The following is a 72089-nucleotide window of genomic DNA, read 5'->3' as shown; positions in this document are numbered from 1 at the left end:
GCACACTAAATGTTGAAGAATCTATATATGTTGTTTTCGATGAAACTGCATTAACTGATAAGCCAACTGATCCAATTGAGCTAGTTGATCGATTTACAGATATCAGTTTGGAGGATGATCATGAAGAAGAAAATCATATCAATCGAAACATCTTTCAAAAACTTGAACCTGAAATTGTAGATCAATCAGTTGAACATGAAGCTGTTCCTCATAATCAGTTGGAAGAGCCTATTGAGAATATTCAATTACTAACTGATGCAGCAACTGAAGCTGAAAACATTCAGTTGCCTACTGAAGAAATTGCTGATACAGAAGCAACAAACGCTGAACTCAGATGGAAGAAATCACATCCTCCAGAATTGGTGATAGGTAATCCATCTGACCTGGTAAGCAAATGCTCAATTTATTCATTCATTCAGCTTTTGTATCGCAAATGGAACCAAAGAAAACTAATGAAGCTCTTGCTGATCCAAACTGGACAAATACAATGCAAGAAGAGCTATCAGTTTATCCATAACAACGTCTGGAACTTAGTCCCAAGACCAATCTCAAAAACTGTAATAGGTACAAAATGTGTGTATAGGAATAAACTGAACGAAGTTGGTTCAATTGTGCGCAACAAGGCAAGACTGGTAGCACATTATAGGCAAGAAGAAGGAATTGATTACGATGAAACATATGCACCAGTTGCAAGACTGGAAGCTATCAGAATATTCCTTGCCTTTGCATCATTCAAGAACTTCAAAGTCTACCAGATGGATATAAAGAGTGTATTTCTAAATGGCCAGTTGCAATAGGAAGTCTACATTGAACAACCTCCAGGTTTTGTCAACCATCATTTTCTTGATGATGTCTACCATTTGAACAAAGCCTTATATGGTCTTAAACAAGCTCCAAGAGCTTGGTATGAAACTCTTTCAAAATTTCTAACTGATCACGATTTTTCTGTTGGATCAGTTGATAATACATTGTTCAAATTTTCAAAGAATGATTACATTTTACTCGTTGAAATTTATGTTGAAGACAGCATATTTGGGTCAAATAACCCCAAATTATGCGAGAAATTTGCTAAGTTGATGCAGGAGAAATTTGAAATGAGCATGATAGGTGAACTGACATTCTTTCTTGGACTACAAGTGAAGCAACTGGAGTCGGGCACTTTTATTAGTCAAACTAAATACACGAAGGAACTACTGAAGAAGTTTGGAATGGAATCGTATTCAGCTGCAAATACTCCCATGAGCTCATCAGTAAAATTGGACACTGATCAAGGGGAAATATCAGTTGAGACGACACTTTACAGAGGTTTAATAGGTTCATTATTGTACCTAACTAACTGCTAGTCGTCCTGATATTGTATTTGCTGTCTGTATATGTACTAGATTTCAGGCAAACCCTAAGCAATCACATTTTTCAGCTGTCAAGCGTATTTTAAAATATCTTAAGGGCACACAAAATGTTGGGTTATGGTATTCTAAAGACTCGTCTTTCAATTTAATTGGATATTCAGATGCAGATTATGCATGATGTAAGCTTGATCGTAAAAGTACACGTGGATCATGTCAGTTTTTAAGAGACAGACTGATCTCTTGGTTCAGAAAGAAGCAAACATCCATAGCAACTTCCACAACTGAAGCAGAATACCTTGCTGCTGGAAGCTGCTGTGCTCAACTGCTCTGGGTTCAGCAACAATTGAGAGATTATGGGGTTGATGCTAAAGAATCGCCCATATTCTGTGATAATACAAGTAAGATTGTTATTACCTACAATCCAGTTCTTCACTCGAGGACCAAACACATCGATATCAGGCATCACTTCATCAGAGATCATGCCTTGAAGAAGGACATCAGACTGGAATACGTCTCAACTGAACAACAAGCAGCTAATATCTTCACCAAACCATTGCCCGAGACTAAGTTTTCTCACTTTCGCAATATACTTGGATTAATTGATTTATCCTAGTCAGTTTGCTGTTAATATCAGTTGTTAATTAATTTGTGTCATCTGTCAGTTCTATTGTCATTTACTGTTCATTCAAATAGTCTTTCATCCATGAGAATTTCAACTGATGTCAGTTAATCATTTGTCAGTTAATTTTTTATCAGTTATTTTGTTCAGTTCGTGATTTACTTTTCAACTGATGAGATTAAATAATGCAGGAAAATGAAAGACAAAAATAAACTGAAATATCTTTTTATTCTTTTGAAGAAATTGATGCGAATTACATCGTACAACTCTTCTTGAACAAAAGACCTCCACTTGGTCATCCAACGGTTTAATAACCAGTGGAAGTCTTCAGGAAGCTATTGGATTCAGCTATACGCTCCAGGATCCTCCTTTCCTTGTAGAGCATCAGCTGATAGACATTGTCATCGTCGAAGATGTCCCCCGTGTTAGCACAATGCAAGTGTTCCCGATATTTCTCCAGCTCTGCCTTCAATCTGGGAGTGGTAGCCATCCCACACTCTTGGTGAAACTGGAGTCCTTGCAGCTCCTCCCTGAAGTGAAGGATTTTATTGAAGACTTCATCTTCCATCTCAGCCTTTCGTTGTTCCACAGCTGAGCTCATGAAGTCTTCTGCCATGTCTGGAGTGTTTAAGACTAACTGAGCTACCCTTATTTATAGCACATGGACGAGGAAGATGAAAGGACAAAGTCATTACAGCATACGATTAACCTTCTAAGCAAAAAATTTTATTTAATTCGTCTTGCTTAAATTTCTCGTAATCTTTATATGCATTTATTAAGGGGGAATATTGGTTTAAAATGTTAACTGAGAAGACAGCAGTTGGTAAATTTTCAACTGAAAAGACAGTTTCACAACTGAACGTTCAGTTGATTATTTTACTAATCTTCTCACATAATTTAACAAATTAACCATCTTTATTCCAAATTTAGTGACGTGACTGATTATCAAGCATTAAATGATATCTTTCAACAAATGACAGGTTGAAACGTGGACCCTTTTTAATCCATGTATTTTAAACACGATTTCGACACACGTACACACGTCTTTTATTCAGAATTTCCTGGACTGACACGTGTCCAATAATTCGAACAGTCACGTACATTATTACTTTACCCGCTCCATTTCAGTTCTTCTTCCTCACGCTTACTAAAAATTCTCAGAGCAAAAGCAAATTCAAGCTTTCTTTTTCGCAGGAAATCATTCAGTTCAAATGGCCAATCAAATTCCCGCACACATGTTGAATGCTATGGCTATCCACTTTGGATCAGTTCTATCAGTTGGAGAAGCCGATGTCAAAAATGTATTTCTGAAGCTCGAATCAGCTGGGCTGAGGACATTTTTGGGGCAATCTTCACAAGAGATTTACCCGAAGGAACTTCAAGACTTCTACTCCAATGGAAAGATCAATTCTGATGGAAGCTTCATTTCTACTGTCAATGGTCAGTTGTTGACCTTCTCTGAAGATTCTTTTGGAGAAATGTTCTTGTTGCCTTTTGATGGACTGGCACATCGCTGAGGTCAAAGCATCTGACGTTGAAGTGATGCAAACCCTCCTCTCTTCTGATGGACGGAAAATCAAGGTTTCCGATCCTAAGAAGGAACTGAAGCATGAAGTTCAGTTGCTGGCCGATATAGTAGCCAAGGGGCTATTGGCGAAGGCAGGATCTTTTTCTGCACTTACTTTGGAGAAATTTCAAGCCATCACTGTTATCATGGCTGGACAAAAACTTAACTGGAAGCACCTTATCTTCAACATTCTGAAGAACATGTTTCAATCCTCCAAGCAGTCCAAAGGATTTGCTGTTCAGCTGAGTTATTTGCTGAAGGTCAAAGGGTTGGTGGCTAATGATTCAGAGAGATCATCAAAATTCAAAGTTTTCAATGCCAAAAATGTTCAGCCACCAAAGACCAAACTGGACATCTCTCCTGATCAGTTTGTGAAGATCAAGAAGGAGATTGGGACTCAGCAGGCTGCTCCCAAGTCCGTTAAGAAGGCCAAGACTCTGGCACAACTGAAGACTACCAATAGAAAACTGATCGTCAGTGGATCAGATTATGAGGAAACACCCTTTCAATTGATTATTAAGAAGCAAAGGACTCAGAAGACAAAGACAGTGGCTAAGTTGGCATCTATCCCAGCTGAGAGATTGAAGCCATTAGATGCTCAACAGTCTATTCAGGCTATTCCTTTGAAAGCTATTCCAGCTGATAAGAAGACGGAATCAGCAAAGGTTGCAGCTCCCTTAATCAATATCAAACGACCTTAAATTCTTGCTCCTGCTCGACCCAAGGGAATCATCATTCAGGAACGAGTGGACACTACTCACTCTGGACTGAACATTCCACATATTATTACTAATGAGAAAGGAAAAGGCAAGTTGATTGAAGAGCCAAGGCCATCCAATGCAATTCAGACTCATATTGACCTTATATGGGAACATGTCAATGCTTTTGTTGAATCAAAACTGAAAGTTTTTGAAGCTTGGACTAGATTCAGAACGCACACATTTGCCAAACAGCTGAAAAAGAAGTCAAAACTGAATACATTCATCAAGCTGGAGGCAACTATTCTAAGAATGGTCAAAGCTGCTACAATAGTTCAGGCATTGGGGAGAAAGAACTATTTTTTTGATCAAATCAGAGCCAAGAAGTTGTGCCAACTGATTGAAAAGCTCGAAGCCAACTACATTCCCACAAGTCGAACTGCCTATAATGATCGAGCTGTGCTCACTCAGCTGGACAATGATCTTATTGCTCTGCAATTACAGATAAAGTTCTGGGAAATGGATCAGGAGCTAATCAATCATGAAATCACTACAGAAGATGAAGAAGATGAATCGCCTTCTCAGCACAGAGAGCCATCCCTTGTACAAGCTGCTGCTACAACTGAAGAACCAGTCCAGAATGTGCATCAATCTACTGCTGCTGATCATAAAATATATTCAGAAGCTGACTTGACACTCGCAAATATTGATGAAATCATTCAGTCAGTGGTACAAGAATTTCAAGCAAATGTGCCTTCCACAGAATCAGTTGATCTCCCAACCGACCAAGCAGCTACAGATGCTCTTATCCCTGTCTCTGCTGAACAAGAGGCTCAAACTGATGTGCCTATTCAATCAAATGATGAGCCAACTGACGAAAATATTGTCACTGAGGAAGCTCAGTTGCATGCTGAAGAACCGCACCAAGATTCAGTTGACCAACATTCAGAACCATCAGTCACTGACCCTCCAACTGAAACTACCGCAGATCCGCAACTGACTCAGCAGGACAATCCATCTACTGCTCCTAATCAATCTTCTTCTTCTCCAGTTCAACAAGAAGTCAGTGTGGAAGACGTGCCAGAGATGACACATCAGGTAACAGAGGTTTCTGACCGAACTTTGGTGATATTTGATCAATATACCAAGGAACAGGAACCAGGGCCGTCTGGACCAGTATCTTCTCATCCATCATCAGACATGGATTTGGTCCTTGAAGAAATTCAGGATATTCAACTCAACATGTCCAAAATAATGCAAGAAATAAAGGAGATTCAAAGCACTCAGCTCTCTCATTCTTTGAAGTTGAACTCCTCCAGTGAATTTAATTAAGGCAAACTAAAATCTATTCAAACAGTTGTGAATTCCATCTCCTTAGAAATTGACGAGCTTAAAAAGTACAGAGGCCTAGCTGAAAGTATTTCTCTTACTCAAGACTCAATCAGCAAAAGAGTTGAATCCATGGAACTATCTGTTTCAAAGAAAATCGACTTGCTGCAGACAACTGTATTGACTGCTGTCAAAGACATTGTAGCTGATGTTAGGATTCTATCTCTCAAGGTCGATGTGCTTGACAAAAATGGGGAAGCAGGTAGGTTGATGAAAGAATAAGAGATGATACAGCTGAAGAGAAATTTTTGTCAGTTATTAGTTTAAGATTATTTGTTTTCTTTGTACGAATCTGTACACTAGAAATTATTTTATCTACAATGATTCTTACTTCTTGAAGATCTGTTTATTATATTCTGAGTTTTTTCAATCACCAAAAAAGTGGAAATTGTTGGAAACTAAATTTCAGTGATTTGACAAACTAATCTTCGAAACGTATTTGAATAACTGATCAAAGGCAACGAGCTTAACTGACTCAATAATTACAACTGTTAGTTGTCATTAGCTGAAGTTCGTACCAGCTAAATATTATCCACGTCATCAGTTGAAGCAGAAATCTAACTGACTGATCAGTTGGGAACTGGTCAGTTGAAACAAATCAGTTATGAGTTTTCCAGCAAAGTATCTTTCAGCTGATCCCTCAGCTGTACACATCATCAGTTGAGAACGAAAACCGACAAATAGTACAACAGACTGCAACTAGTAGAGGAACGTCGCATTTCAGAGATTGCAATGTAAAAATGTCAGAGAATATCGACGTGGCAATCAACGGATATAAAGTTTCAAATGATATTTAATATTACCGTTGAGAGGGAAGCCTATAAATAGGTGAAGAGAGCAGCTGAGAATACAATACGCGAACTACTATTCTATTCAAGCTTGTTGTTACTCTGTTAAAATCACCACTCGTATTTGAATATCAAGAGCTCACTCTTATCAGATTTATCAGTAGCAATCAAGGCTGCATTTACGAGCTTGCTAGCACCTTGAAATCTTTGTTAAATTTATTCAGTTGTGTTATATTCAGTCACACACTGTAAAAGCTTTTGTGAACTAAGAGTTTCAGTTTGGCAGTGTTAAGTCCAAACTGAAGTGGGTCAGTACAACGTTTGTATTCGATCAAAGTCTTTTAGTGAAAATCCTATCTTCGTGATAGAAGGATGACGTAGGAGTTATTCTATTCTCCGAACATCCAGAAACAAATCATGTGTTTTTCATTTCAGTTATTCTATCTTTCAGTCAGTTTACTTCCGCAAATGTTTTTCAGTTAAACTGATTGTTATCGACTGACGAGATACCCATTGTCAGTTTGTAACTAAACTGAACCCATTATTCGAAAAGAATACATAATCAGTGAGTGTTTACTCAACCCACCCTTCTAAACACTTATCACCTACTAACCGATTCAAAATCTAAAATCTTGGTATGGGATTCTAGAATTCTATGATTTATAAGTGACGCTGATTTATTAGAGTTAGTCTAAGACTACAATGGGATAACTCATTAAGTTTATATGCTAGAATTAATTAAGAATTAAGGATACATAAGAATGCGACATTTCCAATGTGTGATGTCCAGAGTCTTAGGCCTCAACTCTATTAGAATTGAGAAGGGAATAGTTTAAGCACGTAATTGAGACTTGAAGGGCTGTAATATATAGGTAGAAGATCGATATTGTATAATTGGGTTTTATGGATTAACGTTATTCCGAGATTTAAGATTTGCAACAAATTTAGGATGTACTTGTAAATAGCAAGTTACGTAAGTTTGGTGTCGTAAGATAAAGATTCGATTCAAGGATTGTAGGCTAATATTATTATGTGGTTGAGATAAGGTTTAACTTTTAAGCGTATTACCGAGGATAGAAGTCGATCATTAAATTTTTTGGTTCTAAGGTTTCTCAAGTTGAACTGCGTAAATGCTAATATAATATGTCAATGAACATCCTGGGTATAGTATAAGAAAGTAAGACGCAATAAAATTCGGACTGTCATTTCTAATATTGGGGAAGTTTGAGAATAGTTGAAATTCTAGGTTATAGAAAAATGGAACTAGGTCCTCATGGGTTGTTATAAGTTGAGTTTCGCAAATGAGGATTTAGAAGATAGAGTTTATCGGGATCGATGAGACATAAATACATCTTAAGGTTTATTTTTTTATCAGAGTAGCGCGGAAGCTTGGATTTTGGGGATAGTAGAACTAAGTCTAAATTTTTTTTTTTTAATTTAAGGGGCGGAGATTGTAACTTCTCGAAAATTTGAAGGTTCATGTAAATCACATGCATGCAAGTTATTAAATTTCTTTGGTATTTTGTTAAATTGATTTATTGCATTAAATGCATGTTTATTTCAATATTTAGTGTTTTAATTCATGATTTATTTAAAGTTCATGCATAATTATTATCGAATAGAATTTATTTCATGAAATTTTAAATGTTTATGCATTAAAGATTTTTAAGTTGCATTCGCGCTCGAACGAGGATTGGAGACGAAGAATTATCAGGAAAATTATTTTTATTACATGGTTAATTTTTATTAATTAATTTAAGATGTTTTAAAGGTATTTTTCAAGAATTTGGATTTGTTGGGTATTTTTACCCACCATGGTATAATTTTTAACGGTACGCAAATTTTATCGAATCATGAGCCTTTTTGAGGGTTAAGTTAATATTTTCAAAAAATTTCAAACACGAAATATTTTATGGGAGTGTGTTTGGATTTAATGAGTCTAATTTTGAGTTTATTGGGCTTAAAAATCTTTTAAACTTTTAATTAATAATTTAGGACCCATTAGGTAATTGTTTACTATTTAATTAAGTACCTAAACACCCATTTAACTTAAGTCTATTCTCCCATCTGCCGGCATCCCTTATCCTCACAGCACACTCTTGTTTTCAGCACCCCTAGCAGCTGAAGGGATTCGACCAGAACTTGTTCTTGTTAGATCAAATCCCCAGCGCTCTCCCGACATTCAGTCTTCGATCTCCTCGCGTATATACACCATCAAGGCACGCTTTGTGAAACGTATGCTTATTCGTTTTCTTAAAAAGTGCTAGAAATATTATTTTTTCTCTTACATATATATAAATACTTTGAAAATACCTTGTACCATTTTAAAAATAATCAATCAACTAACATTCAAAAATCAAAGGAAAATATTTAAATCGTAAAATCGTCAAATATATTACCAAACCTAAAAGCATTATTCGAAAAGTGTAGCCCATACTAAACCTCTAAAAATCTCTCAGAAAGCATAAATGAAAGTCTTAAAATCTTTTAACATTAACTCATAAACTTTAATGCGGAAAGTAGAAACGTTGATCCTCGGGTTATATGCACATTCAGTCCAGTCAGGTCAACCATCAAGACCTCCAACAAACTCTCCTGCATAAAACACATCTTGTGAGTCTAAAGACTCAACACGTCAGATCTTTGATAACAAATAATACGTATACAGATCACATAAAATAGTAAAAAATACTTGTACTTAAAATAACATTTTCATAATAATGCATAAACTTGAACATAAACATTTTCGTAAACATTTTCATATCAACATATTCATATTAACATATTCATATTTATTTAACATATTCATATCCATATGCATATTCATATTAATAATCATATTCATGTTTGTTGAATTCCGATCGTGATTGTGACTCGTATTCTTAATCGTATTGGGCGATGGATCCATCTACATAAAACCACAGTACTGGGCGGCGGGGACATCAGCAACACTCTAACCGGTCAGCTGAGCCTTGGCCAACGTATCAACATATATATTAACGTATTCGTATTCGTATCAACGGAAACACGATCTCTGGGCTCCCACTGGGACCATAACCCTAACGATATTTCCAACATATCATTGTATTTAGTCACAATCCCTTCACGTCCTTCAACATTTCGTATTTCCATCATTTTATAAAAACATGCATAATAATAGCGTTTTTCTTTTAAACCAAGCATCCAACATGTCTTTTAAATGTCAACATTAAATCAAAAAAATCCATAGAAAATAGAAAAAACCATAATTTAACATATAAAAATTCATAAAAACCACAATGATTGAAAATAATCATATTAGCATATAAAACAGCATTTAAGACACTGCCATGAAGTTTACTAATTTTTAGGTGTAAAATGACCGTTTTACCCCTAGACGTAAAATTTCACATTTTTGACTTTTTCTTAATTTCATTGACTCTAGTATGTCCCCAAATAATTATTTAAGCTTACATTTTGGCTTAAAATGAGGAATTTATTTTAATCTTTAAGTAAGACGTATTACTGCGTTTTAATCCGAATTAAACCAAAATTTCATATAAAATTCCCAAATTACCAACTTAGACTTTTAATAATTATTTGAGCTTACATATAATTTTTCATGATTTTATTAAGCTTAAATCTAGGTGTTTCAATTAATTCTTTAATTAATGTTTCGTGATGCGATTAAATCCCGAATAAATCCAAAACTCATTATTTTGATCCCAAATTTTACATAGCATTTTTATTATTTATTCTACCCTTCCAAATTATGAGCCACACCCTTGGACCCATGGATTCAATTTTAGCTTTATTATTTTCGTTTTTGACACCTAGACGAACACACCGAGCCATCTCTCAAAATACTCGAGCCACGCCTGAGCCACCTTGAGCCAAACCCAAGCCAACCCATATAGGGACACTACTGACCAATCCCAAGCCCCTAAACCTAGCCCTGTCTCTCTCAACCTATGCTGGAGCCGAACCCAAAAATCTGCATGTGGTGTGCGTGTGTATCTTAGCAATAGTAGGACTCCTAACCCACCTAGGACACTTCCAGCCCTTAACCACTTGACCCCTCATGATCCTAACCACCCTAGACCATGCCTAGGCCAAGCCCAGACCAACCCCAAGCTCCAAAACCGAAGCCACATCTCAGCAACTTGTCATGGCCGAGAAAACCCATATGAACATTGACTCTTGTTTCTGTTTCTAGGACCTAGCCATCCCAACCAGGCCCTGAACCAACCCCTCTAGCACCATTCTAGGACCCTAAGGACCTAACCTAGCCCAGCCCAAGCCCCCTGGCATAGCCCCTCCTCCTTGCACAAGCTTCTGAAACCTGCGCATCCCCTTGCTTTCTCTCGGGTGGAGTCCTTGTTGGCTATGACTTCTCCCAGCCCCTGTTTTTCGAGTCTAGCATGGCTAGGACTCTTCCCTTGACCCATAAAAGACCCTAGCCATGCCCTGGTCCCAACCAAACCCAAACCCAGCCACCATGCCCATAAAACCGAAACCTATGGTCACCACGACAACAACTTGTTTCCAGTTTGTTTCCTTTGTTCTACCAGCATGAATGGTGTGTGTCTAGGGTCTTATAACATGTGTAAAACCATGCTTAATCATAACTCAAATCATGGCAGACCTTAAACCATACAAAAACATGATTTTTGAAGGAAAATTCAAGCCAAAAGTTTGACATATGCCATAAATCCGAAAATAATTCAATGTGACACTTGTTTTCCATAATTTTCATGCATGAAAACATATTATGGTGTGATGATGTTTTGAAGAAAGAAATATGCGTGCCTTTGCATATTTAACGCACGATTATTCGTTGACGATTGCGAAGAACGGGGACAAGAACCTAGGCTTGAAGCTCCTTGAAGCCTTCGAACTTTTCTTCCAATTGTGGTGTGTGTGTGCCGTGAACTTTGAGGGAAAATTTTGGTGAAATTCTGAAAGGTGGTCGTGAGTTGATGAATTAATGGGGAAGGTTTTGAGTATTTTATAGCCTAATCAATCACTAATTAGGCTTAGACCCATTAATAAACTTAATTAAGCCCACTTGGCCCACTAGTGTTTAACTAAAATATTAAAAATAATTTTGTTTAATAAAGTTTGTGAATTTATTAGCCGAGTTGCCAAAATATTTGTATTTTTGTTGAAAATCCAGCACCGATATAAATATGCCCCGGCGTATAAAATCACCTCAGAACCCCTTATTTTCAAAAATAAGAAAAAGCATCATCCTTATTTTAAATAATTAAAATGAAATAACCAATAAAACATTTTCTATTTTTCAGCTCTCCGTCTCCGTTCCTCGATCACAACTTGAATAACCTTTAAAAATACATTTTAATGCAACCATGTAGAAAAATATATTTTAAACATGTAAATATGCACAACATAATTAATTCATGCAATTAAAATACAAAGGAATTTAATAATTGCATGCATGTGGTTCCGTGGACCTTCGAATTTTCGGGGCATTACACTTTGTATAATTTCTTTTGCATCACACTCGTTTTATATGCTGGTGGTTGTGTTCATGCATGAAAGCTTTCGATCTAACCTTGTCCATGAAGGATTTTCGGGTTACATGTGTTTTCCTTGTATTATTGTTTGTGCTCACGACGTTTTCTGAATTTTTGTGTAAGGGGGCTGCTGTATAGAGTCATTAGGGAGTTTTTGTTGATGAGAGGATGAGGATTAGTAGCTGAAGTCGAAGCTTGATCAATCTAGGTGTGATTCCTTGAGGGCGGATCGGGGTTGGTGCGTGTTATGGGGAAGAAATGGTTCTGTCGGTGTTAGGAAGGTTTCTGTAATAGCCGACCCCGGTGTACGGTACGGTTTAATTTTTCGTATGTTATAGATTTATTGATTTAGTCTAAGTTTAGTTGTGTGATTAGAGTTGTGATTATGGGCCATAGTATTGTTGGTTATTATTGTCTTGAGGTGTTTTTGTTGTTGGTTGTTCGTTTCAGTGTTTTGGTTCGATTTTAGTTGCCTTAGATTGTGTCTTGGCCGTGGCAGCACCGCACCCGCACTCAGTGTAAGGACCGCACCCGCGGTCGTAATTGTTGGAATTTGTGGGTTTTACCGTGGATTCACCGCACCCGCGGTGATGTTAGTACCGCACCCGCGGTAATTGCAGGACCGCACCCGCGGTCATCGAGTTTGGATTTTTGGTGGATTGCCGAGAGCTTAGCGCACCCGCGGTGCTTGTTGGCAGCGCACCCGCGGTGATGAACAGTAGAGTTATGGGCGAGATATTTAGTACCTTTTTGGATGGTTGACTTCACTTTCCCCATTCTTTTCTCCTCCATTCTCGTTTCTCTCTTAGAAAACAAGGGTTTTCCTCCATTTTCTTCACTTCTCATCTTTGATTCAAGCTTTTAGTTGGAGTTTCGAGTTGAGATCGAAGTTCTTGGTTGCTCTAGTAAGCTTAGGTAAGCTTTTGGTAGATTTATTTCTTGGTTTTTGGAGAAGAGATATTGTAAGTTTGTTGTGTTTATGGATTTATGGATTATTTGACTTGGATTCTTGGATATTGAGTTGATGTTGGTGTTATTTATGGATTATTGTTGTAGGTGGTGTACCAAGAGTTAGATTCAAGGTGATATTGTGGTTTGTAAGTGGAATTTCATCCCTTGTGCTCACATGATAGTATATGTATTGTGTTTCAAAGGTTTTATTGTGATATTCCCTTCCATTTGATCCATAGTATGTATTGATTCAATTGTTATATATATTGGAGGCATTTGATGTCTCAATTGTTCAAAGGGAATACAAAGAGTATAGTTTCTAAAGTGTTGTTTAAATGCCAAAGAGAAAGAGTTTAAATGTTTTATGGATTGATAGATATATAGTCAGAGATTGCATGCAATTAGTTGATCAACGACCATAGACTTATATCTCTCAGAGTTATCGGTTTATATCGATTGGGATACGAGCACCACAGACAGAGTTACTATTGATATCAATCCAACCAGAGTAAAGAGAAATACCATCTTATTGCTATGCTATTGCTATGATATTTATTTCAGAGTTGATGGTATTTATGTTTTAAAGCCATGTTTTACAGAGGATGATATGTTCATTGCTATGTAAGAGTTCCACTTGCTGAGTTTTATACTCATTTCAGTTATTTTCATGTGATGCAGATAAGAGTGACGGGCCAAGACGTTGACTGTGGATGGGAGTCATATGCATACGAAGATTGGAAGGAAGTAGTTTGTTTTGCAAGCAATATTTTTGGACATGATCATTAAAATGATGTTTTGTATTTTGACGTATCATTTAGTTGATCATGTTAATACTTTTGATGATATTTGGAAATGTATTTTGAAACTCCTTCCAGTTGTATGAAAATTTTAAATTCCGCTGTATTTTTAATTGTAACGGGTCAGGGTGTCACATTTAGTGGTATCAGAGCACCGTTCTTCGGACCAATGCATATGACTTCGTCTACTTTCGACTGTTCGGGTATGTTTTCTTTGCATCTATCCATTGTTATCTATTGATTGGTGTTTTGTGAGCACATTGTAGAGTATGCCTCCTAAGCGGAAAGCAGTAGAGGGTGAGGATAGTTCTTCCTCTAGAGTTGTCGACGAGTTCGGCAAGTTGCTTAAGGAGCAGGCCAAAGTTCATAGTGAGCAGATTCAGCAGCTGCTTCGATTGCAAGGAACATGACAGGGTAGAGGCCAAGTGAGAGGCCAAGTAGCTCAGGCAGTTGGCACTGATGCCGTCTTTTCTGCTTTCAAGAGAATGGATCCACCGGAATTCGCAAGTAGCACTGATCCTTTAGTTTCAGTGGAGTGGATCAAGGCTCTAGAGGCGATCTTCGATCATCTCCAGTACGAAGATAAAGACAGGATCAGCTGTGCAGTATTCATGTTGGTAAAGGCTGCACGTATCTTGTAGTGACCAGTTCCAGAATCACCTACTAATCAAGAACTAAGTATGCAACTAACTTAATTAATAATAATCAGAGATAATAGCGGAAAAGGTCAACAAATGATAGTTATACAACCCCATCGAAAATTCATAACAACTCAGAATGAAAAGAAAGTATACAGTACAACCATATCGAATCAAAAAGTACTGAATAAATAACTCCACCGGCTACTCAACGTCCTCCTCCTCCTCCTCCTGAGCCATCCAACCTGAGGCCTGCCCCGTGGGAATGGGGTGTCCAAGATAAACAAAACCGAGGACGTGAGCGATAAGAACGCCCTAGTACAAAAGCATGAGTATACAAGCCTATATGAAATGCACATGCTATGATATGATACCAGGGTAGTCAAGAAACAGGAGTAACAAAGGATCTCAAAATGCTCAGTCTAGAGGCGCCAAGTGGATAGTGCCGCGCGGTACTCCTCTGGGTCACTGCATCCACTTACAAGAACAGACGTGGACCTAAAATGTCCCGGATCACCGAAGCCCTCCGGACCCGTCGGCCACTGTGTACTCTCGGTGTCCATGCGTCCACAAGACAAGACAGGGCTGAGCGGCCCCACAAGATATAGCTTATCTCGAAAGAGATACAGCTCAACAGTAAAGGCTATCTCGAAGGAGATACGGCTCAACATGAAATGCAACATGCATCATAAAACGTGACATAATAGCATGCATCATATGACATATATCAATGCACCACATAATCATGCAACACATATAAGAATGTATACTCGACCAGGATATCTCGGATAGTACTTTCGTACCTCAAACCAGCAGATCCTAACAATCAGTCCTAGACTCACGCCTGCGTCCGCAGTCAGCCCACTGGTGCCGCTAGCTCCAAACTAGAGCACAGCTCCGCTACAACACTAGTAGCTCCCCGCTAGTGCCCGAACCTCGGAAAAAGACTAGAACCTGTCAGAAACGACTGAAAAGCTCTGGAACACTCTGAAATGGCGAGTCACAAATGAAGCCTCGCGCCTCTATTTATAGCCAACGTTCGGACGATCCGATCCAATTCGGACGCTCCGATCTGGCACACTTCGGACGGTCCGAACCCTGATCGGACGATCCGAATCTTGCATGACTTCCACGAGTACAGCCACCTGTCTCGGACGATCCGAACCCCAATCGGACGATCCGAACTTTACCACGTGTCCAGAACCCTTCCACGTCTTCCAGACACCTGTCTCGGACGGTCCGAACCCACTTCGGATGATCCGAACCCTCTTCGGACGATCCGAACCTGGTTCGGTCCTTCCGATCCCACCGAAAAATATAATTAATCCAATAATTAACTCAAATTAGGTATCGGGATACTACATTCTCCCCCCCTTAAAAAGATTTCGTCCTCGAAATCAGGTTTATAGGATGAACAAAACGGAATAACAACATCGTTATTACATCTCACTTGTTGTTGAACACAACTGATATTTCGATTACAACTGAAAACACAAACATATACAAAGCATAACTCAAAAGAGCTCTGGATGCTCCGAACGCATACGACTCTCTAGCTCCCAAGTGGCTTCTTCAGTGCCTCTGCGCTGCCACTGAACTAAGACAAGAGGAATGATCTTATTCCGCAACACCTTGTCTTTGCGATCTAGAATCCGAACTGGTCGTTCCACATAAGACAAATCCGAATTTAGTTGAACTTCAGAGGGATGCAAAATGTGAGACTCATCTGCTACGTATCGTCTCAACAAAGATACGTGGAACACATCATGAATACTTGATAGGTACGGCGGCAACGCAAGTCTGTAAGCCAAATCTCCCACGCTTTCCAATATTTCAAATGGACCAATAAATCTCGGAGACAGCTTACCTTTGAGACCAAATCTCAAAATCCTGCGAAAAGGCGAAACTCGGAGAAACACTTTCTCACCTGGCTGAAATTGAAGAGGTCGACGCTTGGTGTTCGCATAACTAGCCTGTCGATCCTGAGCGATCTTAATCCGTTTCTTGATTACTGCAACCTTATCAATAGCCTGCTGGACTAACTCCGGTCTCTCAACATGTCGTTCCCCAACTTCGTCCCAGAATAATGGAGTACGACAACGTCGCCCATACAACGCCTCAAATGGTGCCATACCAATACTACGATGATAGCTGTTGTTGTACGCGAACTCAATCAAAGGCAAATGATCCTGCCAAGCGGGTCCGAAATCCATAACACAAGCTCGCATCATATCCTCAAGTGTACGGATAGTCCTCTCCGTCTGACCGTCGGTCTCTGGATGATAAGCCGTACTCAAACTTAGTGAAGTACCCAATGCCGACTGGAAACTACCCCAAAATCGTGAGGTAAAACGAGGATCTCTGTCACTAACAATACTGACTGGCACTCCATGCAAACGTAAAATCTCTTGAATATACAAGCGAGCCATACGATCGAAAGTGAAATCACGGTTATATGGCAGAAAATGAGCAGACTTGGTGAGTCGATCCACCACTACCCAAATAGCATCACTATTCCTCGAAGACAATGGTAAGTGAGTAATGAAGTCCATCGCGATATGCTCCCACTTCCATTCAGGAATAGGTAAGTTCAGCAATAATCCTCCCGGTCGACGGTGCTCTGCCTTAACCTGCTGACAAACAAGACACTTGGAAACAAACTGATAAACGCTGCGCTTCATCCCTTTCCACCAAAATCGTGTCCTCAAATCTTTATACATCTTGTTGCTTCCTGGATGGACACTCAACTTGCTTCGATGAGCCTGAGCCAAAATCTCTTCCCTCAAAGTATCATCCTCTGGTACCACAACCCGATTAGACAAACACAGAAGACCATTAGACTGATAATGGAAATTGCTATCTCCACCAACCAATCGGGCTAATCTCTGAGTCTTGAGATCAGACATCTGTGCATCTCGAATCCGAGCGAACAAAGCTGGCTCAGATAAAATGGTAGCAACACGAATGCTCTCCATACCTTTCCGATGTTTGAAATTAAATCCCAATGAACAACAATCCTGGATAGTACTAATCATAGCACTGGTCTGAAGTGCAGAGATTCTCACCTTGCGACTAAGAGCATCGGCTGTGAGATTCGCAGAACCTGGATGGTATTTGATCTCGCAGTCATAATCTTTAAGTAGATCCATCCAACGACGTTGTCTCATGTTCAACTCAGCCTGAGTGAACAGATACTTCAGACTCTTATGATCAGTAAAAATTTCAAACTTAACCCCGTACAAGTAATGACGCCAGATCTTCAGCGCGAACACAATAGCAGCTAATTCTAGATCATGAATAGGGTACTTTTCTTCGTGAGGTTTCAACTGCCTGGATGCGTAAGCGATCACATGATCATTCTGCGTCAACACACACCCTAAGCCTTGAAAAGAGGCATCGGTGTAAACACTGAAACCATCAGATCCTGACGGTAACGCCAAAACAGGTGCCGAAGTCAGAAGTCGACGAAGCTCTCTGAAACTATCTTCGCACTCAGATGACCACTCAAATGGAACATCCTTCCGAGTAAGTTGCGTCAATGGTCTAGCTACCTGAGAGAAATTCACGATGAAGCGACGATAATACCCTGCCAAACCTAGAAAACTACGGATCTCAGCCACCGTCGTAGGACGTGACCAATTCAGCACTGCCTCAATCTTGCTAGGATCCACAGAAATTCCTTCCTTGGAAATCACATGACCAAGGAATACTACACGATCAATCCAGAACTCGCACTTACTCAGCTTAGCATACAATTGCTTCTCGCGAAGAATCTGCAACACAATCCTCAAGTGCTGGATATGCTCTTCCACACTGTGAGAATAAATCAAGATATCGTCGATGAAAACCACAACAAACTGATCTAGAAAATCCCGAAAGACTCGATTCATCAGATCCATGAACACCGCTGGCGCATTTGTCAATCCGAATGGCATAACTAGAAACTCGTAATGCCCATATCGAGTACGAAATGCAGTCTTGGAAATATCATCATCTCTGACTCTCATCTGATGATAACCCGATCGCAAGTCAATCTTGGAGTAAACAGAGGTACCCTGAAGCTGATCGAACAAATCATCGATACGAGGTAATGGATACTTGTTTTTGATCGTCACTCGATTCAGCTGGCGATAATCAATGCACAATCGCATAGATCCATCTTTCTTCTTGACAAACAAGACTGGAGCTCCCCAAGGTGAAACACTCGGGCGAATATAACCTTTATCAAGAAGATCCTGCAATTGCTGCTTCAATTCTCTCATCTCTGACGGAGCAAGACGATAGGGGGCACGAGAAATCGGTGCAGTCCCTGGCATTAACTCAATGCCAAATTCCACCTCTCTAACCGGAGGAAAACCAGGAATCTCATCTGGAAAAACATCAGGAAATTCACAAACCACTGGAATATCATCTATACCAACACTACCTGTGGAAGAATCAATCGCATAGATGAGGTAGCCTTCCCCGCCCGCCTCTAAAGCACGACAGGCTTTCAGAGCAGATACCACTGGCATCGGAGGTCGCGCTCCCTCACCATAGAAAAACCAACTAGAGCTCTCCGTCGTACGAAACTGAACAAGCTTCTGGTAACAATCCACGGTAGCTCGGTAGGTAGTCAATAGGTCTATACCTAGAATACAATCAAAATCTTCCATCTCCAAGATCATAAGATTCGCAATCAATTTGTTACCCTCAAAATCTAAGGGACAACCCATCACTAGACGCTTTGCTAACACCGAATGACCCATCGGGGTAGAAACGGAAAGAATGACGTCTAGAGAAACATATGGTAACTTATGACGCTTAACAAATCGTGCAGAAATGAATGAATGTGATGCTCCGGTATCAATAAGAACAACAGCAGGAATACCGCATAAACGAAAAGTACCTGCTATGACTCTCTCTGTCTCATCTGCAGCCTGATCCTGGTTCAGCGCAAAAACCTGACCTTGGGCACGAGGTCGAAGATTTGAACTACCCACTGCCTGACCCTGCCTCCTCTGCTGAACAGTCGTCTGAGATCCGGAACCAGATCCTGCTCCACCTCGCAACTGAGGACAATTCTTCTTGAGATGACCCATCTCTCCGCACTGAAAACAAGCTCCCGCGGCTGATCGGCATTGCTCCGATGGATGGTTCTTCCCACAATGCACACAAGAAACCTTTTTCTTACCAAAGCGGAAAACACCGCTAGACCGTGATCCAGATCCAGAAGAAGAAGAACCAGATTTCTTGAAAGACTGAGATCGAGGGCTCAAAGTACTCGGAGGTCTAGAAGAAAGAATAGCCCTACCACGCTGGAGACTGATCTCTGCCTGGCGACACCGGTTCACTAACCCATCATAAGAAGTAGGATTATCACAGACAGTGACTCGATCAAAAATCTCCTGGTTAAGACCCTGGAGGAAATGGTCATACTTGGCCTCAGAACTGCCACTGATATGAGGGGCAAAGGGTAACAACTCGAAGAACTTCTGCTGATATTCATCAATAGACATACTCCCCTGCTTAAGATTCAGGAGCTCAATCGTCTTTGCCTGGCGAAGGGCTGGAGGAAAATACAGCTGCATGAAAGCTGCACGGAAATCGGCCCAAGTCACCCTACCCTGGGACTGAACTATCGGCGCAGAAGTCGATCGCCACCACTTGCGCGCACGGCCCTCGAGAAGAAAACTAAGGGTCTCCATCCTCTGCTCCTCGGTGCACTGGAATGCACGGAAACAACTCTCCATGCGCTCTAACCAATCCTCAGCATCATCGGGAGTCTCACCGCCGACTAAAGGCTTAGGCCCCATCTGAATGAAACGGTGCAAATCAAAACGCCTAGGACCATCCCGACGATGACGATGTTCACGATGACGCCTACGATCGTCCTGGTCACCCCAACGACCTACACTTCCCTGACTACTCTCATCACCAAAGTGGTCAGCCATCGCTACAAGATAGAATAGGGAAAATGGTAAAATGGTCCACGAAAATCCCAAAACAGAATCTATATCCCAAAATCGTAAGCATGCTCTGATACCATAAATGTAGTGACCCGTTCCAGAATCACCTACTAATCAAGAACTAAGCATGCAACTAACTTAATTAATAATAATCAGAGATAATAGCGGAAAAGGTCAACAAATGATAGTTATACAACCCCATCGAAAATTCATAACAACTCAGAATGAAAAGAAAGTATACAGTACAACCATATCGAATCAAAAAGTACTGAATAAATAACTCCACCGGCTACTCAACGTCCTCCTCCTCCTCCTCCTGAGCCATCCAACCTGAGGCCTGCCCCGTGGGAATGGGTGTCCAAGATAAACAAAACCGAGGACGTGAGCGATAAGAACGCCCAGTACAAAAGCATGAGTATACAAGCCTATATGAAATGCACATGCTATGATATGATACCAGGGTAGTCAAGAAACATGAGTAACAAAGGATCTCAAAATGCTCAGTCTAGAGGCGCCAAGTGGATAGTGCCGCGCGGTACTCCTCTGGGTAAATGTAGTGACCCGTTCCAGAATCACCTACTAATCAAGAACTAAGCATGCAACTAACTTAATTAATAATAATCAGAGATAATAGCGGAAAAGGTCAACAAATGATAGTTATACAACCCCATCGAAAATTCATAACAACTCAGAATGAAAAGAAAGTATACAGTACAACCATATCGAATCAAAAAGTACTGAATAAATAACTCCACCGGCTACTCAACGTCCTCCTCCTCCTCCTCCTGAGCCATCCAACCTGAGGCCTGCCCCGTGGGAATGGGGTGTCCAAGATAAACAAAACCGAGGACGTGAGCGATAAGAACGCCCAGTACAAAAGCATGAGTATACAAGCCTATATGAAATGCACATGCTATGATATGATACCAGGGTAGTCAAGAAACATGAGTAACAAAGGATCTCAAAATGCTCAGTCTAGAGGCGCCAAGTGGATAGTGCCGCGCGGTACTCCTCTGGGTAAATGTAGTGACCCGTTCCAGAATCACCTACTAATCAAGAACTAAGCATGCAACTAACTTAATTAATAATAATCAGAGATAATAGCGGAAAAGGTCAACAAATGATAGTTATACAACCCCATCGAAAATTCATAACAACTCAGAATGAAAAGAAAGTATACAGTACAACCATATCGAATCAAAAAGTACTGAATAAATAACTCCACCGGCTACTCAACGTCCTCCTCCTCCTCCTCCTGAGCCATCCAACCTGAGGCCTGCCCCGTGGGAATGGGGTGTCCAAGATAAACAAAACCGAGGACGTGAGCGATAAGAACGCCCAGTACAAAAGCATGAGTATACAAGCCTATATGAAATGCACATGCTATGATATGATACCAGGGTAGTCAAGAAACATGAGTAACAAAGGATCTCAAAATGCTCAGTCTAGAGGCGCCAAGTGGATAGTGCCGCGCGGTACTCCTCTGGGTAAATGTAGTGACCCGTTCCAGAATCACCTACTAATCAAGAACTAAGCATGCAACTAACTTAATTAATAATAATCAGAGATAATAGCGGAAAAGGTCAACAAATGATAGTTATACAACCCCATCGAAAATTCATAACAACTCAGAATGAAAAGAAAGTATACAGTACAACCATATCGAATCAAAAAGTACTGAATAAATAACTCCACCGGCTACTCAACGTCCTCCTCCTCCTCCTCCTGAGCCATCCAACCTGAGGCCTGCCCCGTGGGAATGGAGTGTCCAAGATAAACAAAACCGAGGACGTGAGCGATAAGAACGCCCAGTACAAAAGCATGAGTATACAAGCCTATATGAAATGCACATGCTATGATATGATACCAGGGTAGTCAAGAAACAGGAGTAACAAAGGATCTCAAAATGCTCAGTCTAGAGGCGCCAAGTGGATAGTGCCGCGCGGTACTCCTCTGGGTCACTGCATCCACTTACAAGAACAGACGTGGACCTAAAATGTCCCGGATCACCGAAGCCCTCCGGACCCGTCGGCCACTGTGTACTCTCGGTGTCCATGCGTCCACAAGACAAGACAGGGCTGAGCGGCCCCACAAGATATAGCTTATCTCGAAAGAGATACAGCTCAACAGTAAAGGCTATCTCGAAGGAGATACGGCTCAACATGAAATGCAACATGCATCATAAAACGTGACATAATAGCATGCATCATATGACATATATCAATGCACCACATAATCATGCAACACATATAAGAATGTATACTCGACCAGGATATCTCGGATAGTACTTTCGTACCTCAAACCAGCAGATCCTAACAATCAGTCCTAGACTCACGCCTGCGTCCGCAGTCAGCCCACTGGTGCCGCTAGCTCCAAACTAGAGCACAGCTCCGCTACAACACTAGTAGCTCCCCGCTAGTGCCCGAACCTCGGAAAAAGACTAGAACCTGTCAGAAACGACTGAAAAGCTCTGGAACACTCTGAAATGGCGAGTCACAAATGAAGCCTCGCGCCTCTATTTATAGCCAACGTTCGGACGATCCGATCCACTTCGGACGCTCCGATCTGGCACACTTCGGACGGTCCGAACCCTGATCGGACGATCCGAATCTTGCATGACTTCCACGAGTATAGCCACCTGTCTCGGACGATCCGAACCCCAATCGGACGATCCGAACTTTACCACGTGTCCAGAACCCTTCCACGTCTTCCAGACACCTGTCTCGGACGGTCCGAACCCACTTCGGATGATCCGAACCCTCTTCGGACGATCCGAACCTGGTTCGGTCCTTCCGATCCCACCGAAAAATATAATTAATCCAATAATTAACTCAAATTAGGTATCGGGATACTACATATCTGGTGGAATGCCACGAAGGTTGGTGTTGATGTTTCAGCGTTGAAGTGGTCAGAGTTCACTGATTTGTTCTATGACAAGTATTTCCCCGACGCACTTCGAGCGAGGAAGGTTACGGAGTTCTTGGAGTTTCGACAGGGGAGCATGAACGTTGACGAGTACATTCTCAAGTTCGAGGAGGGTTGTTTATTTGCTCCGTATATTGCTTCAAACGACAAGGACAAAGGCGCTCACTTCATTCGAGGCCTTAGAGCAGAGATTCGGAGGGATATTAACATGTCCAAAGCTGTGACTTTCAAGGAGATCGTGTCTAAGGCGTTGTTGGCCGAACAAGACGAGAAGGATATTACCAGAGAGAGGCAGGAGAGGCATCAAGCTATTGCTCAGAGAGGCCAGGGCTCGAATCAGAGAGGCAAGGATCGTTTCAAAGGGAAGGGCAAGATAGAGCCGAGTCCTAGACCACCGTCAGTTCCAGTTGATCCCGAGAAGCCGCTGTGTCCTAAGTGCAGTAGACATCATAGAGGAGAGTGCAGATTTGGCACTCATTCTTGTTATCGTTGTGGCACGGCAGGCCACATTTCCAGAGATTGTCCGAGGGGAGCGAGCAAGGATAAGGTGCAGGGTCGTATCTTTTCGATGACCAGGGAAGGTATTAATCATGATTCTTCTGTGATCTCTAGCACTATTTTAATTTCAGGCAGAGTAGCTACGACTTTGATTGATACTGGTGCTACTCATTCTTTTATGTCTGAATTGTTTTTGAGATCTTTGGGTATAGTTCCTTCTGTTCTTCCCCTCCAGTTCAATGTTGTTTTGCCTTCGGGGGACGTGTTGTGCCCGACGTCTATTGTTTATGCATGCCCTGTTCGTATTGAGGAGCGAGTTGTTTTTGCTGATTTGATTGTTATCCCGATGGTTGCCTTTGATGTTATTCTTGGCATGGATTGGCTTTCGACCTATCGTGCTGTTATTGATTGCGTTGCTAAGACGGTGACCTTTGCAGATGATAGCATTAAGGGAGGAGTTCTCGCCAGTGCAGGTACTTCGCTGGTCCTTCCTTTTATTTCTTGTCTTGAGGCTGAGAAGTTGATGTGTAGAGGTTGTGATGTGTTTCTGGCTTCGATTGTGGATGTGGATAGATTGATTAAGTTGAATATTGATGATATTGATGTTGTGAGGGAGTTTGCTGATGTGTTTGAGGATGATGTGCCGGGTTTGCCGCCGGACAGAGACGTTGCGTTTGTGATTGATTTAGCTCCAGGTACGGTTCCTATTTCTAAGGCTCCGTATAGGATGGCCCCTACTGAGATGAAGGAGTTGAAGACGCAGTTGCAGGATCTTTTGGACAAGGGTTTTATTCGTCCGAGTTCTTCGCCTTGGGGAGCTCCGGTTCTGTTTGTCAAGAAGAAAGATGGGTCTTTGCGGCTGTGTATCGACTATAGGGAGCTCAACAAAGTGACTATCAAGAACAAGTATCCGTTGCCACGGATTGACGATCTATTTGACCAACTTCAGGGTGCCACTGTATTTTCGAAGATTGATCTTCGGTCTGGCTACTATCAGTTGAAGGTTAGGGAGTCCGATATCCCTAAGACAGCGTTCCGGTCCAGGTATGGTCACTATGAGTTTCTTGTGATGTCTTTTGGTCTGACCAATGCCCCTTCAGTTTTCATGGACCTGATGAACCGTGTATTCAAGCCGTTCTTGGATAGCTTCGTCATTGTCTTCATCGACGACATCTTGATCTATTCCAAGACCGGAGAGCTTCATGCAGAGCATCTTAGAGTGGTTCTTCAGTTGTTGAGAGAGAGGAGACTGTTTGCCAAGTTGAAGAAGTGTGAATTTTGGTTGGATCGGATTTCTTTTCTAGGCCATGTGGTTTCAAGGATGGTATTGCTGTTGATCCGTTGAAGATAGAGGCAGTTCAGAAGTGGCCTATTCCTACCACTGTTTCTGAGGTACGCAGTTTCCTTGGTTTGGCGTGTTTTCATCGTCGCTTTATTTCAGATTTCTCCAAAATTGCCTTGCCATTGACCAATTTGACGAGGAAGACTGTGAAGTTCGAGTGGTCCATTGATTGTCAGAGTGCATTTCAAGAGTTGAAGGATAGATTGACGACAGCTCCTGTTCTTTCATTGCCCAGTGGTTCAGAAGATTTTGTTGTCTATACCGATGCGTCGAAGAAAGGCCTTGGTGCAGTGTTGATGCAGCGAGGTAAGGTTATAGCCTATGCTTCTCGCCAGTTGAAAGACTATGATAAGAATTATCCGACGCATGATTTGGAGCTGGCAGCTGTGGTTTTCGCCTTGAAGATTTGGAGACATTATTTGTATGGCGAAAAGTGTGAGATCTTCACAGACCACAAGAGTTTGAAGTATTTGTTCTCTCAGAAAGAGCTCAATATGCGGCAGAGGAGGTGGTTAGAGCTTGTCAAAGACTATGATGTGACTATTAGTTACCACCCGGGGAAGGCGAACGTTGTGGCTGATGCTTTGAGCCGTAAGTCGAGTTCTTCCTTGAGTTCTTTGATTCAGAGACCATTGTTGATGGATTTGCAGAGAGAGGAGATTTCTTTGGTAGTTCCGGGGACCATTGCTCGCTTTTCAGCGTTGGTCATTCGGGCTACATTGACGGACAGGATCCGTAGAGAGCAGACTGTTGATGTTCAGTTGACAGAGTTGAGAGCTAGAGCAGAGGAGAGGGGTAACTCAGAGTTTGCGTTGAATGGTGATGGTTTGGTGACTTTCAGAGGCCGTATTTGTGTTCCCGTTGGTGATGATATTCGGCGAGACGTCTTGACAGAGGCTCATACCGCGCCATATTCGATACATCCAGGCAGCACCAAGATGTATCAAGATCTTCGTCGACTTTACTGGTGGCCAGGTATGAAGAAAGATATTGTTATGTTCATTTCTCAGTGCCTAACTTGTCAGCAGGTGAAGATTGAGCACCAGAGACCTGCTGGGACATTGTTGTCATTGCCGATTCCTCAGTGGAAGTGGGAGCATATTACGATGGATTTCGTGACTGGTCTTCCTAGGACGCAGAAGGGTTTCAATTCTATTTGGGTTATTGTCGATCGATTGACCAAGTCAGCGCACTTTCTTCCAGTCAAGACGACGTATTCCATGAATCAGTATGCCAAGGATTACATAGCAGAGATTGTTAGACTTCACGGTGTCCCTGTGTCGATTGTGTCTGATCGTGACCCTAGATTTACTTCAGAGTTTTGGAAGAGTTTGCACAGAGCTATGGGTTCACGGTTAGCGTTTAGTACAGCTTATCACCCTCAGAGCGACGGTCAGTCAGAGAGAGTTATTCAGATTCTTGAGGATATGCTCAGAGCTTGTACTATCGATTATTCTGGTAGCTGGGATTCTAAGTTGCCTCTTGTTGAGTTCACGTATAATAACAGTTACCAAGCGACGATTGGGATGGCACCGTATGAGGCACTTTATGGCAGGAAGTGTAGATCTCCCTTGTATTGGGATGAGGTTGGTGAGAGGAAGATGTTGGGACCAGAGTTGGTCCAACAGACGGCCGATATTGTTGCTGTTATCCGTGAGAGGATGAAGACTGCGCAGTCGAGACAGAAGAGCTATGCAGATGTTCGTCGTAGACCTTTGCAGTTTGAGGTTGGCGATCACGTGTTTCTGAAGATAGCACCTCTCAAGGGTGTGATGCGGTTTGGCAAGAAGGGTAAGTTGAGTCCGAGGTTTATTGGTCCATTCGAGATATTGGACAGAGTTGGTGATCGAGCCTACAGGTTAGCCCTACCGCCAGATCTTGATAGAGTTCACAATGTTTTTCACGTATCGATGCTCAGGAAGTATATTGCGAATCCTTCCCATGTTCTTCGCCACGAGCCCTTGGACTTGACGCCGAATTTGACATACCAAGAGATTCCGGTCCAGATTTTGGATCGCAGAGTCAGAGTATTGAGAAACAAAGAGATCGGCATCGTTAAAGTCCTTTGGAGGAACCATTTGATCGAAGAGGCTACGTGGGAACCAGAGGATGAGATGAGAGAGAAGTATCCTGAGTTGTTCGTGCAGTGACGTCAATTTCGAGGACGAAATTCTCTTAAGGAGGGGAGGTTGTAATAGCCGAGCCCGGTGTACGTTACGGTTTAAGTTTTCGTATGTTATAGATTTATTGATTTAGTCTAAGTTTAGTTGTGTGATTAGAGTTGTGATTATGGGCCATAGTATTGTTGGTTATTATTGTCTTGAGGTGTTAGTTGTTGTTGGTTGTTCGTTTCATTGTTTTGGTTCGATTTTAGTTGCCTTAGATTGTGTCTTGGCCGTGGCAGCACCGCACCCGCACTCAGTGTAAGGACCGCACCCGCGTTCGTAATTGTTGGAATTTGTGGGTTTTACCGTGGATTCACCGCACCCGCGGTGTAGACCGCACCCGCGGTAATTGCAGGACCGCACCCGCGGTCATCGAGTTTGGATTTTTGGTGGATTGCCGAGAGCTTAGCGCACCCGCGGTGCTTGTTGGCAGCGCACCCGCGGTGATGAACAGTAGAGTTATGGGCGAGATATTTAGTACTTTTTTGGATGGTTGACTTCACTTTCCCCTTTCTTTTCTCCTCCATTCTCGTTTCTCTCTTAGAAAACAAGGGTTTTCCTCCATTTTCTTCACTTCTCATCTTTGATTCAAGCTTTTAGTTGGAGTTTCGAGTTGAGATCGAAGTTCTTGGTTGCTCTAGGAAGCTTAGGTAAGCTTTTGGTAGATTTATTTCTTGGTTTTTGGAGAAGAGATATTGTAGGTTTGTTGTGTTTATGGATTTATGGATTATTTGACTTGGATTCTTGGATATTGAGTTGATGTTGGTGTTATTTATGGATTATTGTTGTAGGTGGTGTATCAAGAGTTAGATTCAAGGTGTTATTGTGGTTTGTAAGTGGAATTTCATCCCTTGTGCTCACATGATAGTATATGTATTGTGTTTCAAAGGTTTTATTGTGATATTCCCTTCCATTTGATCCATAGTATGTATTGATTCAATTGTTATATATATTGGAGGCATTTGATGTCTCAATTGTTCAAAGGGAATACAAAGAGTATAGTTTCTAAAGTGTTGTTTAAATGCCAAAGAGAAAGAGTTTAAATGTTTTATGGATTGATAGATATATAGTCAGAGATTGCATGCAATTAGTTGATCAACGACTATAGGCTCATATCCCTCAGAGTTATCGGTTTATATCAATTGGGATACGAGCACCACAGACAGAGTTACTATTGATATCAATCCAACCAGAGTAAAGAGAAATACCATCTTATTGCTATGCTATTGCTATGATATTTATTTCAGAGTTGATGGTATTTATGTTTTAAAGCCATGTTTTACAGAGGATGATATGTTCATTGCTATGTAAGAGTTCCACTTGCTGAGTTTTATACTCATTTCAGTTATTTTCATGTGATGCAGATAAGAGTGACGGGCTAGGACGTTGACTGTGGATGGGAGTCATATGCATACGAAGATTGGAAGGAAGTAGTTTGTTTTGCAAGCAATATTTTTGGACATGATCATTAAAATGATGTTTTGTATTTTGACGTATCATTTAGTTGATCATGTTAATACTTTTGATGATATTTGGAAATGTATTTTGAAACTCCTTCCAGTTGTATGAAAATTTTAAATTCCGCTGTATTTTTAATTGTAACGGGTCAGGGTGTCACAGTTTCGGTTGTGCATGGGCTTGAACCAAGCTATGTCTCGACTCTTGTAAAGTCTGGTAAGAGGTTAGAAGTGAGCCATGGGTTCTTGGTTGAGGGAGAAGTTCAGTCTTGGGAGTTAGAGCTTGAACGAGAGAAAGGTGCTAGGTTCGATCGTTTCTGCGTATGGCTTGTGCAGCAGCTTTACGTTTCGGTTGGGCTTAGTTTAGAAGGTTCATTAGGGTCCTAATGGTGAGCCATAAAGGTCGGTTAAGTGATGGAGAAGCTGGGACCCAAATATTTAAGAGTTGGGGCCATGTGTTGGAAGATGATTATACCGGGGGTGGGTGGGTTTGAATTTTGTTCTCTTCTTGGAATATCAGCCGATGGTTTTTGGGTCTGATGTTATAATATTAGGAGCATTACAGTATTTTTAAGGTATGGTACAAAGTTGGGAAAGTTTTGGTTCGATTCGGGTTAAAACCGGGACCTTGGTCCAAGTTTTAAAATGAATCGATTAAATTATGAAATGAGCTCAAGTTTACGTCTAGGAGTGCTTAGAAATATGTTTTGGGACATTTCAAGGAGTTTGGTAAGCTTCGGGTCAATTTTAGAGGTCCATGGTTAAAACGATAATTTTTGGGTTTCTAGGGGCAAAATAGTCATTTTGCACCCGGGGTGAGATTTTGGTCTAGGAAGTGCCCTGAGCAAAAATTTACGATATTTTAAAATGCTTATGCATCATGTTTACGAGGTTTACGCAATTATGATAAATACGTTGCATGCTTGGTTTAAAGGAAACGTTACGTATATGCATGTTTTATTTAGTGGTGATTATGATGCTATTTTTGGAGGATGAGAATTGATTGTGACTGACGATGTATATGTATACGATGACATGAGATATGATGAGCTGAGGCCCGGGCTCAGTGGACGGGTAATGCTGTGGCTAATGTCCCCCGCCGCCCGGTACTATGGTTATACGTAGATGGATCCATCGATAGAGCTGATACGAAAGTCACAACTAATTAACTGAATTCAATTAAAAGAAAATGTACACGTTTATGATAACATGAGATGACATGATTTGACACGTTTATGTTTTTAAGTTCATAAAAGTTATGTTGATCAGTATGATAATTTTCACTGTTGTGTGTCATGTATATGTACTTGTTATCCTTGGTACATGTGTGTTGAGTCTTTAGACTCACTAAGCGTGTGTGATACAGGTGAGCTAAACGATGAGGAGACTGGAGGTGCCGAACTCTGAGTAGGCAGACCTGATGCGATGACACGACCCGAGGACCGCATGTTTCCGCACTTTGATTATGAGATTTGCGAGGAGATGCATATTTTCATACGTTGATGATTTTTACGATTTTTACTCGTTTATGTTTACGTATGATTTTTGGATAAGCTCGATTAATTTAAAGCGTGATATTTTTATTGCGAAATAATTACGATTATTTTAAATGTTATTTCGAAAATGTGAGCTTTAAAAAAAATATTTTCGCACTTTTAAACAGTAAACGTTTATTTCAATATATTCTTCGAAATTATAAAGTTTTAATTAGTTTGTAGGATCAAACATTTTCCGTTTTATCTACTATAATAAGATGTAATTATGCAAGTGGACAGTAGTCTAACCGTCACATTTTAATGTCTTTGGAGGAAAAATATTGCTTCTTATACATCTCCTCTAAATAGTTTTATTGTCTTGTAACTCATGAGAACCAAACATATGTTATTATCAATTGTCGTATTAAGCTTTTGTCGTTTTACCTCAAACCACAAGTGATATATACATCTATTTAGGACTAAAAATTTTCGACCACAAAAATACAATGTACAATTATTTAGGAAGAAAAGAAAAGAAAAAAATGAAGCCAAAATTTATTCAAAAAGATAAAACTAGATCGAGCAACTAAACAATTCACTCAGACCATATTTCTTACATGTACGCAAAAGTTGATAAGGTACCCTTAAACTTAAGTACAAACTTCGTTCTTACATTGAGCATTTCATAAAAAAAACAACTTACATATTCATAAAATATATATGATATATAAAACCCACAAATAAAGTTAAAAGAAAAATATATTATCACCCAAATAAACGTAATATATCGTTGAGTCACTCAAATTTCATAAATCATTCCAACTTTAAGAAGCCGTGTCTGAGGAATGGCCAGCATTTTACCTCCATGCCTAAAGTTCTTCCTCAGGAAAGTGTAAGCAAAGTTTATTACTATCTTCTTGAGCAAAGATGAGTCCTTTTTTGCCACCACTTCTGCTTCTCCTATTAGATAAAACACGCCTTGATCCATTGTTCTATCAACAAATTGCATCTGTGCAGCTTGGATCAAGGCATGAGGGATGTTTTTCACCTCGTCCTCATTCTCATGCATCTGTTCGTTTTCGACGACTCCGTCATCTATGAAATGTTCATGCCTTATAAACTCCTTCAATTTCTGCACTAGCTGTCTTTCGAACTCATGTGGTTCCTCGATTGTATCCTTATATCCATACCTCACAACACAACGGTAAACATGGAATTCTCTCGGCTCAACTTGTCTAAACAAAAACCGCTCCTCAACCGCGACGTAGCTGATAGGAATGGCCTTTACTGACACCATCACCACTATGGAATGAATGGAAGGGACGTTCGAAACAAAGTGAGAAAATATTGGTGGGATTCCTTGAACAAGCTCAGAATAAAGAAACCCAATGCCTGGTAGTCTATTTATGTCTTTGTTTTCAGCTAGGTCCCTTACACACACACTTGAGACCTTATTTTTCATCTCAAACATGTAACGTTGCTGCTGCGCGTAATGCCATATGCCCATCATTGTCATCAACACAAGAGACAGCGCCAACGGGAGGTACCCACCTTGGCTAAACTTGTAAAGAACGGATGACATGTATATGAGCTCCACAGACATAAACCCAAAGAAGAACAGACAGATCCACCAAATCTTCGTTTTCCATATAAACAGCATTATCAACGTAACGAGAGATGTTGTTATCACCATCACAGAAACAACAGCTATACCTGCAGTATATGAACATTAAATTATGTTTTGTTACCAAGATTTGGAATAAAATATTTAGAGTAGGTCTCTTGTGAGACCGTATCACGTGAAACAAATCAACCCTACCGATATTTAAAAAGTAATACTGTTAGCATAAAAAAGTAATATTTTTTCATGGATGACCCAAATAAGATATCCGTCTCACAAAATACGCCCTGTGAGATCGTTTCACACAAGTTTTTGTTTGTCAAATATTTATAGATCAATCAAAAGATTTTTTTTATAGAAAAGACATAAAGCTCCTCATATCACATGATAAAACATATCATATTGCACTTGTTTGACCATCTTTAGTTTTGTTGTATAAAATAAATAACGGAGGGTAAACTTTGATTTTGTTCACATTTTAATCAATAAGTTATGTTAATTTTTATTAACAAAATTAATCAGTCACAACCAATGAGCCAATCAATCATGTATAAAGACGTATAACAAATGTCTTCAAGTAATGATACCGCAATTCAATTGATGTAACATAATATCTCTTTATTCAAAGAAATAATCAGTCACATAAAACAAAAAAAGAATCAGAAAGGCTTTAATTAATGAGTGGGTCTCATGGAAGACCGTCTCACGGATCATAATCTGTAAGACGGGTCAACCCTACCCATATTCACAATAAAAAGTAATATTTTTTCATGAGTGACCCAAATAAGATATCTGTCTCACAAATACGACCCGTAGACCGTCTCACACAAGTTTTTGCCTTAATTAATTTCATTAATGTTACCAAATTTTCATAGACTGAATCTATATCATAATAATATTTATAAGAAAACAAAATTAACATACCAAAATACTTAATTTTCAAATATAAAAAAGAACTAATAAAAACCTGCCAACTGAAAATAAAAGGGAAACTACCGGAAACCTTCAAATCACCAACACCAAAATCTCTTTTCCTTACTATATTGTGCATTCAGTAAAAAAAAAAATCAATATTAAACTTTTGTTATATGATGTAAAAATTCTAGATTAAAAAAAAATGGCTCTGGGCTTAAAATTCATATATATAGATTCTCTATTCTACTTTAAATTAGTTGAGTCCGACCCTACACATGAGTTACATTGTTCCATGAAGTATTTATTACATGCACGGAAATTTATGGACTAAAATTCTCTTTAATATTTATTAATTTAGAAAACAATTATCAACCCTTTATAGAAATAAAAATACCTTGGAATAAATGTAATATAAAATATTTCCTTCATAAATCAAAAAAAAAAAAAAAACATATCATATAGACTCGCAATAATCTTATTAATATTAATCTAATAATAATTCCAGAATATATTTTTCGACTTCTAGCAAAAAATGAAGTTAGCTTGATGATTTTACCATAGGCATTGCCAATCTTGTCTGTTGTTTTGAATCCAAATGTTACGAGGACACAAGCGATCATGAGAAAGTAGTTGATCTCTGGAATGTAGACTTGTCCCTCATACTTAGCAGAAGTATGAACAACTTTTACTCTTGGAAAACAACTTAGGCTGAGGGACTGGGAAATGATAGAAAAAGCTCCAGATATCATAGCTTGACTGGCGATAATTGCTGCAGCATTAGCCACAACAAAAGTTGGCCAATATATTGGGCCTGCATAATATATAGATATAGATCATATTCAAATTTTGACAGGAAATTTAGATTAAGAATTGTGTTTTTAATATAGGAATTGAACTTGTAGGAGAGAAATAATTAACCTGGTATGGAGTCATAAAATGTGTTCTTCACATGATCAGGGAATTTGGAAAGGTATGCAGCTTGTCCACTATATGCAATTAGGAGAGCAGGAAAAACCATTCCCGTGAAACTAATCTGAAGTGACAAAAAGGAAAAATATACATGTTTGGTTTTGGGACGAAAATAAAGGAGTAGATATAACTTCAAATAGCAGAATGCATATTTTGTATCTACGTAACTTGTCATTCCTCAAATTCAAGGATCCATGAAAACATTATGCATTACAACAATAATCAAGCCAAGTTACTAAACACATCCACTCGCGATATTATATATTAAACGAACAATATAATTCAATTTGGATAATTCTAATGTAGTGCACAATATGTATGGCATAGTGGTAATGGCAATACTTACTTGCACGGCTCTTACGTTGAAATGACCTAAGTCAGCAAACATGGCCTCAGTCCCTGTTGAAGTTAATGAATGAAAAGTCATGGGTTTGCTAATGAAAACTAAACAAATTGAACAAAGTGGTTTCACTAGTAAACATTACCAGTGATGCATAGAACAACTCCACCAAGAGATATCCAAGCATTGCGACCATTTCTTTGGAAGTAATTCACGATGTACTGCGGGTTGAAAGCTCGTAACACATGGATATCATGCTTGAATAAGTTGTAGGCACCAATCCCACTTATGAATAAAAACCATAAGCAGACTGCAGGAGCAAAGCTGAAGCCCACTTTATCGGTCCCGAATCGTTGTACGCAGAAGAGAACAATCAATATGGCTATTGAAATATACACAACAGCATCTGCAAAATTTACATACATGAATACATCAGCATAAATCAAGAATACTTGATGATTTTGTATTATAAAGATATCAAATATGAAAGTAAAGCAGAAGAAAATTGCAGTTACCTTCGTTCAAACCCTTGATTCCACTTACTGCAGAAAGGACTGAAAATTCATTAAACAAACGAGTTATGACAACCACCCCACTTAATTAATCTAAAAACCCATTTCACCTCCACTCATAATCCATTTTTTTTAATAACAATTCAATCATGCTAAATGACATTAACGCATGGTCAAGGATATACCTGAGATGCAGGGTGTAAGAACACCATCACCGATAACCATGGAAGTCCCAAGAATCGCAGCGAGGAATAGCAAGACTTTTGCAATATTGCTCCTCTCCATCTTATCTTTGATCTTTTGTGCCCTACGTAGATTGGCGGATGGGGTATCGAGTCGGTAGTTCGAGAGTTGGGCATCTTCAGGTTGATTTTTTGGTATCAGACTCACGTTAGCATAACGGCATATCAAGGAATACAACGCAAATGTACCTCCTGCAGCAAGCACGAACAGTGCACTGAACACAAGTGTACATGCATTCAAAAACAACGTAGTACCAGTAGTACTTTTTATCGGTTAATAAATTGTTATTAATAAAAAATATATGCAATTATACTGGATATATCCGAACAACTATTTTTTATATATATTAAAATCGACTCGTAAGTTGGTTTGTTAAACACTTCAATTTTTTTCTGACGGATTGTTTATTTGTTTTATTTTACAAAATTTTGTCCTCCGTCGTGTCATTGCAGCACTTTTTGGCATTATTTATGTCAGCAACACCCGGCTTCACATTAACAATCCAGTAAAAAAGACAATTTAGCAAAGAAGTCCAAAAGGCAAACAAACTTTAAACAATTACAGTATGATCAACATAAAAACTAAAACTTATAAGAAAAAAACTTGTGTGAGACGGTCTCACGGATCGTATTTTGTGAGACAGATATCTTATTTGAGTCATCCATGAAAAAATATTAATTTTTATTGTGAATATCATTAGGATTGACCCGTTTCACAAATAAAGATTCGTGAGACCGTCTCACAAGAGACCTACTCAACTTAAAATAGGTCAACTGAACCTAAAGCATAGATAAAAGACAAATAAATATACGAAATTTCTATTCAGAAATGGATCCATAAAAATTCTATAGCATCATGGTACCTTTTTCAAACTAAAGTCGTTAATATTATGAGTGGGTCTCATGTGACACTGTCTCACGGATCCTAATCTGTGAGACAGGTCAACCCTACCCATATTCACAATAAAATGTAATACTCTTAGCATAAAAAATAATACTTTTTGATGACCCAAATAAGAGATCCGTATCACAAATACGACCCGTGAGACCGTCTCACACAAGTTTTTGCCTAATATTATTAGCACAGTGGTAATGTTCACTTCTGAAAGTAGACTTATAAATTGTGGTGACCACTTCAGGAAAAGCAAATAATAAAATAATTATAATTGAGTAAAAAAACTAAAAATAAAGATCTAACGGCTATAAATATCTCCAAAATAAAACCAGTGAAGCATGATATATATGTCGATTTTGCAAGTTTTTTTCTCTTTTTTTTGAAATTCAAAATAATATAATGGTCTAAAATAATATATATATAAAACATACCGTCACCATGATCGTTAGCCCTCAAGACAAGAAAGACATATTTGATCATAGGAATAAATATGATAGTGTAAATGATGAGCGAAAGAACTCCAACTATGTCTTCCCTGTGTTGAATTTCGTTGGGGAAAGTAGACGAATACACATACAACGGCGACGTCCCGATGTCTCCATATATCACTCCCACGCTTTGAAAGGCCAAACTCAAAGTCCTTCTCCAGCTTGCCTGCACCACTACATATATTATTTATCGAGCCTGACTTCATCGATATATATATATATATATATATATACATATATATATATATATATATATATATATATATATATATATTTTTTTGTTTTTTTTTAAAAAAAATTAAAGAAACTGGGGAAGAACCTTGCTGCCGGGAGTTGCGGGTTTGGAAGAAACTTTCCCGGCCTCCAGATTGAAGGAGTCAGCTCGGCGGGGTTTTAGTTCGGGTGCTTCACTGTTCCGATGATCATGAGAATCCACCAGGTGATCTGCCATGTAAGCTTCTTCGGAGCTCGAAGGAGATGGAGGTGGTGGAGGGAGAGCACCAATGTGCTCGATATATATAGCTACTTTAATTTGGACGTGTTTGAATATTTTAGTGCATTATTGGAATGCAATCATCTTTTAATTTAATGGAAACCATGACGTGTGATAACCTCGTAATTGTAGCCACTTTTTATTGGGAGACAACTCGACTTTTGATCCATTAAAGTTTGATAATGGTTGATTTTAATCTTTAATATAATGATTGCAACTTTTTTTTTTTTTTTTTTACCTTTAATTGTCCTTTTTTTATTTTAGTATTGATAACCTTAAATCCTTTATTATTTTAATGTTGATGTAACATCATTTTAGCAATATCCTTGCATGTTTTTTTTTTGTTTTGTCCCTAAATATATATTATATTTAAGCTCCTGATTTGTCGAAACATAACGTTGAATTATTTTTTTTATCATCGAATAGTTTTATCCATGACGCTAAATTATAAATTACTTGAACAATAAATTTTCAGTCAAATACATTAATTAGCCACGTTGAAAACCCAAAAAACACATACCCTTTAAATTAAATTAATGATATTTTAAAACTCAGTGTGTTTATAAAAATGAGCCGTAAAAGGGAAATGAGTCGTAAAACCTTCTATAAATGGGGGAAATGTGTCTGACTTTTAAAAACACGAGTGAGTCTCATGTGAGATCGTCTCACGAGTCTTAATATGTGAGACGAGTCAACCCTACCCATATTCAGAATAAAAAGCAATACTCTTAGCATAAAAAGTAATACTTTTTAATAGATGACCCAAATAAGATATTCGTCTCACAAATACGACCCGTAAGACCGTCTCACACATGTTTTTGCCTAAAAACACAGGGTTTGAAAAGACATTTAATTTTTGTTTAGAAGGTTTCATGTTTTTTTCTTTTATTTCACGAAGAGTAGTAATTAACCGCAATTTGCCCTAAATTATTCTACAAATATTGTTCTTATCATTTGGAAAAAAATGGGTGAGTGATTTAGGCTTTGGTCAAATGAATCAACCGGCCATGAAACGCCCGTGAATTTGTAACCGAAAATTCCATTTGAGCTGTCGAAATAATTTTATCTTTTTTTCAACCATCAACCCATGAAACGCCCGTGACCTTAGAACCTACAAAACACGTATTTGTTACACAAACACAAACCAAATTGACTTTCTTAATTTTTTTTAAAAAAAAAATAATTCTTCTAGCGATGGTTTTGAATTCCGTCGCTAAAACAATCGTTGTTCACCGTCGCTCATTTTGCAATGGTTTTTTTTTAAAAAATCTTGGTTAATTTTGCCACGGTTTTGAGAAAAACATTGTCGTCTAAATGGTTTATATTTATTTAACGCCTTGATGATTTCTTCAAATATCCATGCATTTGCGACGATTATTTGAAAATGTTTTCTCTATTGGCGACCTTTTTAAAAAATACCACCGCACTTTGCGACAGTTTTGGAAAACAACATTCGCAATTGGCGACAGTTTGTTTGAAAAATGTAGCAAATGACGACGGTTCTTTTCAAAATCCGTCCCGAAACTAATTATGATTTTTACATAAAATAGTTTAAAAATAGCGACGGTTTAATATTTCGTCTCTATTTTTTCTAAAAAAATAATATTTATAATTTCTATAAATAACAAATAATATATTTTTTTATTTTTTATAATTAACAATTATTTATATAAAAATATGTTTTCCATTAATGAGTTTGAATATCGATCACATTAATAAAATAATTGAAATTTTTTTCCAAAAAATGATATTATTATATTACCAAATAGTTACATATTTTTCTGAATTAAACTTCAATGTCTATAGTAATAAGTCGAAATTATTTAAATGAAAAAATATTTCAAATCCAACTGATATTAATATTGAAATGACAAAAGATAATAAAAATGTGTAATAAATATCCGCGACAAAATATAATAAATCTCGGTCTCGTCGTCATCGTAATCGCTATGCACGTCATCTTCACCATCCTTGTCCCTCTTCATTGCCATCGCCATCATCGTACCCCAAGTCCGGTAATGACTCGATATACTGTCATGAGTACTCGCGTTTATTTAAGATTCTGCTATCGTTTCATCTTGCTATGAAGCGGCCGCTATGAGAGAGAGAGAGAGAGAGAGAGAGAGAGAGAGTATAGTTGAAGTTAGGGGTGTCAAAATGCGACACGACCCGTCAACCCGACACGACCTAACACGAAAAAAATCAGGTTCGGGTTAGGGTTTTTCGGATTCGGGTCGAGTTAGTGCCAGGTTAGACGGGTTTCGGGTTGGGTCTTGACCCGAAAACTTTTTTTTTGAAAATATTACTTATATTTTTACATATTGTATGTTTGAACAAAATTTATGTATATTTATAAGATAAATTTTCATCATTTAATATTTATTTTGTATATTTTTTATTTTTTTAACAATTTTTTATTTGATTTAGTAAATATACTTTTAATTTTCTACAATTAAACTTTCAAATTTAAATCGGAAATTTTGTTATTATTTTTTTCCGAATTTTTTTGATTAATTATTTTTAAAAAAAATAAATAAAATTCGGGTTAGGCGGGTTAGACGGGTTGAGTCGGGTTAGCTGAGTTCGTGTTCGGGTTTAAAAAAATTTGCGAGTTGACCCGAAACCCGACCCACCCGATCCGATTGACACCCCTAGTTGAAGTGTGGACTTATAAAGTTGAACATGAACATGACATGTAGAGCCCAAAATCAGTACACGTAAAACACATGCATTTATTTAAATTGTTAAATTAATTATTAAAATTTAAAATGATTTTAGAGATGCGTGATTTATGAAATTGTATTATTTTAATTAATGTTTTCTCGAGTTTATGTTACAGACGAATATTCGATGCGACATCGAGAGAAAGAGACTGGCGACGATTTTTTTGATTTTAAAATGTGGTATTTTATTTTAAGTTAGGATTGAGACATTTTAAATGATTTATTAAATTTTTAGTATCTATTTTTTTAGAAGTCTAATTTAATTTATTAAGTGATTTTAAGATATTTTTTTTAAAAAAAACTTTTGAGGTTTAAAACATGGGTAAACTCCTCAAAAATCCCCAAAAGCAAACAAAAATGTTTTTTTAGTCCCCATGTCAGAAAAAATCGTTTGAAACTCCCTGACGCATTTTAATATATGTTTCAGGTCCCTAAATGGCATGAAGTTACATTTTTGCCCTTGATATTTTTTGAAAACCCTTAAACAGGCTTTGTATTTATTTTTTTCCCCTTCTCTGTTGTATCTTCCCGACATCTCCACTGTGAATCGAAGGAAAACATTGGCAAAGAAAGCGAGCAACTGAGAGACAAAATGGGTAAAACACTTGAGTACAAGAATCCGAAGAAGAGTATAGAAGCAAAGGAGAGAAGGACGAGTAAATCACCACGAAAGAAGATAGTGAAGAAAGTTGTGAAAGAGAGAAAGCATAGAACGCGGAAATCAGGTCTGTATATTTAATTTATTTTGTTTCGTAATTTTGGTTCTTTTTAGGACAGTGAGCGATCGAATTGTTTTCCCATTGATTAAGCACATTTATCCTCAATTTCTAGGGTTCTCTTTTTGATATTGTTCTGAACTTGGTTATTTAATTATATTGCATAATTTCTGAAGATTGCAGATGAAGTTTATAAATCATGTTAAAAACTGATGGCTTTATGAACCAATTATCCCCAATGACGACGTTATTTTTCTGGTAACAGTGATATAATTGATAGTTCATCGACTCTCTGTATTTGTGCATATATTTACCCTAGATTCTTTGTAAAAAAAAATTTCAGGTTCTCATATATAAATATAGATATATATCAGAGATAGATTCCTTATCTTGTTCTCATTTTTTAATGTAGAGTTTGTTGTTGAGAAGAACCTTGTTGAATCTGGTGATGCGCAGAAGGATGAAAATGAATTATGTTCAAAGCTACTTTCACGTTGTTCCCCCCATTTCTTAAAATTTGTGATGAAAAAACTGAAGCCTGTCTTAGGTGAGCAACAAATTGGGCGGATAAAAGATACGCCTTTTGCGAAGTGGATCGATATTCCTGCCCTTGCGATAAGTAGTTCAAGAATTGATTATGTTCTCAATAGATTTCGGTTTGATTCGTGCTCGTTAGTTGTTGGTGAAGATATCTCAATACCTTTCACTTCAGCGGATTTCTCTCTTATTCTCGGGCTGCGTTATGTTGGACAACCTGTTGATTTGGACCTGAAAGTGGATTCCAAATTTTTGTCTCGTCATTTTGAAGGAAAAGTGACGAATGCCAGACGTGCAGATATTTTTAAAAAACTTAGTTCACTTGCTGCCAGTGATGATAGCAGTGAATTCGATGATTTTGTTCGTTTTTTTATCTTGTTTGTTTTCAACTGCATAATATTCCAAACTTGTAATTATATAACCCCTGCTTTTATTTTCCCTTATCTCGATGACCTTTCGACTTTTTCCGAGTATGCTTGGGGAGATGCTGCCTTCCAATTTTTGTGCCGAGGTTTACGTGACGTCGGAAGTAAAACCTATTTAGACGGAAGCACTGTTGGTTTAATGGTTAGTATTGTGTTTTATTTTTATGAAACACAATTTTGTTCTTAATAATTTTGCGATTTTCTTATTTGTTTTAGGCGTGGGTATATGAGAGGGTTCCAGTCTTAGGAGTGTGCACCGGTTTACATGTTTTCCCTCGGTTGTTTCGATGGGTGGAAAGCAAGATTCCATTGAAGTTTGTTGGAGCTGAATCAATATTGAATTCCATAGATTCAACCCAAGTTGGTCTTATTTCATCCGAGTATATTTCAAGTAATCTCGCTTTGTAAATATAATGGATGGATGAACTGACAGGAATTTTTTATTTTTTTTTTGTACTGTTGAACAGGTTCTACCAATTGTACCATTTTCTGAGGAGAGGGAGTTGTTGGACATAAAACATGCAACTGAGCTGGAAAATGTTAGATCTCAAGTGAGAAAATTTGTAAAAATTTTAAAAAAACAAAAGGATGAACTGAAAATGTTGAAAATGAAATGTGTTGAACTAGAGCGAGAAAGTATTTTACATGTAGCCACAAGATCATTGTTTTCTAAGAAGAACGATGAGATTATTGATTTAAAGTTGGAGGATGTTGAGTAGAGTGATAAAGCATTGGATGAGATTATTGAGGAACAGTGGGAGGAGGCTAGGCAGCTTCATAAAGAACAGGCTGCTGATTCTGCAAAATATGTAGCTCGTAATTGTGATGATGTTGTTGACGTAATGGTGAAGTATGTTGTTGCTGATTTGCATAAAGAAAACCATGAACCGAGGGCAGCTGATTCTATTAATTATTCAGGTAATAAAGAGCATAACGAAGTGAAAAGAACTGATTCTGGAAATCCTTCAGCTGATAATATTGCAATTGGACCTAATGCAAATTTGATGATGCATAATGTTGATGTTGATTTGGAGATAGAAAACAACAAAGTATTAGGCCCTGAATTTGCAACTGCTTCATTTGATGAAAATAATTATGTGTTTGGTCGAAATAGCGGGAGTGGAACAGATGACGATGATGAGAATGATGCTGGCAGTGGTATTGGTACTTCAGAAGTGCCGAAGATCACCCTTTTTCAATCTTCAATTGTAGATACCGTGAGGACTAGGGATGATCGTGTGAAAAAGAGAACCCACGAGTTTTGTGACTCCACCCAGCTCTACACCAAAACGGAAGAGGCGTTCCAAAAAACAGGTTTGCCGATCAATGTTGCACAATTTAATCCCCGAATAGTTACTTTTATCTCAATAATATGTCAATTTTCTTATTTATACCACGGCTAATATTTTTTGCATCTTATATTAAAAATATATTGCAACATAGGAAAATTATGTCCAAGATGTTGACGAGGGAAATAGTCCTCTTAAGACTTGCATGTTAAAATTCAAAGGTAAAAGTGAATTTTGTGGGAGTAAAGAAATTTCTGTAGAACAGAGGAATTTGTTGACAGAATTCCTGAATAGTGAAGAATTGGAGTATGTATATCTTTGATATTTTATTTTTGTTCATAATAATTTTTTGTCAATGTTTGTAATGAATTTTGTATTATATTCCTGTAGTGTTACAATTTGGATGGATGAGCATATTTGTTTGACTGGACCAGTGTCTTGTGACTTCTTGTTTGGTGAGCTCGTCAGTGGCATTATGATAAATGTGTACATGAGAATAATGCAAAAGAAAAGTATGGATTATGGATTTGAGACTTACTGTATGGACACGTTGGTACAGGTGCGATTGAAATTGAATTTTTGTTCAACTTATTGAATTATAGAGAATGAGTATATATATTTTTTTAATTTGTAGAAGGAAGTGCTGGAAGCTTTGGTACGATACGGTAAAAGGAGACATATAAGCAAGACAGAGTATGGAAATTTCATTGGTAGGCTGACATCCGCGACGCGAGAGAAGTTGAATGACCTAAACGAAGATCTTTTTAGAAGATGCAAGTATATCATTTTTCCAATTAATGACAGATTTCATTGGTATTTGCTAGTTTTCAAAGCATCTGAAGGGAAATTCCTACTTTTCAATTCACTTCACGATCCATTTTCAGTTGGGACTGCTAAAGTAATGGTAAGTCTGACAATATTATATTCCAACAATAGTAATGATTCCAGTGTCGATCAATTTTATTTATTGCAGGCACGTTTTTTGAGTGGTTGTGTGTCACATATATCCGGATTCACCATAGGCAGTGATGAGATTTTGAGACAACGATGCCGTCAACAAGGTACATCTCTGGATTGTGGCGTTTATACATGCATGTGGATAGAGTGTCTCTGTTGTGATACTGAAGAAATTTGGGCATATGAACAAGATGTGAAGATGGACACTTATCGAGCCCGTATTGCCGCCACTATAATTTCTGATGGTAATGGAGTATTGAAAAATACATTTGTATAGTACATAAGATGTTTAAACTTGGGCTCTCTTTTGTGTTAATTTGAGGTTTTGTGTTGTTGCCTCTTTTGTACTGTGGACAAACATATGATGGTGAAAAATTAGTAATCTAAAGACCATGTCCTCCTTTTCTAAAATATTGGCGCAAAGAAACAGAAATACAATACACTTTGTTTATTAAGGAGCACCTCATTAACCAATTCGTGGTACCATTGTCCTAAAATTGAGCACCACGTCGACGACCATGCGTCCATGTACTAGTTGTGCGCCCATGAATTCCTTTTCTAAAATATTGGCGCAAAGAAACAGAAATACAATACACTTTGTTTATAAAAGAGCACCTCATTAACCAATTCGTGGTATCATTGTCCTAAAATTGAGCACCACGTCGACGACCATGCGTCCATGTACTAGTTGTGCGCCCATGAATTCCTTTTCTAAAATATTGGCGCAAAGAAACAGAAATACAGTACACTTTGTTTATTAAGGAGCACCTCATTAACCAATTCGTGGTACCATTGTCCTAAAATTGAGCACCACGTCGATGCGTCCATGTACTAGTTGTGCGCCCATGAATTCCTTTTCTAAAATATTGGTGCAAAGAATCAGAAACACAGTACACTTTGTTTATTAAGGAGCACCTCATTAACCAATTCGTGGTAGCATTGTCCTAAAATTGAGCACCACGTCGACGACCATGCGTCCATGTACTAGTTGTGCACCCATGAATGAATGTTAGATAACATGAATCAACATTTATGTAAATTGAATACATTTGTTTAATATGAATCAATATTGTGTAACATGAATCCCTAATAAGAAACATGATTCCATATGTTTATAACTAATCAATGTTAGGTAACATGAATCAATGTTAAGTAACATTCATCAATGTTAGTCAATATGTTTATTGTTAGTGAATGTTAGATAATATGAATAAACATTTATATAGCATGATTCGATATGTTAGTATGACTAGATGCTAATTATATAATGATTTTTATAAATCTTTGATAGTCGATAGAAATTAAAATCAAATAAATATTTTTTTATTAGATCATTTTATATAATATGATAATTATAGAAAGGGCTCGAGATAATTATATAAATAAATCATGCAAGCATTGTCGGCTAAGTGTACACCATATATATTTATATTTATCTTTGACTTATCCTTATATTATATATCACATGTTTATCATATCATGTTTACCAAACTATGCCTAGGTGTACACCATATCTATCTATATTTGTAAAACAAAGATACATAATATCCGAATTACGGGATAATAATTCCTTTATGAAGCACTACAGTGACTATTATCTAGTAGTAAAGTTTAAAAATGGAGCACCATTCACAATGACGTAATTACACATTCACACTAGAGAAAAAAACAAAAACATCACCTTCATTCTACTATTTTGCCCGTCACAAAAGCTGTACACAACTTTGACTCTGAAAAGTTTTGAACATAGACGACAACATCAATTTTCGGTTCGATTCCCTTCTCAACTATCTTCACTTCACTTCTCTTCCTTCTGTAACAAGACACGACCTCGATTGTTGCTGAATGGAGTTCAAGGATGCACCCGAATGCCAATGTGGCTATGGAAAAATGACTTTACGAGAAGCTGGGCCACGAGCTACCCGTCCGGGAAAGTATTACTACATTTGCCCTCGAGAGCTACGACACCCTAATCGGTTTTACTGGTGTGATGAATACCACAGCCAAGTACTTGAAGAAAATACATCAAAATCCAACATCAGTACACCTATGAAAACAACGTTCAGCTACTCGAAATCTGCCTCTTCAGCGACACATGGTTTGCCACCACATGATGATAACGTTCTCTCTGATAAGAACGACAACATGGCCAACAATATGGAAGGAATTTGTTGTTGTTTCGGTTGCACATGTTTTTTAATTGCAAGTTTTCTCATGGTAGCTCTTGTGTTTGTTTTAATGACCAAGTGAAATGGTCATCACGGACAATGTGTTATTATGCTTTGCATGCTTCAATAATGTTTGTATTAATGTCTAGGTGAATTGCGAAATATTTGTACCAGAATTTTGGCAATTGTGTGCCATATCGATATATATATGATACTAGATTCATCCTATTTTGTGCTACATTTTTTTCCCCATCTCATTACAAACCAGAAAATGGACAACAAACAATCACCACATGTACCAGTAGGTGTCCCGAACACAATAACACACACATATTATAGGAGCATCCAAATTCCAACTTCATGAAATATTTGTACCGGAATTTTGGCAATTGTGTGCCATATCGATATTATATGATACTAGATTCAGCCTATTTTGTGCTACATTTTTTCCCCATGTCATATAATCAGTGACAATGAATACAAACCAGAAAATGGACAACAAACAATCAACCACATATACCAGAGTAGGTGTCCAGAACACAATAATATATACATATTATACGAGCATCCAAATTCCAACTTCATGAAATATTTGTACCAGAATTTTGGCAACTATGTGCCATATCGATATATATATGATACTAGATTCAGCCTATTTTGTGCTACATTTTTTTTCCCATGTGATATAACCGGCCACAATGAATACAAACCAGAAAATGGACAACAAACAATCAACCACATGTAACAGTAGGTCTGGAACAACATACACCAGTGGAAGAAAAATCATTCAGAAATATTATTGGATCATACAACAGTGGCGGTCCAGAACAATATAAACCAGTGGAAGAAAAAACATTCAAAAATATTATTGGATCATACAACAGTGGCACAACATCATTATGAAATTGAACAACAAATTGTATACATTACAAAGACAATACATGAAATGTGACAACAGAATTCAGATTCAACAAATCATATAACACCTGACAACTCAACACAAACAGTATGCAAAAACACAATAATCAACTCATGGCTACACTGCCAATGCTGCCTCTGGAACGGGTGTGTCTCCTCTTGTGCACATCCAAAATTGAATCCACTGTTGTCCTTTTCCTGTACAAATGAGCAAATTTGTATCAACTTCAAGAAAATAACAAATGAAAATGATATTGGAAATGGTCAACGAAAAGTGAACAAATTTCTACGAGCACCATTCCAACAAAAGCAAAAAGACAAAATAAGCTAGTTTATAGCTTCTTTGCAGCTTCTTCGGTTGTGTCCTCGTACATGACAACGACTACACTTTGACCGAAGTGATTGAATTTGGGATGATATTCTTTGAGTCTTTCTACGCCCTGGCTGACTACGCACATCAGGAGCATTGATTACATATCCTTCATCGCCATTAAACTCATACATGTCAAATGTAGGTGTTGGATTAATATGCCCTTGTATGTTTGATGATACATATCAGTTTTGAAAAATTTATCACAGAAGGCGTATACCGACATTGACTTCGATTCTATGGCAGCACAAGCATGTTTGCAAGGGAGCATATGGATCTGCCAGGCTCTACATGAACAAGTCCATTCATTCAAATCAACGGCACATGTTTTATCACAATCAACTACTTCAAACTTCCAACCACATGAACGGTGCACTCTCAAGGTGCGAGATTCAATGTATGTGCTCAGAACAGCCTTCTCCTTTGCTGGGCTTAATTCTTTCACCATGCCTAATGTTGCTTCGCGTCGTCGGTGCATCATATTCATTATTTTTACACATATATGGTCAACCATAGAAACAACAGGGAGATAACGAGCTGGTTTAACCCAATTATTCCAACATTCAGCGATGTTATTATTTATAACACCCCAACGATTTCCACGAAACAAAGCATTAGCCCAACTTTCAGGCTCAGACTTTTGAATAAATGCTATTGCAAGTGGCATTGACTCGAAGATATTATTTATGTGCTGTGAAAACTCATGTTGTGATGGGGCATAGGCAGCTTTTTTGAATACCGACGACCAATGTTTTTTGTTATGTAGAGGATAACTTCGCAACACCTGTAATGACAAAAAGACAAGTAATATTTTTTTTTTCTTATAACAGTACATAAATTATAACTATTTAATCATATAATACACACAGAAAACATTAATTAAGTACTAACCGTCTTCACAAAATTATCGACCAAGTGCCTCAAACAATACGCATGATGACTACCCGGAAACAAAAGTTGGATAGCCTTGATAATCCCAGGATGTCTGTCTGAGAAAAAAGTGAATCTGTTGAATCCCATGATATGATGCGTAAGTATGACACATCTCAAATGATAACAAAACCATTCCCAATTAGAATCATTCTCCACATCTACTACAGAATATGCTAAAGTGAAAAGATCGTCATTGGCATCCTTTGTCACAGCAAGTAGCATACTTCCTTTGTATTTATTTTTTATGTGAGTGCCATCCAAAAATATCAACGGTCTACAACCAGTAGCAAAACCAACTGCACAAGCATTAAAACAAATGAATAATCGTTTAAACTTATTGTTCACCAAATCTATCTCACATTCAGCAACACTACCAGGATTTGTTTCTCTAACGGCTTGGCAATATCATCTCAATCTATTGTAGCAGCCCTTTTCTGAACCGTGAATATCATGCATCGCTATTTCCTTGCCCTTCCACACCTTGCAATAACCTTCTCTACTCCATAGTCCCTATGTAAATCCCTCATCATTAAACAAGGACGATAAGAAGGCTCTCCCCTCAATTTATCCTTCAATACATTAGCAACCCAAGCTGCATCAGCTCTAGGATGCCCTCTACTACGTAAATTATCCTCCCCACACGAGTGTTGTAAATTACATTTTCTAATCCCAAATAGATTGTCTGCTTTATGTCGAGAAGCATAAATCCTCCATTTACAACTTTTAACACTACAAATAGCGATAATCTTTTCTCGATAATTTTTTTTATATAAATATGAACGTCTGGTAGCAATCGAATACTTTTAATATAGGTCCTACATTCTGCAGCATCCTTGAATATTTGCCCCTCGCCTCGGATGCAATGAAACCAAGCGTCAATGGAATTTTGTGCGGGGGCATCTTCGAACTCGTTATCACTACTGGAATGTCTGTCATCTTCCTCAACCCTTACCAATATCATAATCATATATTCAGTAATAAATAGGTAAAAACTAAGTTTTCTAATGGAAAACAATAGTACTACAATAGATACTGAAAATTTGGGCATCAATTAAATTACTCAAATGGAAATAATGACACAAAAAAGACTACTGCTTCAATTAGTCGAACACATACACAACACAAAACCACTGTATTCTTATCTTCCAGGATTATCACTAAAAAAAAGTGCAATATGAACAAATAATACATACCAATATAACACAACATACTCTATAGAACAAAATAACGATACTACCTCTCCACAGATTTTCCACCTCCAATCTGCTCTTTTCTCTCTGCCAACAGTTCAATCAGTGTAAGCTTCATACACGTATGAAGATGGATCATATTAAGCACATCATCATCATTGTTCAACGTCATGTACATCTTATGTTGGGGAGCTAGGTATCGCAGAGTAATAGATTCAGCATTAATCTCCTCGTTTTTTCCCCCAAGACTAGCAGAAATATCAAACAAACTGCATCCACTGAAAATCGAAATCACAAAGAGTTGGTTATTGAACTTGCAGGTACCAAGAAACGCAAGATTCGATGATGACCCAACTCCAGCAAATTCCATTGCACAACAAGGTAAAAGGACAAAAGGGACGAGAGATTGCAGAAAAATAAGAGATATTGGGTGCAAAGTTTACTCTTGTTTAGTCGTTGAAAGGATTTTGCCACAATTTTTTCCAACCATTTTCATCGAAAATGGGAAGATCAGAGTGTTTCAGGGTTGATGATAATGAGAGCCGACCAATTTGGGTTTCTTGGGAAAGATTTACATTTTTTAAACTTGCCCATATAAGGGTATTTACGATTTTCAAAAAAAATTTGAGGGCACCATGGTAAATTGTTACCAATTAAGGACCTAAAACACACAAGGAAAGATGTCAGGGACTTGAAACATACTAATACTGACATGGGGAGTGGAAGCAAATGTATGTTTACTTTTAGGCATTTATGAGCAATTTGCCGTTAAAACATGTGTATTTTTAATTTAAATTTAGGGATATTATTTTTAGTGGGGAAATATTATTTTATTTGGTATACTAATTTATTATTAATATTTTTAAAATATTAATTAAAACACACACACGTTTTATTCATTTTGGGGTCAAACTCACACCACACACACATATTCAACAAAACACACACATGTCCAGCACACACAACACACACATATACATTTCATATTCCTTTATTTAGTATGGTGAGAGGAGAAAGAAAAGAGTTATTGAAACTCTCCTTCAGCAGCCTCCATATCACCACTTTCTCCAAATTTCATTCAGCAATCCTTCGTTGATTTAGCAGCAAAAATCGTGCCTCAAGTCGTCCGGATCATTTCCCGCACCGTGTCGCTTCGATATTCACCGTATCGTGAGTTTTAAAGATCAAAGGCATGTATATTCTTTCGTTTTATGCATCGATCTCGTCATATTAGATATTTTGATGTAAGTTATGCGTGAAAGTTTGATTATTATGAGCAAAATTTGAGCGATTATGCATTGAATCGATTTCTGAAACATTGGCAAGAAAAGCTCTATAATCATCACGGTGTACTATCCTTCTGTTCCCATATAGTTGCAACTTCATAAGAACTTTTTCCTACACATTGAAGACAATATATATTCATGTATTTTAATTCGAAAAACGAAAAAAAAAATTACCAAAAAATTCGAAGTGCTACGAACATGCATAGTCATGTCGATTCAATGAATTTCAAATCCATACTCGAAACTTTTCTTTTGCATGATTTTCATGTAAACATTAATTACCCGATCTATTTCTAGAGTTACCTCGCAATATGTAATTGTTTTCTTCTTTTAAAACATCAACTTCTTCTTTTAAAACATCAACTCTATTATGTGTCAATGCATTACATTCGGTACTAATTTCCATCTCATCAATTAAAACATTCAAAATATGAGATCCCTCTGATTCTTTGTTTTCTTTCGCCAAATCAGAAATAACTTCTTATACCATTACATTTACAAAATCGTCGAAGTTAAAGACTTCATAATGTGCTAACTCAAAAGTAACTTTTTCCTTGGTTTTATCAACATTCTTCTCAGCTCCAACAATATTGTCATATTTATCGATCAAAAACTCTTTTCCCTTAATTCTACATCTCACATTTCCACCATCTAATTCAGCACACCTCTTTTTCAACATCTTTATCATATCCATTTGTTTCATGACAATTTTCTCGAATTATTTGGCTTCAGATCTACCATCTTATTGCTTTAAAACATGCTTTATGTCCAATAAAAACTTCTCCTCCTTACAAAATAGATGTATTGACAGAACATACTCACAATTAAAAAATTAAAAAATAAAATGTCAAACCAATCAACCATAAAATTTACAAAACTAGATTAATAAACTAAAATAATAAAAATTAACTGAGTTGAATCTATGCATTTCAATAATGATTCAGTGTCAGCGACATTCACTGTGAGCTTCCTTCTCCCTCACTCAAACAACCGATGGTAAATATTTAAACCACGTCGTAATTCTAAAATTGGGAAAATTTAAAAGTTATTGAAAACATACTAAAATCATAATTATTAAAACTACAAACTATAATATGTTAATAATATTTTGGCAAGGTCCCATTCTAATAAAAAAAGTTATGCCCGAATGTATCCGCCTCAAAACTCGAGGGATCTAATTTAGATTGCACTCACAAACCCGTTACGTATTAATTTTTTTTAATTATAAAGTATATAATGAAAGAGTCCAAAATTGAATAGACCAGTAAAAATTATATACAAATCTTAACATTTTAGTAATAATTTTGCAAAAAAAAAAACGTCAATATTAATAATTAAAGATAGGAATGATGGCATTTATTATTTAATATAATATAAAATATAAATTAATATAAATAAATTGTGGTAGGTTGGGCTGCAGAGTAAGATCCTAGACAGATTGATCGGGTTTATACCCGGCCCACGACCCATTTGACTTGGTTTAAATCAGCATCCAAATATTATGCACCGATCTGTTCTACTTCACACTCTGCTGGTCCGTTTACCGAACTGATTGACTGATGTCTTCGTACGAGAAATTCGAGACCCGGAAGAGAGATCCGGACCCGAAATCCGCTGCCCTGCTGGTAATCGACGTCCAGAATCATTTCTACTCCATGGCTCAGCCCGTGCTTCCTGCTCTTAACGCCACATTGGACATCTGCCGAAGCGCCTCCGTGCCGGTATTCTTCACGCGGCACTGCCACAAGTCTCCCGCCGACTACGGCATGCTCTACGAGTGGTGGGGCGACGACCTCATCCTCGACGGCACCGCCGATTCCGAGCTTGTATCAGATTTGGACCGCCGTGTGGACGACCCCATCATTTTGAAGAACACTTACAGCGCATTCAGAGGTACTTAATATCATCGATTACACATTACCCTCGGAATACCATTTGTCTTGCGGTCAATTTGATAAACCTAATGTCAAAATGATGGATATTATTTAAATTGATGTAGACATTAGACTTGGTTTGTTATAAGACTAGCTGGATTATTGTTACTAATATCTAACTAGTAAACTGGAAAAACGAGATATTGGTTTAGCAGTGTGTCGAGGAGTAAATTGGGTGTGGTTGGCGCAGCAAGCACTCAAGCTTGTGATATAGGTGGGGGCTGGTAATAATTTTATGTTTGGTAAGTCTCATTATATTGTTTCGATTGTAATGATGTGTAAATGAGTTATTTCAAAATTTGGTAATATCTTGAAAAGAGTTTTCCAAGTTGTGGCCGGAGCATGGAAGAGGTATGATAGTCATGTTCTCGAGATGTTCTTATACAAATCCAGCATATAGATGTTAGATATCAAGTTCGCATTTAAGAACGGAGCAGAAAACTAGTAAAGAAAGAAGAAATGGTAAAGGAACATTATTGAAGAATGCAAAAGTGGTGAAGGAACTCAAGACTGAATCATTAGTTGCAACTTGCAATTTATGAATATAAACCATCATTCCCTATAATCACGACTATAATGTGCCTCACATACAGTATTGAAGTGTCGACAACAATGATACTTAGAATCACTCTATTCACTAAAACTCAAGATTCTCGAACTCCTTAATTAAAATATGACAAAGGAGTTGGGTCTTTGAGTCCTTGGGAAGATAATGATATGTAGTACTGTATTCGTGGCTTCGAGATGAGTTGTTAAATGCTTCGTTGATTGCTAGAATATTTAATTTTATGCGTATTGATTTTTCAAGCCTTTTTTAGTCTCTGAAATACTTCAGCTATAAATTAGCATAGATCTGAGGAATCTTCCGACGTTCTATATCCACTTTGCATCCTTTAATTGATTAGACAAATTCTGAAAACAGCAGCATAGTACTGCTTGTACTATTCAGACCACGGGAACTATATTATTCTCAGAGTTATCACCTTTTATCCTTTAGTTCATTTGTAGTACAGATTACACAAATGCAAAGCTAACTATTCTTCAAAAGCAGCAATGTTAAATTTAGACCACACTTCATAAATCGTCTATGTTAGATCCATTATCTGGGTAAAAAGTGGTAGTCTTTTTGCCATTTATTCTCTCTACTATTTCAGTTTTTAAATTGCAATATCACTTTATTGGAATGCCTTAATCAAATACTTGGCATTTCTGGAACGCTACTAGCCAGATCTTAACTTGGTCTTGACCTTTAGCTGATTTTACTTTGCCAGATGTATCTTTACTGAGGTTTTTTGAAGTATTTTATCTTAATTGAACCTTTTGAAGGTTATCACCCTCTAAGTCACATTCATCTTTGACTAATCATTATTTGAACCAATAATCTGTGCTGAAAATCTCCTTGTTGATTGTCCACGGCGATCTTCAGTTTGTTTCTTCTCTGATCTGGAAAGCAAACTACTTGATAAATAGAACTGATTATAGCTCAAACGTTTTGCATTCATCAAAACTATTACAAAAGTTCTACGAACATTCGCTTTAGCTACAAAATTTTGTAAATAATCACTCAGGGCCATTACCATTTTAAAAACCATTTGTATCAAGATTCAAGAGCCCCCAAGCTTATTTGGTTGGCCATTGTTAAGATCGAGAGACGAAGATCCAAAATACCATCCGAGAACGACCCAAAACTTATTAACTACTCCACAATTGCTTATGATGGTGACGTGAAACAGGTAAAGTTACTCACCTGTTGAGAAGCCAGCATACATGACAATCCACTCTATATACAACTGTTATTCATCTATAAGTATGTGGCAGTTGCACTTTCATCCAACCAATAAATATAAACACAGAATATGTATTGACATTGTCCAATAGTAACCCTGCTCTAAATCTCCACTTCTATTGTGTCCGACTATCAACAAGAGCACTGATTTTAAGCTATAAGACCGAGGGGAGAGCTCATAACCAAAACACAAACCGTTTTACTAGGAGAACACCTTAAGCTGATTAGTCACTCTACAATTGCTTGTTTAGTAAATGCGGGAAACATAAATTTCTGCAAATAATTTATATTTTATCTAGCTTACAAATGGCATTCCAATGGTGCGAAATAAGAGCTATGCAGTATGGATTTGTTTGTTCGAACGATTATGAAATTGAAGTGAGCAACTACTTTAAGAACTTCTTTTAACAACTATTGAAACTTCCACTCGTTTCCTGTGGTTTGTCTAATATTTTGTGCTGTTACTTTATTTCTTTGTTTACTCTCTTATGATTTTTTTATCGTGGTGATAATAAAACCGGAACATTAGACCAACTGTTGTGATTACAGACTGACTTATGAAGTTCGTTTCAAAAGATTCGGGTGGGGAAAAAAGATGGTTTTGGAATTTCAATATTTCATCTGGTGTTAGATTTATGGGAAAAATCTTCAGGTACAAATTTGGAGGAGAAGCTTTTGGAAATGGGAGTGAAGGAGGTAATCGTGACTGGGGTTATGACCAACCTATGCTGTGAGACGACAGCTCGAGAGGCCTTTGTTAAAGGGTTCAGGGTTTTCTTTTCAACGGATGCAACAGCAACATCATCACCGGAATTGCACGAGTCAACTTTGAAGAACATGGCTTATGGTTTTGCTTATTTGGTCGACCGCAGCAGGCTTCAAAAGGCATTTTCCAAATCTTAAATTGCTTTTTACTCTAAAAATTGGTAAAATTAATGTATATTTTATAATTTGACCGAGTCTCATGTATGATAAATTAGCAGTTCACTTGGAACTAAATGTAGCTTAAAATAATGTCGTTTGTGACTTGAGACCCGGTGTTTTATGCAAGTAATTGCATTCATGCGTCGATTCATTTGATATGTTTTTGTGTTAGTACTTTTGGTTAAAAGAGTTCATAGTGTATGTGCGTGAAATCGCACATGTGGTTGTGTCATAATGCGTACGTCATTTCCAAACATAAAATCTATTTTGGTGCAAATTTTTACACTAAAATAGTGGGATTTCTGTACCAAATATCACATTCATCTTCAGTCCATTTATTTCAAATTTTACACCAAAAGGAATATTCTCGAAATATATATTTTATTTTACATATATTAATCATTATTTTTTATTTAATATATTTTTAATTATGATTAATGTTTATATTATATAATCAATATTATATTATTAATAAATTTAAATGATAATATTTAAGTTTGTAATTTAATTATATAATATAAATTAAATTATATATAATATGAATTAATATATGAAAATTATTTAAATTGAAAAATATGAATATAAATTCAAATATAATACAGATGCAACTTCAAATATTATAAGAATATAATTTCAAATATTTGAATGACTATATTCATTCCAAAAATAATCAACTAAAACATTTTGTAGTGCTAAGTGAGCATTTTTGTATTACATTATATTATTTATAAATCATTAAATCAAATTATTCTTTAATTATTAATATTTAAAATAAATCAATAAATAAATAGAAATAATTATTATTTTTAATTTTTATGTTTAGATATCTCATTATTAAAATAATAAAATAAATTTTTTATTATTATTTAAATAATATTTACGTTTAAAAATAAATGATAAAATTAATAAATATTTATAATAATTAAAACAAAAAAAAATAAAAAAAATGCTACCTAAAATATTTTGGCCAAAATAGCACAAGGAGAATTTTTTTGCACCAAAATAGTGTTGAAGATGGCCTTGCTGGTGTTAAATAATTATATAAAACTAGTTTATTATCTTAAAATAAATCCTGTTTTTCGTGAGAACCTAAAATAACCATATAATAATAATAGTAAATCGCACAGAATCGAAAAAAATAATAATATTGATTTTGTTAACATATTTATATGAAAAGATGTAATCATTTTAGGAACTAAGAATATTAATGATATGGTAACATATCATCTAATTTTTTGAGAAGAGCAATATCCCAAAATGAATATGAATGCCGGATAGCTTTTTTCCCTGCATGTGGAGATCATTACTTCATTTGGTACTCGTAAATATTCTAATTTATTTTTGAAAAATATACTGAGAAGCTTAGTGGTTTTCATGGCTATTTTTTTTTTAAAGGCAAAACCCCAAAATATGCAAGATTATGGAAAAGTCAACTAAAACACACGTATATATTTTGAGCAACTTTTCTTTACATATATTTTTAGTGTTTTTTTAAGTATATTTCGACGTAAAATAACGTATTAAGGATTTATGGTACAGTAGGTTTCGACAATAATTTTTTAAGAGATCATGGATTCAACTGGTTTAATTATTTTTCTTATATACTCGTGTTTTTGTGGTTGGAGGGCTAATATTGTTCATGGCCAAAGCAACAGTTTCAAAGTGACAGATTTTGGCGGAGTTGCAGATGGTCAAACAGATAGCAGCAAGGTGCGTTCGTACTTGAAGATCGAGCATACTTTACTTTGTTTCTGTAGCACATATTATCATGCAGACTATAACTGTAAAGTGGTGTAGACAGGATTTTAGGATCAGTTATAATTTAAATATTATTATTATTAAATAAAATATAATATTTTATATATTGTTTTCACTACAAATTTTTTTTAAAAAAATCGAATCAAGCTAAAATTTTTCTTTTGAAACATATACTTTCGGTGTCGTACATATACAATTTCCGTTTCTGGCGAAAAAATAGTTTTAAAAAATGTTCATTTCGGCCTCATTATTATCTTATTTAAAATTCGATTCAATCTCTTATTAACATACGCATTTAGCATATATGAGAGGTTGAATTTCCATCTTTTTGGATTATTTTTTCAATAGTATATATATATTATATGTTTATAATTAATCGAGATATATATATAGATTATATGTTTATAAATAATCGAGATATTTAAAAATACAAAATTTATTTTATTATTTGATAATTCTGAAAAAATATCAAACACACTTTTTTTCCTAAAAAAATACTAATACAAAATTTATCTTATTCTTTGGTGATTTTGAAGCAATATATAAAAACAACAAATGTTAAAAAAAATTAAGAATGTTCAGGAAGTTCTTTGGAAATTCTGAAGCAATAGGATATCAAAAATTGACTTTCTTAGTTTTTTTTCTCTCTTTTTGTCTTATTCTTAAATCAATATAATATTAAAATTCGAGAACCTTCATCACTATAACATCACTACTTGTCTTATTCTTTAAAAAAATAAATAAATGTAAAAGCAATTCTACATATAATCGTTACCCGGGATAAGCAAATGATATCAGAATGTTTTCTTTTTCGTTATGAAAAATATATAGAAGAAAGCATAAAAAAAGAAAATAATCTAGAATATGGGAAATAGAGATAATGATAGAGAATAGGAGGGAGCTGCCTAAAAAAAGATATGTAGAGGAGGGAAAATCAATATTTTAGATTAGAGTAAATGAGTAATTATGTTAAAATAATTATGTTTGAGCATGTAAGGGTAATTTTGACAAAATTCATATAAAAATTTTAAATGAAGGTTAATTTACAAATTAAAATGGTTAGAAGGTCAAAAATCTAAAAAAAAAGCATATGAAGGTTATATTTCAAATTATCCCTAATTAATCGTGTCTAAAATGAGTTGCTTTTGTCAAAATTCAAAAATCTATACTGTAAACCTGATAAGACAACTTAATAAAAGACATTATATATATTTATATAGATACACAAAAACACGATTTCTTGCGAGTTTTTACCAAAAATTCGAGCTCGACTGGGGACAGGAATAAACTCAAGTAATGAGCTCATGATTTCCACGATGTAGGCATTTGTGGCTGCATGGAAGAAAGCTTGTGAAAGTGAAGGAGGAGGCATAGTTGTAGTTCCATTAGGAACCTACTTATTGAAAGGCAGTACCACATTTGAAGGGCCATGCAAAGGCCAAACCATATTCAATATGGAGGGTTCAACCCTAAAGGCTTTTACTGAACCCTCACTTGAAGCAGATTCTTGGATCTCCTTTTCTAACATTAATGGCTTCAAATTGCTTGGGAATGGTACTTTTTATGGTCAAGGGCTTTCATCTTGGCAGATAAAATATATTTCGGGTCGCACATTTCGTCCTAGTGTAAGTTATAACTATACCCTGAATTTTATACATAAACTCGATTGGTGAAAATCGTATTTTATTATTATATATATTGAAATGTTCTAATTGACGTCGAACATGCAGTCGATAAAGTTTCAATCTGTGAAGAATGGCCTAATTCAAGACATATATTCTGTCGATAGCAAAATGTTTCATATCCACTTCCATGGGTCAGATAACATACTCGTGAATAACGTGGGCATATCGGCTCCCCGAGACAGCCCCAACACCGATGGAATTCACATCAGCAATGCCGATAACATAACTATCATCGACGCTGTAATCGCCACCGGAGACGACTGCATATCTATGGGGCCCGGAAGCACGAATATCAACATCACTCGTGTGTTGTGCGGGCCCGGCCATGGGATAAGCATCGGAAGCTTAGGCAAATACAATGATGAAAATGATGTCAACCAAATCACGGTGAGAAACTGCACTCTCAGCAACACTGACAATGGCGTAAGAATCAAGACATGGGCACCTTCTTCTTCGCATAACTCGGTTTCGGATGTCACAGTTTCGGACATTCAGATCAACTATTCAAAGAATCCCATCATTATAGATCAATATTATTGCCCCACATCACATTGTGTTTATCACGGGGAGTCGGAGGTGGCGATCAAACGAGTGAAGTTCATGGGCATACGAGGGGTGTCCGCTTCTAAAGAAGCAGTTAATATTCGATGCAGCAAGGATCAACCGTGCCAGGATATAGAGTTTAGTGGACTTGAACTCACTTGGAGTGGCAGTGGACAAGGTGCAACCGCGACGTGCTTGAATGCGGATAGCAAGTTTCAAGGGACGGAACAAGTTCCATCGCATTGTTCTTGAAACAAGATCACAAGTACTAGTGGTAGGACAACTATGTGTATTTTTATCTTATAGTTCTCTTCATACCCGGTGCTCTATCTTGGCTAGTGATCGAGCAAAACTTGCACTGCGAAATCCTTAATAAAAATATGGTTTTATATGCTCAAAAATTAATCGCAAGTGCACGATGTCAAGTAATAGTATAACGTACAGGAGTACGAGTATCGTTCCACTGAATACTGTGTTTGACAATTATTATTTTCAGTTATTAAATCTTTAGCAACGAAAATTGATTGGTTGTTTTATTACTATTGTGATCAAAGAATATGCAAATAAAAATATTAACGAATTGAATAATGAAATAGAATATCTAAAATAGTTGATTTAAACTTCAAAAAGAAATGAATTTGTTGGGAATATCAGTTCACCTACCCCTCGTTAATTAATTAATTAATTCGATATTGATTATATGCTTCGGACAGGATTTCCTATTAAATTGAACACACTCTCGAGCTATGCCAAACTAATTCTACTCAATGAAGTAATTAAATGTCTTTAATTATTTATCAAGAGTGAATTGCATGTCGATTTATGAAATCCCCTAGTTTTCGACCCTTAGGACTATGACTATCGGCGCGTATCCAATTTCATATGTCTATGTAAATTGTAGATCCACAGATTATACTACTCGTTCTTATCACAAGTTATTCTCTCGAACTCACTCACAATATAAAAACGTTGTTAAAGTTAGCTACGCTCTAACAACACGATATAACAGTAGTGTAATCAAGAATAACACAACAATCGAAATATAAATTAATTAGATCAAAGTTCGGGGTAGGATCCCTTTAAATCCTAACAAATAATAAAATTAGCTACTAGAATTCATAGTGGAAATAAACACAACAATGCTAAAGAGATAAAAACTAAATTAGAAATACTAGAATTGACGAAAATTGCGAAGAACGACGCCCGGAAAGCTTCGAATCTTCAATCCAAGCACAAAAATCCTCTCCAAAGCTTGCGGCGGCTCCAATAAAGTCTGAATAATAATCTGATTTCGTGCCTCATCCTTCCTACCATATCGTCCACCTTTAGAAAATAAGGAATGGAATCGTCCAGAATTTTTTTCAAAATTACGAGCGCGCCCGGGCGGACATAAGTTTCTGCCCGGGCAGATGGTCTTCCCATATTCTTCTTTTTTCTTTCTTCTTTGGCGCGCCCGGGCGGACATAAGTTTCCGCCCGCGCGGACGATTCTTGCAAAAATTACCTTTTTTTTTCAGCTCTCAAGCGCCCGGGCGGATGTGAATTTGCGTCCGGGCGGAAGTCCTTCGCAACTAATTCTTTTTTTCTTCATTTTTACATGAATCTCCTGCATTTTTACACCGAGACACATGATTAATAATAAAACATAATATAAACTAAAATGTGACAAAATGCATGCAATCTAAACTATAAATGCAACACACTGGGACAAAACATGACATGAAAAACAAGTAAAATCCACCTATATCAACCCCCCGATACTAACCTTTTGCTCGCCCTCGAGCAAAACAGGTGACAAGAAAAAAATAGAACATGACACAAAGTAGCTCGACAGTGAATTCATAGTCATCAACTAGCCTCAGTGAAACTCACATAATCCCTTGTCGATCAATGTAAACGCACAATTCTTCACACTTCTCTTCGTCTAGACATTGTTTCAAATAAAACCTGAACGTGTGTGTGTTGTTAGTCCTAGCGTAACAAATGACAGAGAGATCCATTTTCAACCATTGTCAGAGATTTAAATCAGCCTGTTATTGTAAATCTAACTCTCCTTTATTCCTCTGCACTCGGTATCCATCGGCAACTATTTTTCTATTTTTTTCTGCTCTGTTTTTTTTAATAGGATTACAGCAATGAAAGGACTATATTAGAACTTTTCATTTCAGATTCACATTCATGAGTTTTTCATTTTTAGCCAGCTGGCGTCATTGAGGGCCTTGGTCGGTGGCAGCCACTCATCGTCGTCTTTAAAAACCACCCCAGCGCTCGCACATAGTTCGGTGATAACATGAGGAAAGAATAACGCCACATTTGGATTATGGATGCTCAGCTGGATCTGTGAATTTATTATTTTTCCCGCGTTGAGCGGCATATGTGTGATCAGTGCATATATCAACACTGCCCTTTCCCTCTGGACGTCACTCGTGTGCCCGACTGGCATCAATCATGTGGTCAGAAAAGCATACCACATCGCAGCCGGGACTAGCAGATATTTTTCAGCGAAACAGGTGTGCGATCCAGGTGTCTTCCACGGAGACCCCGAATAGCAGATGTGGCGCATCATCAACTCTAAATCGGGTTTTGCCGCCCATGCCGCATACAACAAATCGTCCACCGTCGGTGTCTCAAGCACCCTATTAATTTCTGTTGAACAAAAATCCACTAATTTTCCTCTCACAACAGCCTTGATGTCGCTCCGCTCAGCCGCATTGGCGTAAAATTCTCGCACCACTGGTGCCACTGCGGCTTGCGGTTGCGAACAAAATTTACCTCATCCTCTACTCGCAGTTTGTCTAATAATAAGAGTATTCTGCTCAAGCTGGAAACCTCGCTTCTGAATCGGAGCGCGATGTATTTTCGAATGCTCATATCATTCCCTAGCCGCAGTATTCACAAATAATTGGGAAGTATGAGATGACGAAGAAGAAGCACCGTGACTTACCCAAGCTTTTTTAGGTGCCATCGTTGTCGATTATTTTGGAAGCACAAGCAGCCCGGAGTAGGGGGCGTGTCGCCGGAGAATGCCTCGCCGGAAGAATGCAGCGGCGGCCGGAAAAAGGATAGCAGCGGCCGGCGATTTCAGGGGTGACCGGAAGTTTAAAAGAGGGCCGGAGAATTTCGGTTCTTGACCGGAACAATCTCTTCTTGACGCTTGGGAAAGGTGGAGAGACAAGCTTGTACCTGAAATTTGCACAAAAGAGGTGAATTGAGTGAGATGGAGAGAAGATTTGGGGAGGAGCCGGCGGAAATTGAGAAGGGGGAGGAGTAGGGTTCTAATGGGGAGAAGAACAGAAGTGCAGATTTTTAAATCTGCGCGATCCGCCCGAGCGGACATAAACATCCGCCCGGGCGGAAAAATCACGACTTTTTGAATTTTTTTTTGAAAAAGAACGTGCCCGGGCGGCCATAAACATCCGCTCTTCGCATTTTTATCTTTTTTTTTTAAATGTAAACAAAAAGAACATAAACTCGAATTAAATGCAAGTTAAAGGGGAGAGAGGTAGTTCTCAATTTATAGTCGAGAGCTGGACTGTCGGTCAGTTTTAGTTCGGATTGTCTTGGAACCGGGTGATTCCAAGTTGTGGCTCAACTGTGCCACCCATTTAGTGCTTCAGTCGCTGGGCATTGACCGTAAATGTCCCATCCTTTCCGTCGTGCAATTCTACAGCTCCCGATGGGTATACTTTAGAAACCACGAATGGACCAGACCATCGCGACTTCAATTTTCTGGGAAACAGTCGCAACCGGGAGTTGTAAAGCAGGACATTGTCACCTTCTTTGAATTCTCTTTCGATGATCTATCTATCATGAGCTTTCTTTGTATTTTCTTTGTATGATAGTGCAAGATCATATGCCAGATTCCGGAACTCCTCCAACTGAACCAGTTGAAGGAGTCGTCGTTCACCTGCATCAGTAAAGTTAAAGTTTAATGTTTTTGTTGCCCAATATGCACGATGCTATAACTCTACAGGTAGATGACATGCTTTACCAAACAGTAACCTCTATGGTGTAGTGCCTATAGATGTTTTAAAAGCAGTCCTATATGCTCAAAGAGCATCGTCTAACCTCACTGACCAATCTTTCCTACTAACACCTACCACTTTTTCCAGAATCCGCTTGATATCCCGGTTAGACACTTCTACTTGACCACTCGTCTGGGGTGATAGGGAGTAGATATTTTATGTGTAACACCATATTTGCTCAAAAGTTTTTCAAATAGTATGTTGCAAAAATGGGTGCCACAATCACTAATGATTGCTCGTGGTGTCCCAAACCTGTTAAAAATATTTTTCCTTAAAAATTTCTGGACCACTTGAGCATCATTAGTGGCAAATGCTTCTGACTCTACCCACTTAGAAACATAGTCAACCGCCACCAAAATATACTTTTTCGTGAACAAACTGGGGAACAGTCTCATTAATTCTATCCTCCATACATCAAAAACCTCACACTCAATGATATTATTCAATGGAATTTCATGACGGTTAGAGATGTTACCTGTCCGTTGGCATCTATCACATGCTAGCACATAAGAACGAACATTTTTAAAAAGGGTTGGCCAATGAAAGCCACATTCAAGTACCTTAGACGTCGTCTTTGTTGGTCCAAAATGACCACCTACCTCACGGTCATGACAGTGATTGAGAATTTGGCCAAACTCATCCTCTGCAACACACCTTCTTATCATGGTATCTGCACAAATTTTGAACAAGAAGGGTTCCTCCCAAAAATAATATTTCACGTCCGAAAAAAATTTCTTTCTTTGGTGAAATGTTAAATTTTGGGGGGGGGGGGGGGGGGGGGCGGGGGCGGGGTGAGCCTGTAACAAGAAAGTTAGCAAAATTTTCACACCACGGGCAATGTTTCACCTCAAATAGTTGCTCATCAGGAAACCAATCATTTATAGCATGATCTACACAGTCATTACTAATTAGTTCCAATCTAGACAGATGATCAGCTACCACATTCTCTACACCCTTCTTATCTTTTATTTCTAAATCAAAATCTTGAAAATAATAAAATCCACCGAAGTAGGCGTGGCTTTGCATCTTTCTTAGCAAGTAAATACTTAAGTGCAGAGTGGTCGGTGTAAACAATGACTTTGAACAAAACAAGATATGAGTGAAATTTGTCAACCACAAATACTACTGCAAGTAATTCTTTTTCAGTTGTCGCATAATTCAATTGAGCCTCATCTAATGTCTTACTTGCATAGTAAATTGTGTGAAATACCTTGTTTTGCCGCTGGCCAAGCACAGCTCCCACCGCAGTATCACTTGCATCGCACATGACCTCGAATGGTAGATCCAAATCTGGTGCCACCAAGACAGGAGCCGTCACCAAGCGCTCCTTCAAATCCTCGTATGTCTGTAAACAATGAGAAATAAAGTCAAAGGGCACATCTTTCATAAGTAAGGAAGATAGAGGTTTGGCAATTTTAGAAAATCTTTGATAAACCGCTGATAAAAACCGGCGTGGCCTAGAAAACTTCTAACTCCCTTTATGGATGCCGGAGGTGGTAAGTTCTTGATAACTTCAACCTTTGCCTTATCCACCTCTATTCTATGCCCTGATATCTTGTGCGCCAATACTATGCCTTCTTGTACCATAAAATGACACTTCTCCCAATTCAGTACCAAATTCTTCTCCTCACATCTCATGAATACCTCCTTCAAGTTTTGCAAACAGTCATCTAAAGAAGAGCCAAAAATTGAGAAGTCATCCATAAAAATTTCAAGAAATGTTTCCATCATATCATGGAATATAGCAGTCATGCAGCGCTGAAATGTAGCACGGGCATTGCACAAACCAAAGGGCATCCGTCTCAAAGCAAAGTGCAATAAGGACAAGTGAAAGTGGTTTTCTCTTGGTCCTCCGGCGCAATCATAATTTGGTTATACCCTGAATACCCATCTAAAAAACAATAGAACTCATGACCCGCTAACCTCTCAAGAATTTGATCAATGAAGGGCAGTGGAAAGTGATCTTTACGGGTAGCATCATTTAATTTCCTATAATCAATGCACACACGCCATCCCGTAATTGTCCTAGTGGGTATTAATTCATTTTTTTCATTTGTGATCACAGTCATCCCACATTTTTTCGGCATACACTGAATAGGACTTACCCATGCACTATCAGATATAGGATAGATAATACCTGCATCAAGGAGTTTGATAGTTTCTGCTTCTACTACCTCTTTCATCTTTGGGTTTAATCTTCTCTGAGGTTGCACAAGAGTTGAGTACTTATCTTCCATCAAGATTTTGTGCATGCAGACTGATGGATTGATTCCTTTGATATCCGCCACCTTCCACGCAAAATCACTCTTGTGTGCTTTCAAAACTTCCAACAGTTTGTCCTCCATCACATCTGTCAAAGCAGCATAAATAATGACAGGTAAAGTGTTATTCTCACCTTTGTATACGTACTTTAGGTGTGGAGGCAATGTTTTAGCTCGAGTGTCGGTGGCTCCTCCAGGCTTGACTTCTGGAGGATCAAGTCTCTTCGATCTCCCAAATCCTCTAATCTCATCCTTATTGGCCTCTTCCATGGCTGGTTGGCATTGAAGTATGCCACTATTTCGGCTTTCTCTTCGTCCAAGTCATCTTCGCTCAGTTCAGTAGTGAGAGTGGCTTCCAAAGGGTCCCTAAGATCATTCTGCACATAGTTAGACACAAGAGCATCAAAAGCATCAATTCTATAACAACTATTAGAATGCAGTGTGTGCTTAAGTGCATTAAAAACATCAAAAGTAATCTCTTCCTCACCCACTCTCAATCTCAACTTCCCTTCTAAAACATCAATCAGGGTCTTGCCAGTTGCAAGGAACGGTCTCCCCAAAATCAAGGGCATCTCCACATCCTCCTCCATATCAAGTACCACAAAATCTGCAGGAAATATGAATTTGTCCACCTTTACCAAGACGTCCTCTATGACACCTCGCGGGTATTTGACAGATCTGTCTGCTAGTTGCAAGGACATCCTTGTTGGTTTAGGTTCTCCTAATCCGAGCTTCCTAAATATAGATAAGGGCATAAGATTAATACTTGCACCAAGATCACATAAAGCCTTGTGAAAAACATCACCAATCATGCAAGGAATAGAAAAACTCATTGGATCTTTTAGTTTCGGTGGGATTTTGTTTTGCACCAAAGCAGATCAATTTTCCGTTAAGTTCACCGTCATGTGATCCTCCAACTTCCTCCTGTTAGCTAATATGTCTTTAAAAAATTTAGCATAACTAGGCATTTGCATCAAAGCATCGGCAAAAGGAATATTGATATTCAATTTTTTGATTACCTCAAGAAACTTATCGAATTGCGCATCTAGTTTTACTTTTTTCAGTGCTGCAGGAAAAGGTGGAGGAATAACAATTTTTGATTGTGCAGTGGGTGCTGGTGTTGAGTGGGAAGACTTACCTTTTGATGACTCAGTCTATTCATCCTGTGCTTGATTTTTTTCTTTTTCTCTCGACTCTAAAATTTTTCCACTCTTCAACTCAATGGCCTTCACTTGCTCTTTTGGATTGGTCTCGGTGTTACTTGGCAAGGTGCCCCGCTCTCTACTGGCTATCATCTTTGCTAACTGTCCAATCTGATTTTCTAGCCCCTTTATCGAAACATCTTGATTTTGGAGTCTAGTTTCGGTAGATGAGATGAACTTAGACATCATCTGCTCCAAATTGGACTTCTCTTTTCTAGGAGGATCAGATCTGTACATCGGTTGTTTCTCATATGGTTGTCCTCCTTGTTGTCGATTCTGGCTGTTTTGACCACCCCATGAGAAGTTGTGATGTTGCCTCCATCCAGGATTATATGTGTTGGAGTACGGATCATTCCTTGGACGGTTTTGGAATCCCACTTGATTCACTGGTGCCCTTTCTGGCACACAAAAAGGATTTCCATCTTGACAGTCCTTCACAAAATGTTCGCCTCCACACTTTTCACAGAATATCTCTTGAAGACGCATAGCTGTGCCACTCATGTTCAAGCCATCTAGTTTCTTGTTCAAAACATCAAGTTGTGCAGTAATAGCAGAAAGGTCAGTTACCTGATGGACTCCTGCACTTCTCCACTGGTTGTTCCTTTCAGATTGAGGATGATAGCTGCTAGCAGTCATCTCCTCCAACAGCTCATATCCCACTTCAGCAGTCTTCCTCAATAGGTTTCCACATGCAGCATCATCTATCATAGTACGATCAGGATTAAGCAAGCCATAATAAAAGGTTTGAACGACTAACCCAAGTGGCAGTTCGTGATGAGGGCATCTTCGCAGTAGATCTTTTAAGCGTTCCCATGCCTCATATAAAGACTCCTGGTCGAATTGAGCAAATTTGGTGATTTTTGCCCGCAGCTTCATGGTCTTAGACGGTGGAAAGTATTTGAGAAACGCTTTCGCCATGTCCTCCCATGTGGTGATTGAACCTACAGGCAAACAATTCAACCATGCTTTAGCTTTATCACGTAAGGAGAAAGGAAATAAACGCAATCTAACATCATCATCAGAAACTCCATTAAATTTAAAAGTATCGAAAATTTCGAGAAAATATGCGATGTGCGTGTTTGGGTCATCTACTGCAGATCCTCCAAATTGGACTGTGTTCTGAATCATCTGAATTATAGCTGGTTTGATTTCGAAGTGGTTTGTCCGTACATTAGGCCTCACAATGCTGGGGCGTGCTCCATCCAAAGAGGGTTGGGCATACTCCAGCATTGGTATGCGGCGTGGCATCTCAATATGTCTATCTTGACGATGTTCCTCCTCACGATCGTTCTCGTGCCTCTCCATCAGTTCTTTCAGTCTCTGCTGCTGTCTTCTCCTGCGGAAAGTTCTTTCAATTTCAAGGTCGAACTATTCAAGCTCCACGTCAAGTGACTTTGGCATGCACTGGATGATATATCTGTAACAGAATGTGGAGTGTTAATTTAATAAAATGAAACAATGCTAAAGAAAATAACTAATAATAAAATTGTGAATTAACAGTCCCCGGCAACGGTACCAAAAACTTGATCAAGCAAAACTTGCATTGTGAAATCTTTAATAAAAATATGGTTTTATATGCTCAAAAATTAATCGCAAGTGCACGACGTCAAGTCATAGTATAATGTACAGGAGTACGAGTATCGTTCCACTGAAAAATATGGTTGACAATTATTATTTTCAGCTATTAAATCTTTAGCAAAAAAAATTGATTGGTTGTTTTATTACTATTGTGATCAAATAAACATGCAAATAAAAATATTAACGAATTGAATAATGAAATAGAATATCTAAAATAGCTAATTTAAACTTCAAAGAGAAATGAATTTGTTGAGAATATCGGTTCACCTACCCCTCGTTAATTAATTAATTCGTTTGATATTGATTATATGCTTCCGACAGGATTTCCTATTCAATTGAACACACTCTCTCGAGCTATGCCAAACTAATTCTACTCAATGAAGTAATTAAATGTCTTTAATTATTTATCAAGAGTGAATTGTATGTCCATTTATGAAATCCACTAGTTTTCGACCCTTAGGACTATGACTATCGGCGCGTATCCAATTTCATATATCTATGTAAATTGTAGATCCACGGATTATATTACTCGTTCCTATCACAAGTTATTCTCTCGAACTCACTCGCAATATAAAACATTGTAAAAGTTAGCTACGCTCTAACAACACGATATAACAGTAGTGTAGTCAAGAATAACACAACAATCGAAATATAAATTAATTAGATCAAAGTTCGGGGTAGGATCCCCTTAAATCCCAACAAATAATAAAATTAGCTACTGGAATTCGTAGTGGAAATAAACACAACAATGTTAAAGAGATAAAAACTAAATTAGAAATACTAGAATTGACGAAAATTGCGAAGAACGACGCCCGGAAAGCTTCGATTCTTCAATCCAAGCGCAAAAATCCTCTCCAAAGCTTGCGCCGGCTCCAATGAAGTCTGAATAATAATCTGATTTCGTGACTCCTCCTTCCTACCATATCATCAACCTTTAGAAAATAAGGAATGGAATCGTCCAGAATTGTTTTCCAAAATTACGTGCGCGCCCGGACGGACATAAGTTTCCGCCCGGGCGGATGATTCTCGCAAAAATTTCTTTTTTTTTCAGCTCTCAAGCGCCGGGGCATATGTGAATTTGCGCCCGGGCGGAAGTCCTTCGCAACTAATTCTTTTTTTCGTCATTTTTGCATGAATCTCCTGCATTTGCACACTGAGACATATGATTAATAATAAAACATAATATAAACTAAAATGTGACAAAATGCATGCAATCTAAACTATAAATGCAACACACTAGGACAAAATATGACATGAAAAACAAGTAAAATCCACCTATATCAGCTAGCAGTATTGGATTTATAATGATACGGATAACTTAGGTTTTTTTTATTTTTTTTAATGAAGAATCTAAAATTTATATTAAATAACATTATTTATGAATTTCGACTTTTGCAAAAAAATTCTATGTTAATAAAGAATTACATAAATGCTTAAAAAAATTATATATATGCACTTTAGAAATAAACTAACAATATTTCCGTCTCAATTATATAGGTTTGTTTCTTTTCGAGTTCGGAAGCTGTCAGAGTTTGAGAGCTTGACTCAAACTTCAGACATGTTTATAGTGGAGTATTCATCCAAGTTCCATTCTGTGGGGACTTACTCCCTCACAATCATGGCAGACGAAGCCTTGAAAATGCATCTCTTCATAAAGGGATTGAACAACCGAATATAGTCTGCTCTTGCTGGAGCTACCATCAGGACCGAGAATGACATCAATAGGCATGAGGGTGAGAAAAAGGTCAAACGTCCCCATTCTACTAACTACAACATCAGGGCCAATAGTTCAAGAAGCCTGGTGATATCCCATGGATGGACCCACTAAGGTTAGGCCCAAACCAGATCTGGAACCCTTGGCCCATCCCTAGCCAAGGTAGGAGGCCCATCACGTGCCCAATTATTTTTCTAAAAATACCATGCTCAGAGCAAATTCGAAGTCTGCGTCTGGATTAGTGTCGCTTGCTTGAATCGAACCCTAATTTTTCAATGAGCATCACTTGATACCCTATGGATGGGCTCACTAGAGTTAGACCCAAACCAGATCTAGGACCCTTGGCCCATCCCCAGCAAAGGTGGGAGGCTCATCACGGGCCCTAGTACTTTCCTATAAATATCAGGTTTGAGTGTCTAATTTATTCATTCGATATATTATTTTCAGCTGCACCCTTAGCTGCTCTCCAGTTATATCCTCTGTCTCTGATTTCAGTGTTGGAGGGGCTACACCGGGACACCCTCCGGCCCCCTTCTAACGGTCTTCTTCATGATTTCAGGCTCAGAGCAAATTCGAAGCTTGTGTCTGGACTAGTGTCGCTTACTGTAATCGGACTCTATATTTTCTATGAGCATAACTTGATGTCGTCTGTGAGAATTTTGAGTTGAGACATAGAGATGGTAGGCAGGAGAGGGAGCAGAAGAACTAACTCAGCATCATCGCTTCCTCATATGGACCCGAACAACCTCGTCTTGAGACAAGACAGGAACAACCTAGTCTTGAGACGAGGCATGAACAATCTCATCATGAGGCAAGAGCTAAACAACCCTGTCACGAGACAAAGGTGTCGAGCAACCACGTCCCAATGAAAATGTGCGGAACTTGACCCTGGAGCAGTTGGGATAGTTTATTACCCGGCTAGTAGATGATGCTATGAAGAAGAACCAAGAGTCTATGTTTGCTGAAGAACAAGCCACTCGACAGGAGTGAGAAGAAAATGCTAAGGACCACCAGAGTAGGGCTTAAGAGATACATCCCCTCCCAAGTGGGGAGAATATAGAGATGAGAGAGATGTGGAAGGAAATACGAATGTTGAGGCAGCAGTTGGGAAGCAGAGCACAGGCACCCAAGAGAGGAAGTATTTTTTCACTTGCCATTTTGGAAGAAGGGCTTCCTCCAAATTTATGACAGTCAAACATAGGGAAATATGACGGACATACTAACCTATAGAAACAATTGGGGAGGTTTGAGTTGCATTAGTATTCAAATGGAGTTAGGTGCAGGGTGTTTCTGGGCACGCTGGTGAGTTCAGCCCAACAATGGTTTAACACCCTAAGTCCCCTCACGGTTATCCCATTACCCATTACTCATAGAACTTCTCCAGCCCAGGCACTGGAGTTTTTACCTCCCCAGGATTAGAACCCAAGACCTCCTGGACTTATATAGATCTTGGCAGCAATCCTGGTACAATTTGAGCTAGTAGATCAACTGGTACCAGGATTGCTGCCAAGATCTATATAAGTCCAGGAGGCCTTGGGTTCTAATCCTGGGGAGGTAAAAACTCCAGTGCCTGGGCTAGAGAAGTTCTATGAGTAATGGGTAATGGGATAACCGTGAGGCGACTTAAGCCCAATCGAGAACAACACATGTGCATTACATATGGACACTATGAGTTCATAATAATTTCTTTTGTTATGACCAATTCTCCAACAAAATTCATAGAACTCATGAACACAGTGTTCAAGAAATTCCTCGGCAAGTTGGTAGTATTTATTGATGACATTCTTGAATATTCAAAAAGTGAGGAAGACTGCAAGGAATATCTTCATCTTATTCTGCATATGCTCAGAGAAAAATAGCTATATACTAAATTTAAGAAATATGAATTTTGGCTAAAATGCGTCACATTCATGGGTCATATAATCTCTTAAATAGACATATCAGTGGATCACAAGAAGGTAGAGACAATCATGGACCGAAAACTGGAATATAAATTCGAAGCTTTCTGGGATGAGTTGGCTATTAAGAAAATGTGTTGAAGGATTTTCTTCGCTCACCAAGCTCACTCTGAAGAACTAACGGTGTTCAATCTAGATGAGATCTTACTAATAAGAAATACGATGGTAAATTCAATTAGATTGAAGAATGTGAGAAGAGTTTTAGATCCTGAAAAAGAAAATTGCTTCTACGCCATTATTAGTACTTCCCGAATAAGGCAGAAATTTCACAATTTACAATGATGCATCAAAAGATGATTGTGATGTGTTCTCATTCAAGAGAGGCAAGTAATTGCCTATGCATCGAGGAATTAAAACCATGTGAGAAAAATTATCCAACACAAGATATTGAATTAGCCACAATTATATTTGTGTCAAAGATCCAGATAATCAACTTTTTATTATTAAATGAGATATTACCGATCACCAAAACCTCAAACATTGTTCACACAAAAGTAACTAAACATGAGGCAAAGACGGTTGATCGAACTATTGAAAGATTATGACATAAGGCTAACAAGATAGCTAATGCGCTAAGCCGAAAGGACTATAAAGTGTTATGACAAGAAGTGAT

General features: G+C 37.8%; 5 protein-coding genes and 1 non-coding gene across 7 annotated transcripts; 5 read left to right on the top strand and 1 right to left on the bottom strand.

The window, feature by feature from the left end:
- Window positions 1–30676: 30676 nt before the first annotated feature.
- LOC140812145 (potassium transporter 5-like) lies at window positions 30677–36635 on the bottom strand. The gene is made up of 9 exons (XM_073170359.1): window positions 36424–36635; window positions 36048–36270; window positions 34665–34913; window positions 34483–34521; window positions 34113–34373; window positions 33974–34026; window positions 33577–33691; window positions 33215–33469; window positions 30677–31835 (listed from the first exon to the last, which is right to left on the bottom strand). The coding sequence occupies exons 1-9, from the start codon at window positions 36553–36555 to the stop codon at window positions 30922–30924; spliced, it is 2241 nt and encodes a 746-aa protein (XP_073026460.1). The 5' UTR covers window positions 36556–36635; the 3' UTR covers window positions 30677–30921.
- A 3226-nt stretch (window positions 36636–39861) lies between these two features.
- Window positions 39862–42298, top strand: LOC140812845 (uncharacterized). The gene is made up of 4 exons (XM_073171211.1): window positions 39862–40045; window positions 40449–41140; window positions 41215–41358; window positions 41466–42298. The coding sequence occupies exons 1-4, from the start codon at window positions 39913–39915 to the stop codon at window positions 41715–41717; spliced, it is 1221 nt and encodes a 406-aa protein (XP_073027312.1). The 5' UTR covers window positions 39862–39912; the 3' UTR covers window positions 41718–42298.
- A 385-nt stretch (window positions 42299–42683) lies between these two features.
- LOC140813334 (uncharacterized) lies at window positions 42684–43539 on the top strand. Of its 2 annotated transcripts, XM_073171833.1 has the most exons (4): window positions 42684–42846; window positions 42922–42997; window positions 43112–43191; window positions 43261–43539. In XM_073171833.1, the coding sequence occupies exons 1-4, from the start codon at window positions 42691–42693 to the stop codon at window positions 43519–43521; spliced, it is 573 nt and encodes a 190-aa protein (XP_073027934.1). In that variant the 5' UTR covers window positions 42684–42690; the 3' UTR covers window positions 43522–43539. The 2 variants fall into 2 exon arrangements, with proteins under 2 accessions (XP_073027934.1, XP_073027933.1); XM_073171832.1 differs by having other exon boundaries at window positions 42922–43191.
- Window positions 43540–51586: 8047 nt separating this feature from the next.
- Window positions 51587–54909, top strand: LOC140812460 (nicotinamidase 2-like). The gene is made up of 2 exons (XM_073170726.1): window positions 51587–52002; window positions 54482–54909. Exons 1-2 carry the CDS (start codon window positions 51669–51671, stop codon window positions 54730–54732), a joined length of 585 nt encoding a protein of 194 aa, XP_073026827.1. The 5' UTR covers window positions 51587–51668; the 3' UTR covers window positions 54733–54909.
- A 1413-nt stretch (window positions 54910–56322) lies between these two features.
- On the top strand, window positions 56323–59080 carry LOC140811253 (exopolygalacturonase-like). The gene is made up of 3 exons (XM_073169121.1): window positions 56323–56463; window positions 57834–58136; window positions 58242–59080. The coding sequence occupies exons 1-3, from the start codon at window positions 56323–56325 to the stop codon at window positions 58989–58991; spliced, it is 1194 nt and encodes a 397-aa protein (XP_073025222.1). The 3' UTR covers window positions 58992–59080.
- Window positions 59081–66992: 7912 nt separating this feature from the next.
- LOC140813380 (small nucleolar RNA R71) lies at window positions 66993–67098 on the top strand. The gene has a single exon (XR_012113915.1). It is a non-coding gene; the product is annotated as a small nucleolar RNA R71 (small nucleolar RNA).
- The last annotated feature ends 4991 nt before the right edge of the window (window positions 67099–72089 follow it).

This window comes from Primulina eburnea, chromosome 14, assembly GCF_022965805.1.
Source record: "Primulina eburnea isolate SZY01 chromosome 14, ASM2296580v1, whole genome shotgun sequence".
NCBI lineage: Eukaryota > Viridiplantae > Streptophyta > Magnoliopsida > Lamiales > Gesneriaceae > Primulina > Primulina eburnea.
This window is presented reverse-complemented; position numbering and strand designations above follow the sequence as displayed.

Coding starts and splice junctions, on each gene's coding strand:
- LOC140811253 (XM_073169121.1), top strand. CDS start 56,323: ATGGATTCAACTGGTTTAATTATTTTTCTTATATACTCGTGTTTTTGT. Junction 56,464..57,833: donor GTCAAACAGATAGCAGCAAG/GTGCGTTCGTAC, acceptor TCCACGATGTAG/GCATTTGTGGCTGCATGGAA. Junction 58,137..58,241: donor GTCGCACATTTCGTCCTAGT/GTAAGTTATAAC, acceptor TCGAACATGCAG/TCGATAAAGTTTCAATCTGT.
- LOC140812460 (XM_073170726.1), top strand. CDS start 51,669: ATGTCTTCGTACGAGAAATTCGAGACCCGGAAGAGAGATCCGGACCCG. Junction 52,003..54,481: donor CACTTACAGCGCATTCAGAG/GTACTTAATATC, acceptor AAAAATCTTCAG/GTACAAATTTGGAGGAGAAG.
- LOC140812845 (XM_073171211.1), top strand. CDS start 39,913: ATGGGTAAAACACTTGAGTACAAGAATCCGAAGAAGAGTATAGAAGCA. Junction 40,046..40,448: donor GCATAGAACGCGGAAATCAG/GTCTGTATATTT, acceptor TTTTTAATGTAG/AGTTTGTTGTTGAGAAGAAC. Junction 41,141..41,214: donor GAAGCACTGTTGGTTTAATG/GTTAGTATTGTG, acceptor TATTTGTTTTAG/GCGTGGGTATATGAGAGGGT.
- LOC140812145 (XM_073170359.1), bottom strand. CDS start 36,555: ATGGCAGATCACCTGGTGGATTCTCATGATCATCGGAACAGTGAAGCA. Junction 34,522..34,664: donor TCTTACACCCTGCATCTCAG/GTATATCCTTGA, acceptor ATGAATTTTCAG/TCCTTTCTGCAGTAAGTGGA. Junction 31,836..33,214: donor CAAGATTGGCAATGCCTATG/GTAAAATCATCA, acceptor CATATACTGCAG/GTATAGCTGTTGTTTCTGTG.
- LOC140813334 (XM_073171832.1), top strand. CDS start 42,691: ATGGATGAGCATATTTGTTTGACTGGACCAGTGTCTTGTGACTTCTTG. Junction 42,847..42,921: donor GTATGGACACGTTGGTACAG/GTGCGATTGAAA, acceptor TTTAATTTGTAG/AAGGAAGTGCTGGAAGCTTT. Junction 43,192..43,260: donor TTGGGACTGCTAAAGTAATG/GTAAGTCTGACA, acceptor TATTTATTGCAG/GCACGTTTTTTGAGTGGTTG.